The sequence below is a fragment of the Epinephelus moara genome, chromosome 5, assembly GCF_006386435.1.
Source record: "Epinephelus moara isolate mb chromosome 5, YSFRI_EMoa_1.0, whole genome shotgun sequence".
Taxonomy (NCBI): domain Eukaryota; kingdom Metazoa; phylum Chordata; class Actinopteri; order Perciformes; family Serranidae; genus Epinephelus; species Epinephelus moara.
Genome location: NC_065510.1, coordinates 30,179,499 through 30,236,199, shown reverse-complemented (window position 1 = coordinate 30,236,199; position 56,701 = coordinate 30,179,499). Strand labels below are relative to the sequence as shown.

General features: G+C 40.7%; 6 protein-coding genes across 8 annotated transcripts in view; 1 reads left to right on the top strand and 5 right to left on the bottom strand.

Moving 5' to 3' along the window:
• The window catches only part of LOC126390965 (transmembrane domain-containing protein TMIGD3-like), a 6,197-nt gene extending 3,845 nt beyond the window's left edge, over window positions 1–2,352 (bottom strand). The window contains exons 1-4 of the mRNA XM_050045498.1: window positions 2,222–2,352; window positions 622–933; window positions 330–374; window positions 132–239 (exon numbers count right to left, since the gene is read on the bottom strand). Coding sequence (XP_049901455.1) covers window positions 132–239; window positions 330–374; window positions 622–933; window positions 2,222–2,261 — 505 coding nt within the window. The 5' untranslated portion in view covers window positions 2,262–2,352. The remainder of the gene's footprint in view (window positions 1–131; window positions 240–329; window positions 375–621; window positions 934–2,221) is intronic.
• A 251-nt stretch (window positions 2,353–2,603) lies between these two features.
• On the bottom strand, window positions 2,604–5,543 carry LOC126390964 (uncharacterized). Of its 2 annotated transcripts, XM_050045494.1 has the most exons (6): window positions 5,416–5,543; window positions 4,958–5,299; window positions 4,564–4,593; window positions 4,419–4,457; window positions 4,173–4,300; window positions 2,604–3,249 (listed from the first exon to the last, which is right to left on the bottom strand). In XM_050045494.1, the coding sequence occupies exons 1-6, from the start codon at window positions 5,480–5,482 to the stop codon at window positions 2,926–2,928; spliced, it is 930 nt and encodes a 309-aa protein (XP_049901451.1). In that variant the 5' UTR covers window positions 5,483–5,543; the 3' UTR covers window positions 2,604–2,925. The 2 variants fall into 2 exon arrangements, with proteins under 2 accessions (XP_049901451.1, XP_049901454.1); XM_050045497.1 differs by lacking the exon at window positions 4,564–4,593.
• Window positions 5,544–10,201: 4,658 nt separating this feature from the next.
• LOC126390832 (uncharacterized) lies at window positions 10,202–14,346 on the bottom strand. Its single transcript, XM_050045306.1, has 6 exons — window positions 14,129–14,346; window positions 13,721–14,041; window positions 11,789–11,953; window positions 11,666–11,707; window positions 11,422–11,561; window positions 10,202–10,615 (listed from the first exon to the last, which is right to left on the bottom strand). The coding sequence occupies exons 1-6, from the start codon at window positions 14,163–14,165 to the stop codon at window positions 10,202–10,204; spliced, it is 1,119 nt and encodes a 372-aa protein (XP_049901263.1). The 5' UTR covers window positions 14,166–14,346.
• A 14,123-nt stretch (window positions 14,347–28,469) lies between these two features.
• Window positions 28,470–32,546, bottom strand: dnajb1b (DnaJ heat shock protein family (Hsp40) member B1b). Its single transcript, XM_050044777.1, has 3 exons — window positions 32,141–32,546; window positions 29,411–30,006; window positions 28,470–29,296 (listed from the first exon to the last, which is right to left on the bottom strand). The coding sequence occupies exons 1-3, from the start codon at window positions 32,358–32,360 to the stop codon at window positions 29,063–29,065; spliced, it is 1,050 nt and encodes a 349-aa protein (XP_049900734.1). The 5' UTR covers window positions 32,361–32,546; the 3' UTR covers window positions 28,470–29,062.
• Window positions 32,547–36,294: 3,748 nt separating this feature from the next.
• tecrb (trans-2,3-enoyl-CoA reductase b) lies at window positions 36,295–52,409 on the top strand. 2 transcript variants are annotated; one of them, XM_050044463.1, is made up of 12 exons: window positions 36,295–36,373; window positions 40,110–40,160; window positions 46,893–46,944; window positions 47,089–47,133; window positions 47,243–47,346; window positions 47,685–47,800; window positions 49,601–49,706; window positions 49,884–49,956; window positions 50,052–50,095; window positions 50,309–50,366; window positions 51,378–51,466; window positions 51,778–52,409. In XM_050044463.1, the coding sequence occupies exons 1-12, from the start codon at window positions 36,359–36,361 to the stop codon at window positions 51,949–51,951; spliced, it is 927 nt and encodes a 308-aa protein (XP_049900420.1). In that variant the 5' UTR covers window positions 36,295–36,358; the 3' UTR covers window positions 51,952–52,409. The 2 variants fall into 2 exon arrangements, with proteins under 2 accessions (XP_049900420.1, XP_049900419.1); XM_050044462.1 differs by lacking the exon at window positions 36,295–36,373 and having other exon boundaries at window positions 39,944–40,160.
• A 216-nt stretch (window positions 52,410–52,625) lies between these two features.
• ndufb7 (NADH:ubiquinone oxidoreductase subunit B7) lies at window positions 52,626–55,711 on the bottom strand. Its single transcript, XM_050044464.1, has 3 exons — window positions 55,429–55,711; window positions 53,309–53,477; window positions 52,626–52,794 (listed from the first exon to the last, which is right to left on the bottom strand). The coding sequence occupies exons 1-3, from the start codon at window positions 55,538–55,540 to the stop codon at window positions 52,707–52,709; spliced, it is 369 nt and encodes a 122-aa protein (XP_049900421.1). The 5' UTR covers window positions 55,541–55,711; the 3' UTR covers window positions 52,626–52,706.
• Window positions 55,712–56,701: the final 990 nt, after the last annotated feature.

Sequence of the window (56,701 nt, the reverse complement as noted above, 5' to 3'; positions counted from 1 at the left end):
CCCCCCCCCCCCCCCCCCCCCCCCAAGGCTGCTTGGGATAGTTGTTCAGGGAAATATGTTTTCTACCATGCGTCTTTTACCCTGCCACCATATTCTGAAACTACTATTAAATGAGTCTGTTAGCTTTTTACCTGAAGATGCACTGGTGTCTCTCTTTCGATGTCTGAAGAACATCAGAAGGACAATTGCAAGTGCCAGCACAATCACCCCGAGACTTGCTCCAACGTACACCAGTATCTCTGAAAAAGAGACAACATCACGTCTCAATGTATCACTCAGGATTTGTCTCACACACATACAAATCACCACAGAACCAGACAGGTGCTTACTAGAGGATGAAGCATTTGATTGAGCCAAGTCATCGTCAGGGTTTCCTGAGAGAAAAAAAACAAAGAATTATGTCGATTTTGTTCTCTGGCCCTCAGCCACATTTTATCTGCTGTTTCAGTGTCTTTTTTTCCCCCGTTGCAAAAAGGAGAAGATCAGTGTGAGACAGACTGTGTTGTGAAATAATGGCCATTTTCTAGTGAAAAGGAAATGGAGCAAAGGTCTTTATTCTTTAAGTGATGATAAATAGTAACGCCATAAAAGCTACTGACACACAACACTGAATTAACTCACCCTTTTTGATTATGAGGACTACTTCATTGTATGTGTCAACACCAACTCTATCTATTCCACACCAGTAAGTTCCTGCGTCTTTCTCCGTCAGACTAGAGATGGTCACATCAAATGTGTTTCCTCCATCATTGATACTGTATCTCCTATTAGAATCTTTCTTATTTTTTCGGCTACTTATTAGGATGTCTTCATATCCACATGCTCCCTTGCAGAAATATTTGACGTTGGAAGACGCGTAAGTGTGAGAGCATGTTATTGTGACCTCCCGTCCCAGCACTCCTGTTACTGACTCAGCTTCAGTCTCCCATAACCCTGCACAAAACACACAGACAGCAACAGAGGTCAGACATTCAGTCAGTTTGCAAACAGCTGTTGAACCTTAATAGTGACACTGTATAATACCAACCAAATAGACCTATCCTGTTCTTTAAAGCAGTGGTTTCCAAACTTTTGCTTTCTGGCCCCTGACACAGGTTGTCTTATAAGTTATAGGCAGTTTATTCTGTTTTGATTGTTTCATCTGAATCATTTTTAGAGGCCTAAAGAGGTAAAACTATAGAGATAAACAGATATAAGAGAAAACAAATTTTTGTGTTGTATTTGTGTTTGTATTTTTTTTAAACCCCGGTAATCATTTCCGAAAAGCTGCTCCGAAGGTGCACTCCAGGGGTGCCCCCTGTAATTCTATTGAATTTCCCCAATTCAATCATACTGTTGAGATTTATATGCAAGTTGATAACTGCGTCAATACTTGAGTTAAGGAACTGCATACTGACATACTCTGGTTTCGTATTTTACACTTAGTACTAATTATCTGATGTGCATAGACTAATACTAGTACAGGCAGCATTTTGAAGTCCACAACAGTCTTGTTTGAATGTGTTATGTGTTATTCAAATAGACTAAATGTCCCCCTTTCCTTTAATTTGGAGCTTTAATTTGAAGGAGTAAGCCTACTTTCATTGTAAGGAACAACACATTTACCAAGAACAAGCCCTCTCAAGTTTAAGGAAGACTCCTGGGTACCTGTAGATCCCCCCAACCTCTGAGGTTAGAGTTCAAGGGACCCCTTTGAAATTAGGCATGCCAGTTGTTCCCTCACCAAAACTAAGCCTGAATTTGGAGTATGATTTAGCTCCCTGCATGATAAGCTTTGCCGACATGATTGGTACCAATGGATTATGTTGTCTAGTTTCACAAGATACCGAATTCGTGCTACCTCTTAAAGACAGTAATGTTGGACTCCTATTATTTTTGCCAGGTGCACTCCCCACTTCTATCACAACTCCAGCATGTCATTCAGTGTTATTGTAGACGCTTACAGACTGTTTTGACAGCCGTCATTGGTAAAGTTAACCCTCATTTGAATAATAGCGGTGCAGTTTTTTTTTATTTGAGATGAAATTGTCCTTCCCCTTTTACAACAAACAACTCTTACTGACAAATCTCAAATAAGTCTTCCCCATTCACTCAAAGTTTTTTAAAAGTGATTTTAAAAAGCACAAACTTCCACCTGAGAAAGCTCACAGCCACAAAAACATCAAACATTAACATAGAGGCAGAGACAGCTTGACAAAAGAATGAATCTCCATAAACGTACCTCCCACAAGAAAGACCGAAATTATGAAAATCATCTTCATGTTGCTCAGACTTGATTCGTCTGTTCTTTCCTTTGCCTTTTCGTATCTCACACTTGTCTCAGGTCTATGCAATAGACTCTACATGAATGATAACTCTGCTTGTGTGATAGGTTCCTCTTTGTTGTTGCACTTCCTAATTTTAGCCAGCTTCCTCTCTCTAAATCTCTCTACCAAACCACTTTGACCATATGTGAAGCACACCAAAGCATCCCTCCTGTCTTCTTTCTGTTTCATAGTGAATGTTAAGAGATCAATAAGGCCATTCAATAACTGACATAAGGACACCCTCAGATAATATCACTTGGTTTATTTTAATGAAATATATCAGAAAGCAGCGTGAGACAGTAGGTAACACATGCAGTCAGCTCTTCTTTGCGGATTTTGTCAACTCAAGAGAGTCCTCCTCAGAATGTGAAAACCAAACACAGCAACAATTAACACTATAGCAACTTGACTTCAGATCCTTAATCACTAACTTTTGAATGAGCTTGGCTTAAATTCACTATTCATTACAACCTGGGACTTAGTGTTGCCTCATATCACATAACGCATATCTCATCAGGTTAATAGGTGAGATCTGGGAACATGGCAACAAGGAAACAAAGGTTAGCTGTAAAGTTACAGACTTTCTGTAGGTTGTAATTAACCTGGAATTATCCATCCATCAACAGTCAATCAGCTCTTTGACTCCCACAGGTCCATCTTTAGGATCGTTGTTTCCATGAAGGCTGTGATAGACGTGCTCCTCAAACTGGCTGAGATCCAGGTGCTGGTACTGGCAGATTTGCTTTGGTACATCCACATCAACATATTCACCAAGGCCGAGAGTGACGGTGGACTCCCGATTCTTAGGCGGAAAGTGGGACCAGAGGTCAGGAGGTGGTGGTGGTAAAGCTGAAAGATCAGCGCAGTCTACAGACGAACAGCTGCAGCGTAATTCAGGTTCAGTTCTCACACCAGGCATCATTGTCTCGTAGTCAGATGACATCTGTGGGTGTGAAAAGAAACCTGCTGAGAGTGAACTGCTTCCTATTACTACGTTATTCAGTGTGGTATTTTCAGTAAGTAAACAAGACAGACTGTATTCAAAACCACCTACTACTGCATAGTGTCTTTGTTCGGCAGTATGAAACTGTTTAATCAGTTTATTTTGCAGTATGTCTAAACTAGTCCAGGCCAAAGATTTTACAGTCCTACAGCATAAGTACCTCTATGTCTGGAGTGAACGCTGCAGCTGGCTTTACTGCAGTGTTTTGAACTGCACTGGACTGTGGAACAAGAGATTGCAGCATGCACGGTCAGCATGCTTGTTATGCAGTCACAAAAAAGTGGGCTTCATGTGGACATCCCACAGGGGTCCTGTGAGGACCGTCGTGGACATGGGTGGTTGACGACAATTACGTGGACATGCGGATGTGGAAACTTTGATTTGGCCCATTGCATCAACTACAAATCCAGCTCAACATCCTCCAATTAGCCCTGAACAGAAAGTACAGCTGAGGCTGATGGAAATGTCATTAGTATTGCAGGTATTTAGTCTTTAACCAAAGTTCAGCCAGGAATACTTCAGTCAAAGAAAACTTTATTTGCATTTGCAGTATTATATTTGGCGGTATGGCTCCGTTCTGGGGCCCCTCTGCCTTTCCTACGCAGAAAGCCTCTTCCACGCGCCTACGTGGAAAGTATAAGGCGGAGAGAGCACACGTCCGTGCCCCTCCACGCGCCTGTGTGGAAAGACATAAGGCAGGGAGAGCACACCGCTCTGCCCTTCCATGTGCCTACATGGAAAGCCTAAGGCAGAGAGAGCAGCAGCAAAGACCTCCCAATTTCCGTTTGGACAAAAGTGGTGGACCGACCAGTGTTGCCATTCTGAAAGCAATGCTCCTAGTGTGGCTAAAAGTTTGCACAAACCTCTCTACTCTGGCGTGGGCCGGGTCTCCGTTGTTTAATAGCCAGCAGAAGACAAAGTGTAAACAGGCAGATAAACAGTATCGCTGCCATACACATCACTGCGGTCATGAACAGCGGCAGGTGGAGCTCTGCAGGAGAGAACGACAACTGAAGATCAGGATTCAGACACACACACACACACACACACACACACACTGAACACTATGAATACATAGGTATATGCATATTTATATTTATACAACTCACTGTCCACTGTTTCCTTTGGAAAGATGGGTGATCCAGTAACTGGAAAGCACAAATAAAAAAAGCACATTAAAAAAGTATTTTTAGAAATAAACATGCACAGAATTAACTGATGTATTGTGTAGTTTGGTAGTTTCACAAATCTTACTTTGATGTGTGACATTTTCTAGAGGATTTGCTGTTGTTGAAGGGCAGCAAGTAAAGCAATTAGTTTACAAAAACTTAAATGTGCATTGTAATAAATAAATGTACCTGTAGATCATATATAAATATATATATTTTTACACTTTGTCCTAGCATTTCCACAGAAGTAAGTGGTTCAGAAAAGAGGAACAGGTGTGGGAAAAGTAACTCTACTTAGTTCTTATTTACAGTAATAGCAACATTTTTAGATCGAAACCAGCAGGTGGACAGAAACTGTACAGATGTATAGCTGCAAGGCACGAATGCAGAGACCAGATGCTACTTATATGCATATGGATGGAATGTAACTGAAGACCACATATGAACATAGTGATTCTGTGCTGTGTGACACACTGTACCTCGGGAAACATTCAGTTGTATGAATCTGATATCGTCAGGGCGGAGGCTAATGTCCACCCCACACCTGTAGGTCCCGCTGTCCTCTGAGGTGAGTTTGTCCACCCTGACGATGAAGAAGGCTGCAGTGGTGTTGTCGTACAGAGAGAAACGTCCACTTCTCTGCCACTGGTCATGTTTTTCTGTCCGTATCAGTTGGGTGAAGGACATGTTGTCATCACTGTCATCACTGTCATAGCAGAAGTACTTGGCGTTTTTCTGCCAGCTTTTTTCATAGTCACATCTGAAGTCAAATCTCTGGCCTTCCACACCCGTAACAGCTTTGATTTTGACACTGATCAGAGCTGTCAGTCAGAAAAAAGCTGTGTTAGTTGCTTCTTCATTTTATCAAGTAATAAACTGCTTATTTCAAGAGAATAACATCATCTTAAAAAATCTGAAAGCATAGCCAGCTGCCCACCTTGGATTTGTAGTAGAGTAATGAGGACAGTTGTAGTTGTTCTCCATGAGATCCAGGTCGCTCCCATCACTCACAGTTTACCTTCAGTCCACACACTCTGATTCTTCCTCGGCTGCACAATGAGGCAGCAACCTGGACTGAAGACTGTGTAGGTGTGTTCAATCTGATGCTTTCAGGTCCATGTTTTTAAACCCCTTCCTCTTTCGCTTACAAACCAGTACACACATAACCTTAAACCTATGAAAGTGAAATCACAGTGGCTCAAAAAGTGACCTTTATCAGTCTTCATAAACTAATTTTTATATAGCACATCTGGAAATCATAATGCAGGTTAAATTTGATCCCTCCCTTTAAGACAATCAATCCCATCCTCCTCTGTAACCCACCTGGGTCATCACAGACTGTACTTGTGCTTGACGCCAGTGTTGCTGTCTGTTACTGTACCACTTCCTAATAAGTAGGTGTGACCAGGTTCAACAGCGGCCAAAGAGATTTTTCACAGTGTGCTACCCCAATGTCCTTATTACTGATCTATAACGCATCAAAAACTGATTTATTAATATTTCAATCTTCACACATGAACATTCTTATATAAAGAATTGATCAAATTACTTTGAATGAGGTGAATGGTTTTGATCATAGTAATAAATCCACCTCACTCTGCAGTTTACAGCTCTATGGAGCGTCTTAGTGTATTTTAACTGACAGTTTTGGTTTTATAGCCCACAACTACACTATTTTCAATTACTCTGACCGCTCTCATCAGAGTTTTTTCCAGCTGCAGCAGGAAGCTGTTCCAGATTTTCTTTAATAAACCAACTGTACTTTCACAACCAAGCACTAAACAGCAGACAGTTGGTGACATGACGGAGCATTTAGCAGCTAAAGAGCCAGATATTTCCATCAGGAGTCGGTAGAGTTAAAAACAGAGTATCAATATTCAGTGCTGTCTGCAACAATGTCTTCACTAACATGACCAGTAGGAGTCACCAAAGTCAGAAGAACCTTTGACATACTTCATATGGAGGTGTCAGCCCAAAAGTGCAGATATGTTTCGTTCAAGGTACAGACTAATCTTGTTAGTGCCACTGACTTACTGAGGGTCAAAGCTCCCTCTTCATGCTCACATGCTTTCTCTAACTGCAAACACATATTCAAATATGCATTTGCATCCTGACACAATCAGCCACAAACAGTCACACGCATGAGCACACTTGTTTGGTCCCTGGAGGACACTGCGAGAGCGTGAGCTAATGAAACAAGGAAAACAGGAGTCATGCTTATTGATGAAGAAGGATAATATTTGACTTGCGTTATTGGGTTAGTGAAAAACTGGAAATTTGAAGAACATAGACTTATTTTGTTTTTGTTTTGACATTGCATGTGAGATTAATGTGTGAAATCGATTATAAATTGAATTGTTGGACTGAATACCAGTATTAATTAGAGTTTTGTTTTACACATATGATACATATATAGACATCAGATGAAATATATTTATATGTAAATGTTACATATACCCTTTGCTGACCTGTAGGAGCTGTTGTGTATGTGTATTGTCTTATGTTTGTTTTGTTTTTCTGTATTGTTATGTGTGATTATGTGTTGTAAATGGAACAACTGTACTGACACAATGTAAAGACTGTTGAAAGGACCCCAGGAAGAATAGCTGTTGCTGTACAACAGCTAATGGGGATCCTAAATAAAACAAACAAACTGCATTGACTAACATTCATACGCTGGAGACGCAACCAAATCATAACCTTTTCCCAACACCTAGCCTGGCCTTAAATAAAATCATATATCTCTATCTATCTATCTATCTATCTATCTATCTATCTATCTATCTCTCTCTCTCTCTCTCACACACACACACACACACACACACACACACAGACAGTGTTACCGGCTCACCCTTTTTCCCTTGTGGCTAACCTCTGAGCGTGTGACATGTGCTTCGGTGTGCAGAGGGAAACACTTCTCTCGGGGTGTCATGGTGAAGACGGCAGGCGGCAAAGACTGATGATAGTCAGCAGAATTAAGTGTCTATATAAGCTCAGGGCTACTGTGTGACCTCATGAGAAGCCATGTTTGTTGTTTTGCGGTGAAGACTGCAATAAAGCCATTGTTGGTGAACAGCACCCAAACACCTCGCCATCCTTCCTTCAGCGGAGTGGTCCGGACTGCTAGAAGCTAGTTACCAGCTATTAATGAGCCAAGCTAATTTAATATTAATATTAATAAGCCAGCGTGTTCCCAACTATGGTTCGGAGCTGTCACTGAAAGAGGTTACAGCACACACACACACACACACACCCACACCCACACACACACACACACACACACACACACACACACACACACACACACACAGGTTGGAGACAATCAAAGGAACACTTGTACACTGTGGTGGCCCACAGAGCCAAAACATTATATGCATCTTAAAAAAAAGAAGAAAGAAAGGAGACACCAGATATTTGTTTTACCACATAAAAATACATCTTTAATACTATTTTAAATTTTGCAAGAAATATAAAACGGAGGTAAAACTCAAAAGCAGCGGCAGCACTGTGGCTAGTTAAGGCTAGCAGGTGGGATAGGCTTAGCTAAAGCTAAGTTACCCATTCCCTGTAACTGAAAAATGCTTCAGTGTCACTGCAGTTGTAACTGAGTTTGTGAAATTCACAAATAAGGCAGTGGTTAAATCTAACCTTAAAGAAAAAACATACATTTGTAATTAGCCTAGCTTAGCAGAGTGGCGGTAACTGCTTCCTCTGCAGTCTCTGACCCCCGGTGGAATTCACATGGTTACACCTCCAAATCATGTATTTAAATGTCATTAAAGACTAACTGTTGTTAAAGTGGCTTGTTAGTTTAAGTGGAAAAGAAAGCTGAAAAATGAGGACATATTTTGTTTGAAGATGTTGCTTTTCTCTGCACCCTTCAGTATCTGAATGTATTTTTAATGTTAAGTCTGTGACAATGATTAAAAATCGGCCTAAAAGGCATAAAGTTAAGGTTTTACACAACCAGGTCTCACTCCGACCTCGTCACATATTGACATTTTGGCATGGACTTTCCACGTCCACATACAACTTGCAAGGCACCCTGGGTGCGTTGGTTGTTGACATTCTGGGACACCGTGTCAAGTTCTGCCTGTTACATGCATTGTCTTCTTTCAAAATACATTTCCATTTTCACAGGAAATTTAATGTTTACATACAGTCTCTTTCAAAATAAACTCACTACGTCAATACAACAGTGTGAATTGACTTTTTTTTCCCTTCAACAACAAACGCACATGGTTGGGTTTAAGCAACAAAAGGAAGTGGTTAGGTTTAGGAAAAAGGAACAGGGTTTGGCTTTAGAATCTTACAGGATGCAAGCACTGCTCTCCTGGGTGAAAGTCGATATTTGCTGGACCCACCCTCGCTGCCTTAACTTTTGTCCTTATCTCGTCACGTTTCCCCCTGAAGCTGGCGGGTGCCGTAAAACTATAGTGGCAACCAGCCGCATATCATGCCGACTTTCAAGGACGCCTTTTTTCGTTGGTTTCTGACGCTGCAAGTCACTGCCAAAGTGCCGGATTACATCGACTTCAGGGTGAGAACGGGTCACCATTATAGTTTAACAGCGCTCGGCAGCGTCGGGGGAAACACGGTGGGACAAGAACGAAAGCTAAGGTGGCGAGAGTCCAAGTAGAACAGGCCGGACGGGTGGTGGATGAGTCCAACAAACACCAACCTTGACTCAGGGGAGCAATGTTTGCATCCCGTGAGATTCTAAAGTTGAACCCTGCTCTTTTGTCCTAAACCTAACCAGGTACGTTAGTTGTTGGAGGAAAAAAACATCAATTTACATTGTTGTACTAACATAGTGCATTTATTTTGAAAGAGACTGTATGTAAACGATAAATTTCCTGTAAAAATGGAAGTGTATTTTGAAAGAAGACAATGCATGTAACAGGCAGAAGCTGACATAGCATCCCAGAACGTCAACAACCAACACACCCAGGGTACCTTTCACATCATATCTGGGCGTGGAAAGTCCAGGACCAAAAGGCGATATGTGACGAGGTCGGAGTGAGAATGCGTTGTTTTACATTATGTTACACAGTTTAACTAAAAGCCTTTAAACCTCAAACCCTCTTTTTCTTAATTTCACTATTTCTGTAATTACTGCTGTCTGCCTTTATCAGGTGCTGTGTGTGTAATTGCAGTGTAGCATGTACCACTCCTGTGAAGCTTACAAGCATAAATTGTTGTTAAGGTTACGTCATAGAGGTTTATTTTATGCATACTGTGCACAAAGGCCATGCAAAAACACAGTGACGTTTCAGTTAAAATCCTTACACTCAGCTCTCTCAACAACAGCAGTTGAAGCAAATAGTTAACATTTTAAGCCTCTCACAAACGCAGTATAATACAGGACTGTAGTATCAGATTTTATTACATTGATCTATCTGACTTTGGACGGTCATCGCCTCTACCTTTCCTTCAAATCAAGTACGATCAAGTGAAGCAAAACATATCTTCATAGTATGTAAAGTAACTCAGTGAAGATAGGAGACTGTATTCATTTGTTAAGTTTGTCTCTCTGTAGCTACACAGACACACAATGAATCCAATCAGTGCAAAGACAGGAGCTGTCTACGTCCCTCAGCATATTTGTAAAGGACAGAAATGTAGTTTAAAGTGAAATATGATTGTTGGTTATGACTGGAGAAGCAGAGTAGGAGGTGCAGCTCAGTTCTCTGTTGATGTCCAGTCACACCTTTGACAGTAACTCACACTGTTCCTGATAAATCCAAACCAAACCAGAGTGATGTGGGCCTCACTTCTGTGGAATCACTGCGAGATCTGGAGTGAAAAGCTGATGCCTTGCTTGTACAGCTGCTTGTAGTTGCTGTAGGTTTAAGACAACCTTCAACAGTTCTTTCAGATGAAGGGGGCAAAGGGTTGATGTAGATCTTAGAGCTGGTGTCACGCTTGTCTCTGTTGTTTGCAGCTGAATAGCTTGAATGTGCAGTGCCTTTGGAGCAGCAGATGTTTTCATAGATGTGATGGGGTGTGTTACTTTCGTCTGCTGTGGTCGCAGATGTTGGTGGATCCTGCTTTGGGTGGTGAGTACAAGAGAGCTTCTCAGATATTTTTTTTATCGACAGAACCTCCCCGCCAATGTCATCGTACTCGCAGTCATCCTGTTGAAAAGTGGCAGATGAAAAAATAAGCATATATTAAGTATATATATGTTTGACATTTTGCAGAATACTGTTTTTGGCTTTCTTGACAAGAGAAGATAGACACCACTCTTATGTCTTCAAATGTGGTTTGCATCCAAATTGCAAAAATGCTTGTTTCATGTGCTTTTTTCTTGCTGTCAAGACTTTCTGAAATCAGTCCGAATAAAATCTGGATATGACAAAAGGGATTTGGGCTGACAGTCAGAACAAAGCCTAAAAGTTATGAAATCCACCACCAGCACCTCAAAAACGCTTGAAAAAAGGTTCACAATTTAATCCCTAAAAAACACATAGTGTACAAACAAAATATTTTATGACAGTATGCTTATTTCTCACCTGGGAGCAGTGACTTTCTGAAGTCTTCCTGTCGCTAAGCTAGCCATCTCCTGGCTGTAGCTTTATATTCATCATATAAACATGAGATTGGTATCTATCTGCTCAACTAACTCTTAGCAAGACTACAAGTAAGCATAGTTCCTAAAATTTCAAACTATTCCTTTAGTGCAACACTCCTGTATCACTGGCAGGACTGTTTAGCTTTGGGTTTTGAAGCATCGTCATGCAAAAACTCCACAGATTAAAAAAAAAAAAAAGAGGAAGAATAGGACTTTTGGGAAACCCCTCTTCATACACTGACCTCTGAAACCAGGAAAGGAAACTTTATCATCGTCACATTTATTCAATTCGCTGTCAAAACAATCGTCATATTTCTCTAGGAAGACAGTTGTTGTGTTGTAAACTGAGCTCCAGTTTGTGTCTCATACCTCTCCTTCATCTGCACCGATGCTGTTGGAGCACACTTGTGGTTGAGGTTTTGATTTTACGTTGCATTTCCACACGATAACTGCCAGCATCACGATAGTCAGTATGGCAACAACCCCAACTGTAGTGTACAGCACAATCCCTGACCAAACACAAAGGAGATGGCTCAACAATTTTTACATATCCACAAATGTGAGTCACCAGCTGATATTCATGCACCAACTGCACACAACACGGCAAACTCACCTCTGCTGATGTTCTGTGCTCCTCCATTAGTGCTGTTTGAGGCTGTAAGGTTCAAATAGAATATTATTGTAGGTTTTTCTGTCTATGATTTATATCTGATGCAAATTTAATATTTCCTCCCACCTGTTGAATGGTTTGCAGGCCTACTGGTGTCTATTCCAGATGTTAATTGTGTTGAGTTGGAAATATTCTGATAGGTCCATGTGAGCAGTTCAGGTTCAAGTGTAGGTATGACAGTCGTTGTCTCGTTTGCAACAACTGTATCTGTAACAACTGGATGGGGGACAGCTGTGGAAGAAGTATTTCAATCCTTTTACTTAACTACCAAAACAACAGTGTAAGAGACAATACTTCTGTTAAAGTACAGAGGTAGTATCAGCTGAATGTACATAAAGTAGCAAATGTCAAGTACTCGTTCTACAGTAAAATCTGAGTTGAGTTGGAGCTACTTTTCAATACTCTATATAGGCTACAGTTAGTTAGTTGGGTCCAGTGGTTCCCAGCTAGGGCTGGGTATCAGCATTAGGCGATTTGAAGGGGGACGAGAGGGGACAATGCCACCCTCGCTGTCCTCCCTGTTGAAAACTGATCTACTGGGTATTGATATTCAATACATTTAAGGAACTGATCAAAATATCCCAGCACCAAGTAGTACTGAGACTTCTGTAGTCAAACAATACCTGCATTCAATCCTTTTTGTACCAAGAACTAGTAAAAAAAAGAGTCTTTGTGTGGTTTTGCTCGCAGCCAATCCCTGCAAGCTTTCTTGAATTTAAAATGATGTGTAATTTGCTCACTACCACAGCGGCCACAACCCTCAGGAAGTCAAGTGCTGTCTCTTTGAAGGATTTGGCAGTTCGACATGCCAAGATGTCACCAAAGCATTCGAATGTATGGCTGTACCACACACCTGTAATGTCTGTTGGCATTTTTTGCAGTTTTGCATTTGAATGCTGCCATTCACATGATGGACACTGAATGACATAAAGAAAATAAGGTATCAAATTAAGTATTCTGTCGGTATCACTTTAGGGGGATTGGTATTGGTAATGGTATCGTAAACAATACCCAGCCCTATTCCCAACCTAGGGTATCACAAGATGAATCTGAGGTTTATTAGATGACTACTTACAATTTTTTGTTTTTTATTGGGATTTTTTTGTTTGTTTTTGTTTTAAATATACACTGCTCAAAAATATTAAGGTAACACTTAATGGTCACTTTATAACACCGATTCAGAAACAGACTGTCAGAAACAGACTCCGTGAGAGTGGCATTAGGGCTCGACATCCTTCAGTGTCCAGATGTTGTCAGGAGTGCATACAGGCACGAGGGGGCCTATACACACTTCTGAGTCACATTATGAGTTGCTGTGATAAAATTCACACAAGTTGGATCAGACTGTGATTCCAGTTTTTTAAATCCAGCCCTCAGTGGGTCGATGATTTTGGTTTCCACTGACCATTGTTATGCCATTTTGCTCTCAACAAATTACATGTACATCAGTAAAGATTTTCAAAGATTTTCAACTTGAACAATTAGTTCAACAAGATCTGATGTGTGATTTCAGTGTTCCCTTATTTATTTATTTTTTTTGGAGCAGTGTATAAGGAGTTTTGCATCATTGAGCCTCAAACTGTTATTTAATTCAAGTCGTCTGAGCAGTTTAAAGGGGAAAGCACTCTTTGGTAAAAGTTATGGATTTATAAAACAGTAACAAACACTGCTTTTTTTCTTAGGTGTCACAAGCCAAAACCACTGGGAACCACTTATTATACAAAATGTATTGTATTTTATAAACGTAGACAATATTTTGTGTGGAAAATATTAATGCGTAAAGTGACACAAGCTGTCAGATAAATGTGGAATAAAAAGTACAATATTTCCCTCTGAAATGTAAGGAGCTAATGTATGAAGTAGGATACATACGAAGAGTACAAGTACCTCAAAACTATACTTAACAGCACCTGAATAGTTACATCCCACTCCTGATGGGGAAATGTGTATTCATGATACATCTTATTCGGGGTGAGAGTGATCAAATCATGCACATACCTTCCTTAACGGTAAGTTGTACTGAAGTGAATGTATCAAAACCAGGCCTCTCCACTCCACACAAATATCTCCCCGTGTCTGACAGCTGGAGTTGACTGAAGGTCACAGTAGAGGTCCCGTCCCGAGAGTCCACCAGGGTTATCCTCTCTGACCCTGCTCTTCCACCAGATTGTACAGTAACCAGTATATCTCCACTGCTTTTACACGGATCGTTGCAGAAGTATTTATTGTTTTTCCATGCAAGTTTGTGTGAACACTGGAACGAGACTTCTCCCCCCTCGAATCCCTCCACGTTGATCTCTGCTCCCTTGATCCCAGCAACTGCCAAAATTAAATCACGTTACAAGAGTTAAAGCATCTTTGAGCTGTTGAGGTAAATTAATGGATGTATTTCATTAACACACTTACCATATAGAAAACAGTAGAAGATAGAGACGATCTTCATTCTGATCAGTCAAGTGCCAGTTGTGTTGTATTTCGTATTCTCCCTCCAGGCCTTGTACAGTGATTGAACATCTGTCTGTCTAAAAACCTAAACAGTGGTTAAATGTTTTATCATACTTTACCACTGTACATGCTTGACACCGTTCACGCAGATGAAATGACATCGAGGTAAGCTCCCACCTCTCTACCTTCTTCCTGTGGTTTTAAATGTATGAGAGCGGAAGGCGAGGGCTGCAGATACAACCCAAGAGAACAGAAACATGCAGGATGAAGCAGAAGGGAGAGGACCTGTGTCTGTGATGCATGCCCACACTTAATTTCAGTTCTGTCAGTTTCTTGTATCACTGTATGTGTAACACCCAAGTTCACCTTTTAGCTACAGGTGAACTTCAATAACAAAGCCAACAGTCAGTGTGGGTCAAATGACATAGCAGGCTTTTATTAAACTCAGGAGCCCTAACAGCAGTAATAAAGAGTGTCTTGGGGGTTTGATCAGAAAATTTAATATCACCTGGCAGCCATTATTTATTTTGTAGAAGGTATACAGAGATTTGATTAATTGTTCTGTGCTCAAGTTGCCTGCTTCTTTATATTTGAAAAGTAGAAAATAAAAAAGACCTTGATCAGATGTCTTGTTGCAGGAGGGTGTGATGCACCAATCTGTAGGCACTAGAAGTATACTATATATGGATAACCAAAACTACATACAAAACAAACCCCTTTTTCAACAGGAAAAAGTGACACATCAAACCTTATATCACCACAACTCAACAGGTGAATGTAGGAGGCCAACACCAACTGCAGCACAAAAACTTAAACCACACATTAATAACTTCAGTTTACTAAAATACAGATAAAATAATGTGCAATGAGTAATATAAAACATAATATAAAAAAACGGCAATCAGCGCTTTGCCTGTGAATTGGACACAACACATGTCAGTCTTCATCCAACCACAGGCAAACATTGTTTAATATTAAAAGACACTCATTCCCCTGGACTGTTAGGACCCTTAACAGTTCTCAACAGCTCAGGTGCTCTCACTGTGATTGGCCAAATTTCACCTGGGTTGTAGTGTACCCCTATGCATTGCTCAAGCAAAGTAAAAACTGAAATTCAATACATTCAATATATGAGTGCCCTACAGTAGTGAACCAAAATACACTACTAGTACTGCTACTACTGCTTTTCTTCACTACTGATATGGTGATCAATAATTAAAATTTAGCACATGTCAATACCAATACAGGCAGTTCAAATAGGCCAGCTCGTACTGAAAAGTTACAGTAATGTAGACACACTTGTTTTTAAAAAAAATTCTCCAAAATCTGCCGCTCCCCTCAGCTTTATAGAACTTTATAGTGAGTTTCAGCTCAGTAGTTGGCTGTCCAACCCACAGCTCTCACAGCCTCATTTTCAGCTGCAGCAGGCTGAAAACAGAAGGCTCTAAAAACTATTTCAATCAGGAGAGACAGAAGAATGAAGTAAGGATAATATTTTAATACAGAATATGAGTGTACAGAGTAACAGATGATTTGTGCCAGACACCAGAGGGAGATATTTTGTGACTGAGGGACATCTGAGCGGCAGCAGGATAAATCCCCCCATGGAGTCCAGACACTGGTGGAGGTGGTGGCTGATGACTCTGAGGCTGCTGACTGCTGAGGCATATGAGGCTGATGGATCTGTAAAGACTAGGTGGTGATGGGGAAAGAAAGAACTACGGCAGAGAAAGAACCATATTTAAAAAGAGGAGCGGTAAGATGATATGCTGACAGAAAAGGTGTGTCTCTGTGCTTTTATGTTAATCAGCTCAAAAACAGCTGATGATGCATTTGACCTACCCAGACAATGGGGTCCATGTCATTGGTTCGACAGCCCATTGGTTCGACAGCCCATTGGTTCGACATCCCATTAGTCCGACTGTCTGTGGCGCTGAACGGCTCGCGGCAGGCGTATGGTGCGCCGCGACCGGCTTGAGGCGGAGCAGGCTCACGGTTTATGTGTTTGTCACTTTCTTTTTCATTTTAACCCACACCATGATCTTTTCCTGACCCTAACCAAGTGGTTTTTGTGCCTAAACCTAACCAGACCTTAACCACAGGGCATCATGATGATTTCGGAACGGACTTCGGAACAATGAGTTTAATATGGTCAGACCAATGGGATGTCGAACCAATGGACAGTTCCCAGACAATGACACCTAGAGATACTGAGTAAGTATGTGTGCAAGGAGTGAATGACAGGATGTGAAAGAAAACGTACAGCCTGAGCATGAAAAGTATTGTCTTCCTGACTGAACTTTCAGTAGAGCTTCATATGTACACTACTTGCTCAGCACCAAACGGCACAAAAACAGAGTTAGCAAGCAGCTGGTGAACATAGGGGAGCATTTAGCCAATATCTTCCCTCCTCTGGAATTGGTACAGACCAAAAGCAGAGCTAAAAGCACACTACTCGAAATTAATGATTATGTTGTTCCATAACTGTGAATAAGCATGTGCTGACTAACAGGTGTGCCATATAAACTCAAAAGATGCCGATATGTCAGTGTTGTGTTAAGTGTTGCCCCTGGGAGGCCAAAAAAATCAGTTAGTTCAGCTTAGGCACAGATAAAATTGGTGACAAACATACATAGGCCTATGGTAAATTATATTTTTTAAATACAGAAATATCCTGTTGAGTGAGACAAGAAGGTCAATACTGTCTCATGTCTGTCTGTTAAATATGAAGCTACGGTCAGCAGCTGGTTAGCTTAGCGTAGCATAAACTGTAAACATGGGAAAATAGCTAGCATGACTAGAACTGTTGTTATCTGGTGTTTATACTTTGGTTTTCAACAGATTCCAAAACAATATAAACTGTATTACTTGGTGAATTTCAGAGGTGGTGGTAGTTTCCAGTCTTAATGCTAAGCTAACGGGCTGCTGGCTGTCGCCTTACACATGAAGCTCAGCGTAATATCGATCATGAAGACTTTCTTTGTGCTCATCCATTCACAAATCTCTCACTCCCAGTTCCAATCAAACTTTGCCACGATTTCTATCAGCCAGTCAGGATGCCACTGCAAAATTTTAAATCTGCTCTCTCCTCTGTTGATGTCAGCCATCATTTTAGGCAGAATTGTTGCACCCTCCTCCACCCCGTCCACCTCCAGCCATCGTATCCAGAGTCCAGGACAAGCTCAACAAAGACTCATTCCTCTACTCATCCCATCCAGATCATCAGCACTTCTCCATCTTCCTCTAATCTCATCTTCACCACCTCTACCACCACCAGAGTCTAGACCCCGGGGAGCTCCCTATATTACTATGGATTCATCACCCTCCTTAAACCATACCATCTCTATGGCGTCTAATCGCCAAAGACTTTCATATTTTCCATTCTTATGTGCACATGTTAATAAATATTATTTTTACTATAAAAACAAGTCGTCAATTCAAAGACACCTGAAAGCAATTATAAGCACAATCTTGATCCGAATGTCAACAAAAAGATAACACAAACTTCTCAAACACTATTTAGTGCTAACATCAGTTTTCTGGAAGTATGTGTAGGTGGCCAAAACGCTCACTGAGTGGGCCTTTAGATGCACTACATGTATGAACTTATTGCCATTTAAGGAACAGGTGACAGACGTGGAGGCACCTTAAAGGACCTCAGTCAGTAGGCTGGATATAAAAGCTAAAAGTAAAGCTCTCTGAATGTGCGCTCCACTGGTGGGCGGAGGTGTTGAAGTAGTAGGTTGGAAATGCAATTATAGAATGACTGTGAATTTGCTTTCCTTCTCTCCAGCCTTCTTGTAACTCAGAGTTATAGTAAGCAATAAACACAATTCAGCAGACCTGTGCGTGTGCATGAAAACAGAGATGTGATCAATAATGTGGTTACTTCAACTTTGTGCCTTCATTTAAACATAAAAATAGATTTCATAAACACAAACTCCTGTGGATCCAATGACAGAAAGATATTTTCATCACTAATTAATTCCATTTTTTTTTTGTTGCATTTAACTGCTTCATAATAGGTCCAATTCCAAAATGAGCTACATGTAGGCCTAATTAATAATCTTAATCACACTTAAGCAACAACAGAAACACATATAACACCATGAGGACGATACAGCAACGAGAGCAGAAAGCAGATATAAAACAGGTGACAAGAAGCCATTTGAGTTTTTAAATGTCATCTTTAAACCACATGTTAAAAGTTTCCTTTAGTCATGGAGCTGTCACGAAGTGGTTGTGAGAGAGTGGAAGAGTTGACATGCTGAATCACCACACATAGCACCCTCTGCAGGTTTTACTGCAACACTACTTTAAACCTTATGAAGCTCATCATCCCAAACTGTGTCAACAACAGACATATAGGGTACTCTCCACAAAACCATCAGCGTTGTCTGTCTGATGAACACACCTCTTTAATTTGTTTTCTGTTTTTATTTCATTTTAACATAGCACATAATTCATTCACTTATCAAAGACAAAAGGCTAAATTAATGTCATTTAATGTGTTTTTTATTTAATTATGATACATCAAATGCTTGCATAAAAAGGAAACACACACTACAACGTGTATTGCATTTCACTTTATTTTCTTTGTTTCTAACTTCGGCATTTTCAATCTTCCATATCTGTCATCCTGTAAATCTACTGCAAACACTTTTTCATCAGGTAGCACCAGATGTGTCTAATTGAGGCTTATTCAATATATTAAAATCTTAATAACCTAATTTCTATCCAGGAAGATGAGCAGGGCAGTAAGAGTGTCGCTGTCACTGATGATTATCACTGTAAGAAACGGAGAATCAACTTACAATTTTACAAAAATGAATGTAGAACATGCAGAGATATATATTCAAACATGTGTCCTTTATTTGATTCTAAAATACAGAAAGTGGTGAGATTAGCTGTCAGCTCGGAGAAGGAATAAACCCTGCTCATTCCAGAGTTTTGGGATCCAGTGCCTTGTAAATGGCAGCATACTGGGAGGCATCATGACCACTGGACTCTGCATCAACATGTGGGTTTAAAGATTGCAGCCTCACGGCACCTTGAGACGCACCATCTGCATTTTCCTCACAGTAATCAGACTGTAAAGAAATGAGAATGATCATTAAACGTGATTTTATCTGAGCGGTAAACTTAAACACTCCAGAAATCAAAATTAAATTGGTAAATGGCGAAATGGTCGCTCACCTCACCCTTGTTGTGGCCTTCTGAAACAAACAGAAGATTCATTAAAACACATGTAAATGCTGTGTTTTGGCTTCAGATGTCACTGTGGAGTGACAGTAGTGTGTGTGTGCATGTATGTGTGTGTGTGTATGTTTCACCTCACCCACATTACTCCGGCAGTGTGTGAAGAATATAAGAGGTATAAAGGCACAAACCAGAAGGGCGAGGCTCACCGAGACAATAATGACCACTGTGGTGTCTGCAAACAACAGAGGCAGATGTACCATTGTTCTGGTGACAACAGAACAGGTCCTCCAAACAAAATGACAGAACAGTCCTTCACATACGTATATTCACAACCGTTTAGATTCATTTTCAGCTGATTTTCAACTTAACATAAATAAATCATTCTGATACATAGTCCTTCTGTAAGTGTGAACATTCATCGTGGGTTGGGGGTAAGAGCAAAACAGCAGCACACTTTTGTTCCAGTTGTGGGACAAAAAAAAAAAAAAAAAGTTTTGTCTTTCACTCTAAAAAGCCCACGTCTAGCCACTCTTCACTGACACTTCTCTCTGTGGAAAATCATCTACATATGGAAATAATGCATATTAACTTCACTTTTTGGTAGCAGCAAGATACAATAGTAAACGACTATTGTATCCATTCTAGAGTGATGTGGTGCATACTACTCGATAAAGTAGTATACTAGTTACCTCCTGTCGGCAAAATCTGTCATGATTACATATGAATTTTCTGTTTGGCCTTGAACAAACTTTACAGATTATTTCAGATCTAACAACAACCAGCACTTGGCTGGATGATGGCATTGTAATACAATATGACGCGATGTGATACGATATGATATGATACGATATGACGTGATGTGATATGATGTGATACAATATAATGCGATGTGACGCAATGTGATACGATATGATACGATATGACGTGATGTGATACGTTATGAGGCGATGTGATACGATGTGATATGATATGATTCGATGTGATACAATATGACGCGATGTGATACGATGTGATACGATATGATACGATGTGATACAATATGATACGATATGACGCGATGTGATACGATATGATACGATGTGATACACTATGATACGATATGACGCGATGTGATACGATATGATACGATGTGATACAATATGATACGATATGACGCGATGTGATACAATATGATACGATGTGATACACTATGATACGATATGACGCGATGTGATACGATATGATACGATGTGATACAATATGATACGATATGACGCGATGTGATATGATATGATACAATATGACGCGATGTGATATGATATGATACGATATGACACAATATGATACGATATGATGCGATGTGATATGATATAATGCAATGTGATACAATATGACGCGATGTGATGCAATGTGATACGATGTGAGACGATATGATGCGATGTGATACGATGTGATACAATATGACACGATGTGACGCAATGTGATATGATGTGATACGATATGATACGATATGACACGATGTGATACGATATGATATGATATGATATGATATGACGCGATTTGATACGATATGATACAATGTGATACGATATGATACGATATGACGCGATGTGATACGATATGATACAATATGACGCGATGTGACGCAATGTGATACAATATGATACGATATGACGTGATGTGATACGATATGATACGACGTGATACAATATGATACGATATGACACGGTGTGATACGATATGATACAATGTGATACGATATGATACGATATGACACGATGTGATACGATATGACGCGATGTCATATGATATGATACGATGTGACATGATGTGATACGATGTGATACTATGTGATACGATATGATGCGATGTGATACGATGTGATACAATATGACGTGATGTGACGCAATGTGATACGATGTGATACGATATGATACGATATGACGCGATGTGATACGATATGAAACGATATGATGCGATGTGATACAGTATTTTACAATATGATACAATGTGATACGATGTGATACGATATGATACGATATGACACGATGTGATACGATATGACGCGATGTGATACGATGTGATACGATGTGATACGATGTGATACGATATGGCGATGCGATACAATACGGTACAATACAACATTCTTTATTGTCCACATAGGGAAATTTGTCGTAGTAAATAGTAAATAGTCCAGAGGAAATGAAAAGCATACACCATAAAAAACTAAATAAAAAACAACATAAAAACTAAAACTAAACTAACAAACTCTTAAGGACAGGCTACTTGTTGGCCAATAACTCTGGCACCATGTGGCCTATAGGGTCTTTAGTGGCCTAGGACACAATAATTATGCCAGATATTGACGTGAATACATGGTTACAAATTTGTTACATTATTTTATTTTTTTATTTTTTCAAAAGCCTAGCCCTTAAATATACATTTATCTTTACTTAGTGTGAGAAAAAGTTAAAGATCCCCTCCTGACATGTTTTAAGAGACATACAGGTCTTCTGATTCGGATAACGTGTCTGATATGATTATTTTTATGAAATAGTTCACTTAACTTAAAATAAGTTAAAAGACCATCTACTCTTTCTCCTTCATTTAAAAGATCCAGGGTGAATATGGAAATATGTTTTATTTCGGAAGCTTAACTGGACACAACATGTTTCCTCATTGAAAAATCCATGCTAAGGGGCTGTGTTCACCAAAGCTTTTTCCCCTTAGGCCAAAGTATTTTTAAAAAAAAATTGCAATAGGAATGTATGCTACAAATGCCAGCAGCATGATGAAATGCTGAGCGTCTGTTGTCCCCTAAGTGCTGTGTGCTAGGCATGTTTTTTCCTGGTTGCAGGGGGCTGAAAACTGTTCAACTTTGGGTAAAATGCTGCGCCTGTCACAGTCACTTTTTACCTAGCCGTAGAGTCCCAGTGGAGGAGGGGTGGGACGAAGACACAAAGACTAACTGTCACATCTTAAAGGTACGAATGCTGAGAAACAACAGCAATGAAGGAGGAATATGTTCTTATTCTGTTTGGTGGACACTGGCCTTAGTGTACGTGACCTGGACGCCTCATGTTTCCACATCACACTTGTTGCATATTGGACCATATTTGGCTTCCAGACTAGTTCTCCAGATTTAAACAAGCACTGAGACACTTTACACCTTCACAAGATGATTGTGAAAACAGTCTCTGCACAGTGAAGTCAAACATCCAAGTGAAGTAATAATAAATTGTCTTTGCTACAGGACAGTGGCTACTGACAGTGAAATACCTTTGAGGCTGGTTGCTTCTGCCTGTTTTTTCCTGCCCTCTGTCACAGGCAGGGTCGAGTCTGCTGCTGACCGTTCAGTGGTGAATGCAAAGCTGCCTTGGGGCAGAGTATCTGCTTCAGTCTGCAGTGTGGTGGTGATGGTGGTGGTGGTGGAGGGAGGAGCTCCAAGAAGAACAGTGGGAGCTTTGAGAGAACAGGATGGAGGGTGACTGGTGGGGAATATTGCATGTTCATGTGATGTTTTTGTATCACAAGACATACAGTGCATGTAATTATTTCAGACTTTCTACGCAAAGCAAATCCAGGCTGTCAGCTACATGAAAATGTGGTTTTCTTTGGGCTGACAGAATCAATTTTACTTACAAGGCAGAGTTTGTTTTGTCAGTTTAACAATCACACAGTTCAGACAACACTTTGACACTTTGGGCTTTGCTTCACATAAAACTCTGAGAGCGCAGACCTCAAACAAGACCACATCTCGCAATGTTGAAGGTGCAACAAATGACATTCAGAATGATTTTAGGCTGGTTAGAGATTAATTGTGCCTTGTCTGAAAATTAGACGCAATAAGATGGCAGCAGCGGGGGGCGGTGACAGAAAGCTGCAGTCAAGTCAGACAGTTTTCTGTCAGGACAGAAGTCCTGACAGAACCACCTGTAGGCTACCTGTAGCTCACGTTCGGATACTATGGCTGATTGTGATATTCTGTCAGAGCTTATCTGTCACTTAACAATAGTTATAATCTAAAAATAGCAATTGAGATAACCACATATCCAAAAGAGACAAAGAGCAAAGTATTGTAGATGTTTAAGGAATTGTTGGAGACCACAACCACAACTTCAGAGTGACTGTAATGGATTAGTTAGACTGACTGTCACCTCAGAAGACACCATACCAAATATTGTCAATGCAGCTCATCAATACATTTACACTTTTACAAATGTTTTTATCAATAACTCATTAAGCATTGTTTAGGTTTATAATAAATTCAGAATGCAACTTTTACAAATTATCCAACTCACCTGAGAAGCAGCAAAACATGAGGACATGTAGAGTCCTCATTCTTCATCCAGGTTAAAAACACAAGTTAAAAGACAAATGTAGTCCAGCAGTGTCTTAAGAAATGCAGCAGTCTGCTTCAAATTAGTCATATGCGTCTTTGCCATAGATCAGGAGAGCCATACAGATCCAGTAAAGCTACAAAAATGTGATTGTGCAGCTATGTGTTTTTGTTTTACTGTGCCTCTTCAGCTACATTTTAAACACAGAGACTGTAGAGTAGTGCGGTACTTCTCCAGCCCCCTTTTATTTGAGGAGCCCAGCTCATGACTGTGGCACAGTGTAAACTCTTCAGTGTTAACATTTATTGTTCGGGCTCTTGCAGCTGGTTCTGTGGTGTAGTTCACTTACAGTACCAAGAGCTGGGGGGCATCAAACTCAACAAGCCGTCTGCTGACTCTGTCATGGTTTTCAGAGGGCAGCCTCGGGGCAACTTCAGCTATCAGGCTTTTTTTTGTTTGTTTGTTCAGCAGGTTGAAGCTGTCTCGAAGTTACTGTGGAAATGTATTGCTCCACTCAGGCTAGTCTTTAGGCTTAGCTTGACTTTTGACATGTGGTAAGCCCTATCGTAAGACACAGCATTCACTCCTTAGGGACTGTAAGTTATGAGGTGACAACAGGGGATTGCATTTTTGAATTTCTTTTTTTTTTTTTTTTAAAAAAAAAGCAATATGAACATTTGCTTTGGATGCTCTGTTTGACTGCAGTGAGACCCGGCAATGCATTTTTGTCCTGTGTGCTGGACATGAGTCTGAGATCTCTAAGTCAAGCACCATTTATGCTATCTACTTGAATCCCACTGTACTGTCAAGAGGACATCCTGGGCTTTCTAGTGAGGCCCCACTTGTGGGGGTGTGGCAAAAAAATACAGAAGGACTTTCTCTCCAAAATGGCAGGCATCACAGCTTCCTCATTTTATGGCACCAAGAGGGGCAAAAGATAATTTTTTCACTGATATTGTGTGTCTGTTGGTAATAATCAAATTGTTCCTTCAATATGAGACTCTTAACTTCAATTTAGTAAGACTTTAGAAATGTACAGTCATTTTAACCCTTTCAAAACACAACTTTTATTCAGTGTCCTTTGTAGAGGACAGCAGGACTTACTACCCCCTGTTTTTAACCAATTTCCATACTCCAGGAAGCAGAGTGAGGCAGAAAGGATTTTGCTAAGAATTGTGGGAGGAGAGTCAGACTTAGAGCTGTCAGGAGATGATGTGGAAGAGGGCCAGACAGTAGAGCAGGAAGGTGAAAGTTCAGATGACGACGTGTCAGCTTTTGAGGAGCCTGAGCAGGGACAAAGTGACGCCACCCACCGTCCATTATGGATAAGAAGCAATGTGTATGCTAGGGCTGAATATTATTTGTATTACTGTGTGGAAAGGGAAATGAGAGCCATATTTCTTGAAGTGACACACACACACACACACACACACACACACTCAGTTAAAAGCTTAACTTGGCAAACTACTGTGCCTTTTGATTTGTGTTGTTAAAAATGTTTATGTAAATGTAATGTAAAATGCTAAAAGTTCATTAAACTATACCTCTCCTTTGTTTATCATTCAAGTTTCAACAATGTTGTGGAGGAGAACACTTTGCACAACAACGCTTGCCACAGCCATTAAGACTGGACGCCCTCTGATTACTCCAAACAGTACATAGATAACCGGGTTTTTGAAAAAATGTCAGAGCACACAAACCAGCGGGAATTGCTTATCACTGGAGGCAGCCTGAAAACCACTCCAGAGGAGCTAAAAGCCTTCTTTGGCATATATATGCATGGCATGTCTTGGATACCCAAGGATCCGGATGCACTGGGCAGCAAAGACGAGGGTCCCAGTTATGTGTGATGTGACCTAACAATCCAGCTTCAGGTTTATCAAGTACACAGAATGCGGTTTAATCAAAAAGCTCTATTGAGAGACGTTCCTTAAATTTTTTTAGTGTTTAGATGTGTTTCCTTCATCAAACTGTTGTAATGTTCACAAAATGAAAAGAAATGTAGACAAAAATCCACAAAAAATGAATGCATTATCATTACTTTAATTTAATTTAATGTTACACTTGTGATCAAACTACAAAGGGCAGACGATAAAAAAATAAATAAAAAATTAACTGAATTTTTTTTTGCTGTAAAATGTTTCCTTTAACCCAAGGACTTAAAGTATCTAAAAAATACATGAATATCAAAAAAAATTTCCTCTGGGTCTCAGGACACATTTTCCCCACAAATACAACATGCTAATGTTTTTAGCACAAGGCTATGGCATTTTCCATTGTATAAATTAGCCTAGCGCTTAGTGGACTTTTCCTCCACTCATATGAAGCCAGGGACAACAGCAACATTTAACAAAGGCAACGTTACAATTTTTACAATTTGGCTCCATTACAACTTACAAGGTTCACTGACAGAACAACTGTCTCATACTAAACACATTTTCCAAACAAATACGACGTGCTAACATTATTAGCACAAGCCTATGGCATATTACATTGTAAGAATTAACCTAGCGACGACCTATGGCATATTACATTGTAAGAATTAACCTAGCGACGAGTGGAGATTTCCTCTGCTCATATGAAGCCAGGATAAATCACACACAAGACTTCACAGTTTATTGTTTCTTATTTGTGAAATTAAAGTAAATAAAAGCCTCGTTTCCACTGAGGGAAATTGTTTCAGCTTGAAAAATAGACAGGAGGTCTGCGTTCCCGCGACGTGTAGTTACATTTCTGGGGAGGTCCTGTCATTGCATTGCTCTGGCAAAGGGGCTACTTCCATTACTGCCAATCAAACTTGAAGCTGGAGCCGATAAATACTGATGATTACTACAGAGTCTTTTATCCTGGTTGTGAATGCTGATTGTAACCTTTCCCATTAAATACAAAAGCCAGATGTTCTTCCTGTTTCCTGACAGGGTGTGTCTAGATTTCACTGTGAACACTCCCATTAATTTCAGTGCAGGGTGTCACCATGGGATGGAACTTACATTAAGCAGTGGAGTACACTGAAACCACAATTTTTGGTGATGGATTGTCACTTGGTGCATTTACTCAAGTACTGTACGTACAGTTCTGAGGCACTACTTTAATTAGTGAGCTACTATCTCCATTTCATGCTACTGCATACTTTAACTCCACTACATTCATTTTAAAGCTTACTAGTTATTCATTGTAGTTTAGTTGTGTTTTTTTCAATCAATAATATAAATTTGCATAGCCAACAAGAAAGCCTTAATCAATAAAAACGATTAACACATAAATACATCAATAATCATAATCCACAATTTGAGACACTTCATTGTTTTTATTGGACCCTCTCCAGACTGTTCAAGCTTAAGCTCAGGAACAACGCTGACTGTTGGAAGTGCTGCAGTTCTGAAGGGACGCTTCTTCACCTACTCTGGGAATGTACCATGATTCAGAACTATTGGATAAAGGTTTGTGAACGTATTAAAAACATTACGCAGACTAACTTCGAGTTCTGCCCGAGGCTGTATGTTCTCAGTGGCCCACAAATGACATCTCACTGTGGAGCCAGGGACTTTATTCAGACCAGTATAATAGTGGGAAAGCAAATTATAATGAGAAACCAGTGGAAACTAGGTGAGCCCTCTTTCAAGGAATGGTTCACAGACAGGACAGGATGTAATATGTGGCTAAGTGGAGAAGCTATATTTGGAGCACATTGCTGGTGTGAATGAAACTTGAATTGAATCATACATTTTTTGAGTGTCTGAGAGTCCATCAGCTGCTTGTAGATCAGAGAAGATTGTGGTGCATATTCATGTAATTTTTTTCGTGCCTTAAGAATTACTTAAGTTTTTTTATATTATTATTTTATGTAGTAATTGTATTTTGTTTCCTCGTGTATGTACATATATTTGATTTATTAACAATTGGGGACACTGTATGTCAGGGGAAAAAAGCAGTAAGTTTAATAAAATATTAATGATTAAAACAATTAAGATCTAATAACACATAAATATGAAATGGCCCATTCTGCATAATGAGAACTTTCACATTTGGTAGTTAAAAGTGTATTTTGATGCCAATAGATTTGCACTTTTACTTAAAATAAGATTTTGAAAACAGGACTTTAACTTGTAAAAGTATTTTTACACTGTGGCACTGCTACTTTTACTCAAGTAGAAGATCTGAATTCTTCTTCCACTTCTACTGATTTTACATTTCAGCTAGTCATATCTTAAGTTCACAAAAAAACAGTATTGGCAGTATTGTGTATTAGCTTGTTCAAGCCCTTGTTGAAGTTAGGGGCTCTAATGAATGTTAACAAGAGTATTTCCAAAAATGTTGGACTATTCCTTTAAGGCGCGTTCTAGAGAGCATGGATGTTACAATCCCTGATGCACATACTTAAGACTTAAGTGGGAGTAATAGTGCCATCTGGGGGTCTGAGTGGGAGCCAAAGGGTTAGATGGATAGAGAAGTAGGAAAGAGCAAAGGTAGATAGAAAAATAAGAAGAGGCATAGGGAAGGGAATTGAGGTCAGCAACAGAAGAGACTTTGGTGATTAGACCTTGTCATTGGTCAGATATGTTTAGCTATGATTCAGTCAACCTCAGTGCATGTCATCAGTCCCTGCAGACATCATGAGTTATAACCCTGTGCTTGGAAGTGGCTGCTCTGTCTCTGTTGGCCCCTCTGGAGAAGACATCCTACAAATGTAGCATTTAAAGCCTCATTGACTCCCGGGTTTTAGCAGTAGCTGCTGGGGAAGTCAAACAACGTTAGTGAAGAATCATAAGGCCACTCTGGTAAACGTTTACAGCACCAGGCAGTTTTCAATTCTTTATTGTTCTTTTCATAACGATGCTTGTGTTACATTAGTTCCCCCACAACTTTTCACTTGAATCTAAAGTTGCCATTTTTCACTGCGTGAGCAGTCCATGAATCTCTTTCTCCATCAGTATACACTTTATAAGTGTTCCATCTTCACTGTGTAAACAATTCAATCTTCATGTTGCAATGTAATAAAAAAAAAAAAAAAAAATCTCTCAGAGAGAACCTTTAATTCTAACAAAACAGGTCCTGCAGAAAATAGTACATATATTTTATATAATCTACTTTTTTTCATCAAAATATAATCTTATTCAGTAAATCAAACACCAAACAATATTGGTCATATTTACATTCAACCCTGTGAAATGCTGCAGTCATTCACAACAAGCACTTTCCCAAGGTGGTTTTTACACTATGGTTGACAGTGTGCACGCAGCTGTCTCACAAGTCTGTGCTTCATTGTCTGATGTGATTTGTAACACCACATGAAATGTCCATGTGAAGACTGACATGAAATTAGTTGGCAGCTTAGTGTCCTTATTATGAAATCCTGGACATCCCTTGGTCTTGTTTAAGATCGCGGCAGGACCTGAGCGATGGTGTCCCGGGCACTCTGGCTGAGCCGTTCTGGGAACCTGACCTCATACTCCACTAATAGGTCCCCTCGACGATCGGGGCGTTTGGGATAGGGCAGCCCCTCGCCACTAATGCGTCGTTTCATCCCTGGCTGCACGATATCTGTTGTTGACACAGTCACCGTTCTGCCGTCCAGTGTGGGTGCGTTGACTGTGCAGCCACACAAGGCCTGATGGGACAGAAGGGGAAAACAATCATGAATAGCACCAATAGGAACATTTGAAACTGTCTTCCAACACTTTACAATTTTTAAGAACAATAAGAGTATGTCATTTTAACTTACATCTCTGAGTGAAATCTTTGCTGTGTAAACGATGTCCGAGCCATCACGTTTGAATACTGGGTGTGGCTTGTCCTTTAACACAAAAACCACATCAGCTGGAATAACCGTGGGAGTCTCGTCGCCCTCTTTGGGAAACGTGATTTTCGTGCCCTCTTTCCAGCCCTTCTTTATCTGCACCTCCAGGATTTTATCCTCTACCCTTACTGATCGCCCATCAGGGTTCAGCCTTTTACGAGAGATCTTCATTCTCTTTGTGCAACCCGACAGAACTTCCTCCAAGGTCACCTGGAGGTCGTGAACCACAGGAGGGTCCTGGTGCTTCTTTACAACACTAGTGTGAGGGCCCATTCCTCCCATGCTGGAGCTGAAGGAGCGAGGAAACCCCCCGATTCCACCGCCCCCCATCCCAAAGCGGGCAAAAGGGTCGTCAGTGTCCATGTCCTCATCCATGCCTCCATTGCGGCCACCGAAGAACTGTTCAAAGGGATTGCGTCCACCAAAGAACTCTGCGAAAATGACATGCGGGTCGCCCTGGAAGCTGTAGCTGAAGTTGCCAGGACCACCACCACCACCTGGGATGCCTCCGCCTTTCAGACCTGAGTGAGAGAAACAATCAGTTAATCATATTATCATTAAAAAGGACTGAATGCACAAATGATAACCAAAGTCATGCAACACTCATTATGGACTCTGTAATGTTATAATTGTATTATCTCATTGACATTAACATCACAAGGAAGGAATCTTTTCCTCAAATTTCTCGTTAGGCATACATATGATCAGGTTTCTTTCGCAGTGTGAATGAGGTAGCAACAGCACTGTAAACAGGTAAAGCAACAGCACTGAGCACTGAGATCATGGGTGACATGGGGGTGCCATTTTGAAGACATGTTATGTGTGCGACCCACCACAGGAAATTTAAAAAGTAGCTGATAGCAGTTAGCAGCTAACTCAAATAAGAACAGCGGTTGAAAACGGCTGCAAACTGGGAAAACAATGAGGTCTGGGAGCTCCTTACCCTCCAAACAGAGGACAAGATCTGCCGCCATATAACAGGGACAGTAAATCATTGTGATTGTGACGGTAATGCCATTGTTATTGTTTAGAAAGCACTGTTAATGGCTATACGCCACACTAGAGGCCGACGTGTTGTGTTACATCACACCCGTCATGCCTCTGATTGCATGCTATCTAAAATCACACCCTGGAGGGGCATGATAATGCTGTTGTTTCATGCTGTGTAAAAATGCAAAGGCTGCATAAAAAAGGGACTTTGTAGCAGCCCTATAGTGTGATCTCTGAGTGAGGGCTAATGGCTTCACTTTGTAGACCCATGAGCTATTTCCACTTCTTTTATAGTCTATGACTATAGCAAAACCCTCTCTTTTAAGTATGATAAGCAGGCCTTGAAACCTTCAACTTCACTGTGTACAGACACCACCATAAAAAATGTGGCACGAACCTTCCAAATGCTATGGCGCCAACTGTTGTGGTGGTTGCGAAGCTGTGTGTTTGCTGATATTACTTGTCAGCCTCCTTATATGGAAGTGTTCTTAGCTGAGAAATAACCAGGAGGAATATATAGAAAAGACACGCCCTTGTATAAGGCTCTGATTCCACTGGATAGACATGACTTGCACTGGATGTTATAGAGTTTTCATGTAACTATTTTTAAAGAGCTGCTGCACCCTTATACATATTTTTTAACTGCAAACTAAATAAATAGAGTGTACTATGCTGGTTTTAACACTGACATTTCTTACCAACTTTATAAATTTGGCATTTCTCCTTGAAAGTGCCTCAACATGCCTTCTATTGTTTTAAATCAGGCCTGAACCTGGCAAGGCCAGTGCTGGCGTAGGATTGACTAGTTGGGACTTATCCGTCAGCTCCTGCATCACACATCCACCCCGCCCCACCTCTCATGGCTCTTGTGCACTTTTTCAAAATTATGCAGATGTGGGGGTGACATTAAACTTCAATGGTTATCAATGTTATGATGTAAACAGATATCATTATTCAGTGGTGGGGACAACACATTAATCAATGCAAACTTGTGACTGTTGATCCAAATATGTTGTTGCCATGGTAACATATCAGACGCCATATTGGGGAGACGTCTCACCCCCAGTGTTGCGTTAGAATCTCAAGAGTACTTTAGGATACATTGCTAATACTTTAACAAGTTAATATTTCTTACAGTTACCGTACAACTCTAAGTCCTTCCTATAGTTACCATGGTTACCAAACAAGTAAGGATAAAGTACATTTGTGTAACGCTGACCCACCTCTCAGGTTTCCATGCACCACAATCAACAGTGACACCACCATTCAAACATTCATATCCAACAGCACAGGGACGCTAATCCACGCCCCCTCCTTCCACTTCCTGTCCTGAACTCACGGTTACATATTAACAGTTTTACTTTGTCACTGACTTCTTGTACAAACATGCAGTAAGAGTTTTCCTGTCTGCACAGCCTCGCCTCTCTGCTGGCTCAGACACACGCCTTAGCTGAAGGACAGGACAGGGCAGAGGGGAGCTGCTGCTGGGAGGAGCGCCATGACACTCGCAATAACATTATCCGTCTGTCCCATGCATGGCAAATATCATAACCTTTTCAACATGGCTTTAGTTTGGTTGAACTTTCAACACGGTATAACTTAACCCTACTGTTAGCTAGCTCCACTGTCAGAGCCATGCCACTATGATTCACAAGTACACCTTACCTTCTTCACCATAACGGTCATATATGTCCTTTTTCTTTGGGTCGCTCAAAACGTCATAAGCTTCGGCAATCTCCTTGAACTTCTCCTCGGCTCCCGAAGACTTGTTTTTGTCGGGGTGAAAGCGCAGAGCCTGCTTACGATAAGCTTTCTTTATATCGTCCTCCGACGCTCCTTTCTTAATTCCCAAAATGTCGTAGTAGTCTTTACCCATTTTGACCATCCAGTGGCTTGTTTAATAAATATTACAGCAGTCCGGAGCCGGCTGTTGGAGCACTTACAGAGCACGTCCTGAAGTCAGTACTCTTGTCCCAGCATAGTGCGCTGTGCCCCGGGTATTTTCTTTATAAACTGCGTGGAAACTTCCAGAGTTTTCCATAAACAGCTCGAACAGTCTCAACTGTGACGGTTTGGCCAAGACACGCCCGCCTCTACGTCACTGTGTGCCGCCTTCAGGGGCTGTCGGAAATTCGGTTATTCTTGTACAGTAACATGCCATGCCTTATCAGTCTCCCAAACCTCAGTGTGGCTCGTATACAGTCTGTGGTATAGCTATAAATATTGATGGGAAAAAAACAGTGGGGCCATGTGTACTCAGACTATTCAGTAGTAATAAAAGTACTGTTACCAAACTGTAAAAATACTGATAAAAGGTGAATACATACAAGTCCTGAATGGAAGTATCTAAAGTTACAGTACTCAATGCAGAAAAATCCTCACATTTGAGAAGCTGGAAACATGAGACATTGATGAAAACAGTTTTGTCAATCAACTAATTGATTGCTGATTGTAAAAATAGACATAAATTTAAAAAAAAAAGTTTAACTAAGTGCATAAATAGAAATTAAAAATCAAATTGAAATTAAATGAAAATTGCCCATTCCACAGTCCAGTCCAGTTGTGGCTAATGTGATGTGTGTGTGTGTGTGTGTGTGTGTGTGTGTGTGTCTGAGTGTGTGTGTGACTGGATTCAGGAGGTGTGAAAGCATTTGCTCAAAACATCACTGGTGGATGTGCTAATAAACTGCACTTGAGTGACCTTTCTTCATGTTTTTATTTCTATCTTTCATAGACCTAGTACCTGCCTTAAACGGTTTTTGGATATGCGCTAGTGCTGTACTTTTTTAATTTACAATTATAGAATTTATAAAATTTATAAATTCTTCATATGTTTTGTGTGCAAACATCTGAATTTGCAAAGTAACTAGTTATTAAAACTGTCAGGTAAATTAAGTGGAGGGAAAAGTACTATATTTCCCTCTGACGCGGCTCTAAGTCCCTCAAATGTGTATTTAAGTACTTCACTTATGTGCATGTAGGCTGCGTTACATTCCATCACTGGGAAGACGCATTCAGATTTAGTTTAGTTTAGTTTATTTAAGAAGGGACAGTGTAAATTCATATATACACATTGTATAAAAATGCCAGATTTAGCCAAAAAGGCTATTTTTCATCTGTAGTCCCTTGGCCAAGATGTTACACAAGGCTAGTAAAAAGACACAAAAAAGAAAAAGAAAACAGTGCATACAATATAAAAGACTTTGAATACATCAACAATAAATTACTTTAACAGGATTTTTTTAGTAACAAGAATGTAATGATCATGAAATCTGTGATTCGGTGCTAAAACTTGAGGCAAAACCAATGTAATATAAAAGGACATAACATTTTTTAAAAGCACTAGAGGCAGTAGTGCCATATTTCGAAATAGAACAGCATTGCAACACCAGCAGGACATGTTATAATCGGCAGCAGAAAAGAGTTTAGTGCTTACATGTGTATGTATGAATCATCCATAGTTTTTATTGGTTACTGAGAGATCTATAAGTGTTTAGTTCTCTGGTATGAATTGGAATTACATTCCACTCTCTTAAACCTCTGAAGATTTTTTACTTATATGTAAAAGTAGCCTATCTTGTAGTGTGAAAATACTCCATTCAAGTCCTTCATTCAAAATGTTACTGTAGTAAGAGTATTATCAGCAAACTGTAACTACCTGAAGTAGTAAATAAAGGTATTTATTTTGCCCCTGTGAATGACATGTTACTATTATATAGGATATTATTAGATTGTTAATACTGATGCACCGATGTTTAATAAGCCCACTGTTGGAGATTAAACCAGTTTTTTTTTTTTCAGTTTGGCAGTTTAACCTTGTAAGACACTTAGAGTTAAAATCCCTCTGTGGTGAAACTGCTAACAACTTTCTACCCCAACTAGACACTGTTTTACTGTAAGGATTCACAAGCAAAAAAGGCTGGAGACTACTGTTTCAATCTGTAAAAATGTTTTGTATTTTATAAACTGATCATATGTTTTAAGTAAAATCTAAATCTGTAAAGTAAAGAGTATCCATCTGATCACTTAAATAAGTAAAAGAATAAAAAGTATGATAATTCTCTCTGAAATGTGGCACAGCCTTGTAAACGTGGAACTACTCAAGTAAACAATCAACAATTGAATGCTTAAATTTACATGCCCCTATGGACCATAATAAGCGGTCCCAGATTATGTCATAAACAATGAATAAGCCAAAAATAAACAATAGCCTAGAAATACTAAAAAAAAAGGGGAAAAAAGACAACAGACTCCCCTCACTGAACCCAACCACACCAAAATGAAACTGCAAATAGATTTCTGGCAGCAGCTTTTGTTACGCTTGGGTGGGGCTCAGATTCAAGATTACTAAATCCCCTGCGTACTCGCTGGTGGTGTGGTGCACAGCAGGGACATGTAGGGCACAGCGCTGTGCCACTGCCAAATGTTATGGACAAGATTCCCATTAAGTTTGATTCATGTTCAGTGAAACTGCTCAAGTGTACGAGTAGTACCTGAAGGCAGCATTTCAGATTTGATTCAAAAGACTTAGTGAGCTCTAGCTCTTAGACACCAGTGTCTGTAAGTGATTTGTTGGAGCATGTAACATCAAAAATAGTGCAAATACAGGATTGAATCAGTCACACAACATTTGCCTCATAAAAGTGCTGTAATACACACTCACAAACATGGTCATACACATTTACTCAAGAAAAGAACCTCAGCGGGCTCTCCTCAGTCGTCCCATTTTTCACTTCACAACACTTCTGGTAAAAATAACCAGTAGATTGCAGTAAAAAGTCAAAGTTATCTGTTAAAATAGTGACTACATGCCACTTGTGTGAGATACTTGCCTTTGTCAATTGCAGCAAAACCTGTTTTTCAGGGTGAGAGTGCCTTGGCCTTGGCAGGTTAAATTTTAAGTATCACTGCAGGTTTTAACCACAGACCCACCCAAACTAGGATTTTTAAAGGTGGAGCTCAGAACAATATTCTTTTAGAAAAGCCATAATTCAATTCAAAGGTCATTCAAAGTAGAAGTGTCAACACACACATGTAACCCTGTGTATGTACTGAGTGTATTAGGTAACATAATTATGGTGCTTTTGGAGATACAAGGCCTGCAGGTAAGGCTTATCTAGGCTATAGAACTTATTTTATGTTTACCCTTAAAATGTGTTGGTATATTTCACATTCATGTGTTCTCATTTTGTCATCATTGTGTTTTTTGCAATAACATTATTTTGGGTAAATGCACCTGACTATAAGCAATTCATACCCTGACAGTTTCCCTCAGAATGACTATTGCCTTTGGTTTAAGATTATAAAGTGACAACATACCAGGCAAATGGAAAACTTTATTCATACAGGACAGTTTATGCACATGGAAAACACAGTGTAGACCGACAAAGAAATGCAATTAAAGAGATTACACAATGTGCAGTTGTGGGCAAAATGAATGATGTAATAGCATAATATAGAAAAAGGGGCTGCCAAAACAAATTAGCCTGGAAATAAAGTTGGGAAAAGCCATAAAGTATTTCCTATACAGCATGAGAGGTGGTGCACAGTCTGTCGTCACCAGTTGGATCAGTAGATAAGCCTGCACACAGACGGTCAGGGCTGCTACACAGAGAGCACTCAACTTTATGTATAAATCCAATTATATTAGCGTAGCCGCGACCTCCCCGTTTGCTTAAATCTAATTGGCTTCGCCGCTGATAGTGAGGACCAGTAGCTTTACTGGTGTGGAAGTGATTGCCTGAATGCCGCCGGTTCTGATTGGCTGCGACAGGGCCGTAGTGCCCGCCCACCATGACTTCACCAGTCGTACATTACTCCGCTGATTGGAAGCGGCCCTGTCACTCATCCGGGATATTAAGGAAGGGGGTGCAAACTGCCAAGATGAAGCACTACGAGGTAAGTAGTGTCTATGAAACTCTAAACCGTTAACGGGGCGCTTTGTTGGGCCAGAATATAATTTATTAAATCAATTAGGAATGTCCTTGGGATTCCTATAGAGGTAAACTCCTCCGGAACAGTCACATTTAGAGCTTTAAACACGAGAGCAACGCTGCCTGTCATGGTCAGGTTGCTATGACCGGGGATTTGTGGCTCCTCGTGCACGGAAATTAACGGTTGTATCGGCTAATATCGTACCGGAAATACGAGCTGCATCCTCAGTTACGACGAATTGTACTCGTGTTGTGTATTTGTTAGGTTGTTGGTAGACGCTGGACGCTTCTGTTAGCTAAACACAGAGCCCTCTGTGCAGGATAATGCTTGTCATTATCGCCATCTCTGGCTGGTATGGCTCATGGCGCTTCTTATCTTCTTGTTGCCCAATACTGCAGGTGAACAGTCAAGTGCGTGAGCCCTGCTGAATTAACTCAAGTGCCCAGGATGTGATATATGATTTAACATAGCATCAGTCAGACCCTAAACTGATGACAGAAACCTACTTAGAAAACAAAAACAGAGAACTAATGTTTAGGTTTAGGCTAACTGTTCCAGAAACATCCAGGCGTGACTCTTCATCATTAATGTGAAAGGTTTCCTCTGCCACTAAACCACTGTGCTCCTGCAATCACTGAAAGCTTCTCTAAATGTTAACAAATAAGAGTTTCATGGGCATCAAAACCCATCAGACAGGCTTTAAAGTAGTCTGACAGAAACAACCAGTGGCTGCTCCGGTTCCCCTTCTTTCTGTTGACAGATGTTGCAACCTGCGAGGAGCAAAACAAAACTTAAATCATAAAAGATTTTTTCTTTATGACATCTCTCGTGGCTGCACTGGTGTCAGAGTTCATTTGCACTGGACAATGTGTCAGTAATAGGACACTCTCGCAACCCCTAATCGATTAGCCTGCCTCACCTTTTCCTGGTCATGGCCTTTGAAACTGAAAGATAAGCCAGTAAATACACTTTGTTACAGCAATAGCTACAGCAGGTATCTTCAGTTATCACCGTCTGCCATGACCTTGGCTGCATGTGAGTACCACAAATATGTGTGAACCCACATTGTAACTAGTGTATGCAGTATTATAAGACTCTGTGAAGGTCAAGTGTGGAAGAAAAACTGACAGGGTGACCACGTTTTGGCAAATGGTGGCTCTCCAGACAAACCGACACCGCTAGCCACCATTCTTTACAACAATCAAAATTTGTGACTATAAAATACTATGAAGTCACAATTTTGATTAGCAGTTATCAAAATATGACACATGGTACAAAGTTTTGCAGTTACAATACACCTAAGGTATGCTGCTCCGAACAGAGGGTCCGACAGGTCACAGAATATGGTGTTACACCAGTGTGCAACCATGTGTGTGCAGAGGTTTTTGTGCATGTGGCCAATGAAACTGTATGATTAGCTAGTAAATAGGCATTGTTACAGCAACAGCTACAGCAGGTATGCTTACTTGAAGTCACAAAAATGTGGTCATTGCAGGGTGTGGACTTTGACTGACACCATAACCAGTACACATGTTAAAAGTTAAATGTTCTCACCAGTGCAGGCACATGCTCCATGAGTTCATTTTTTCTATGTATTCCTCAATGATTTCATCAAATAAAGTTAAAATTTAAGAGCTCAAGTTTATGGATTCAACTGTAATAGTTTTACTTTTTGTGAATTGCGCAATATATAAGCTAAACAGAAGTAGCCTACTTTGTACTTATTTTTTTTTAGTTGCGGTGTTAACAGTATCATGGGACATAAATCCAACTGTAAATGTTTCAGTTTTAGTCATTAGATAGATTGCCATTAGTCACCAGGTAGCACCAGAGAGCTGCAACATTTTCTCAGCGATCTGTCTTGCTAATCGGTATGTGGAAGTGTGTACAAAAACACGTAAGGAGCATTTCCAGATTGTCTGCTCATCTGTCTAAACAGGCCATCCCTTAAAATAAAAAAAAAAAGTGTCTTACCTTGGGACAGGAATTACAGGCAAAACCTGCAAAGAACAGCTTAAGTCCACCATCTCAATTAAATTGTGTCCTGCTTCACCCTCACCAGGACAGACTGTCACTGCCAGAGAGGAGCTTTATATAGATGAGATGTGGGAGGTACAGCGGCAGTGGGTATGCCTGGCACAGAGTAGAGATGGGGTTATTTCCCTGAAGTCTCAACTACAGTATCATGTGTCCTGCTTGATTTGAGCAGGCGTGAATGTTGCATTTGTACAGTTATTAAGCGGCTCAGTTCATTCATTTAAAAAACATGTAAAAGTTTCAGAAAGGTACGTTGCCTTGTGTGAATGAGATAAAAAAAAATCAAATATGTGCCACGGAAACAAACAAAATAAAGCAATACGCAAAATCTGTCAACATCTGAGGCCATAAAACTAAATCACCAGAGAGCCCTGTTTCACTTTTAGTCTCAGATGATACTATGTAACTGATGCGCAGTGTGTTTACTCAAAAAAACAAACAAATTTGTGGCAGGTACATTAGATAGACATGGTCCAGGCCACTGTCTAAATCTGATGTTGGAGCAAAGCTGATGGATGCGAGGGTGACTGTTTCAAAGATACATGTCTGGCATGAACATCCATGTTGCCACTTGTGACTTTATGTCTTTCATTCATTATTGAAACTGTATCTGACTACGTGTCATTAGAGAGTGGGGGCTCCACCAAGGGAATGCCCCGACTAAGCCCTCACAGTCTGGATTATTATCACCCCTTGGTGGCAGGAAAAGGCGACTCCCCATGTGAGCAAATCAGCGATCATGCTGCTCGGTTTGGTTTAAAGGTACCACACGCTGTAAAAGTTGTGGTTTTGGGTTTCTGATTAAATGTGATGTACAGTATGTCATTGCTGTAGATGGATATGGACAGTAGTGAACCGATGACATCATCATATAGGCGCAGACTGGTGGGGGTCTTTAGGGAGAGGACTGCTGGTCATGCAGTTAGCAGTAGATGTTTATATTTAGCTGGGGAGAGAAAGGGAGGGGGACAGACTTGGAAAGGGGGGTTGCTGTTTGGCATAATAACTCTCCTCCATCTTCCCACTTAGCAGGGGGTTGAGAGGTGTCAAAGGTCATCAGGTATCCTTTTTTTAGGAGGGAATTATGTTTCAAAACCACTGCAGCGCTGAAATATAGGCATTACTCTGTGCTCTAGAAGTTTCCTTTGTGAGATATATACAGATGATCTACGGCAGACAGTTTGCCACGGGGATACTGGGCATTCTTGTGTATGCAACTGTGCACACACATGTGGCGTATGTCCACGCTCCAGGGGTCGACTGGCAGTTAAATAAAGCAACGCACCAGAAGTGAAGGAATGAGCGAGGGGCAGAGAGGGAGGGAGAGCGAGAGAATGACAGTGAGGAAGAGGAAGGAGGGGTAGAGGAGCTGTGGAGATTTATTTCCACAGCTGAGTGCCGCCCCTCTCCTCTATGGTTTGGCGTATATCTCAGATAGACAGTTGAGAGGTGAGGAGTGACAAGAAAACCGAGAGGAAGAGTGAGGGGAAGAAGGGAATAAACCGAGCGCAGGAGGAGGACTGTGGACATGGATGCCCTAGCACTAGAGGCCACCAGCACTAAAAAGCCGGTTAATGGGGCGGTGCTTGCCCCGTTGCCGGTCCCAGCACCGGTCAAACGTAAACCTGCTAAAAAAGCTAAAAAGGCTGTTGTTTTCTTTGAGGTGGAGATACTGGATGCCAAGACCAAGGACAAGCTCTGCTTCCTGGACAAGGTGAGAACGCATTTCTTTTCTTCATATTTTTAACAGTTTTCATCTTAATTTCAGTTTAAGTACTGTTTTTTTCTACCTGAAGTCTGCAAAACATATTTTCGTATAACGTATGGACACATTCAATCATCTGTGTGCCTGTGTTGAGTGTCTGTATGTTTACTAAATGCAACAAGTGCAGTATGTCTGGTCCTCTATCACAGCAAAAGTCTGTGTGTATGAGTGAGTCAGACGTTTTCTAGAACATTGTCGAGCTGCTGTAGTCCTTGCTGTCAGACAGTGGGTGTGAAAATGAGACGCACACACTGGAGCCCGTTTTATGCATGCGACACAACACTGCTGTGACCAGATATCTGTGTAAGGAAGGGGTGTCTGGCATGCACACCTACAGCGGGTAAATACAACAATACAAACGACTGTACAGCTGCTACAGGAGCCCTCACACACATCCAACCATTTTGAATTTTACAAAGACGACTTTTTGTTGCGACTCTGTTGGAGAGCTGCTGATTCAACTCTGTCGTCAACTGTGGTCATTGTATAGGCAGATATTATGCTAGGTACAGTACACCTTACATAAGATATTACACCACCACAACCTATGGCCTCAAAAGCAGTGACTACACCCTGAACATCTCCTGGAGAGAAAAGTCTGACATAATGTTCAAGATACTCTTTATCATTAGTGGTTTTGTATCATCCATGATATTTATGATATTCATGATATACATTTTGAAGTAATGCAGGAAATATTGTGTACAATTTAAAAACAAACTGATGGTGCACTTTTTACTTCAGAAAATATCCCAAGGAGCCTCACTCCTCTACGTGAAATAATAAAAGGTTGAAGATACATGATAATAATAACCATAATAATGATAAACTTTATTTATAAAGCACAATTCATGCATAAAATGCAACACACATCACTTTGTGCAAGGTTCCCTTTTTCATTATGGCCTTCAGAAGTTGGTTGACTCTAACTTCACCAACTGTTTCAGTTCAGATGGTTGAACGGAGGCTGAGGAAGTAGAGTGGGTCGTACAGTAATCAGGAGATCAGTGGTTAGATCACCATTAGGGCTGGGTTTTGGTAATTGATACCTTTTAATGTATCGACCAAAATAAAGCAGTATGAAGTAGTATCATATGTCTCCAGTCAAACGATACCTGCATGTAATTCTTTTTGCGCCATGGGTCTGATCCTGGAGCATCCTGACTACCTGCCAGATCAGCAAACTTTCTGTTGCTGCCTCCGCACTGACGGTCAGTTCAACCTCTGCCTGGTTAGCATGAGGTAACGCAGCATCCAACACTAAGCCGTTAAACAGTCTGAACAGTATTACACTGACAAAGAAATGGCTAAGCTCTGTCATTAAACCTGTTAATAACCAGTAATGTTAGCCGTGTAATGCTAATAGTTTGCCTCATCACTGTGTGTTTGCGGCTGGGCAGACTCTTACAGCTGTCTGCAGCACCAAGGTCACACTCCTGCAGTAGCAGCTACAACACATACAGTCTGTGGTGTAATGAAGTCAGGCGTGTTACATTTGCCGGAGTTCAGCGTGCTGAGATGCCACCAAAATGTTGGAAAGTTTGGCTGTACTACATGCCATGCCATTCACATTATGGGTATCAAATTGAAGTACTCTATTAGTATCAGTATCACTTTAAAGTGTACTGGTATTGGTTAATGGTATCTTGAATTTTTAAACGATACCCAGCCCTAATCCCTGGCTCCTTAAGTCCGCATGTGAAGTGTCCTTGGGCAACATACTGAACCTCAAATTGCTCCCAGTGGCTCTGCCATCAGTGTGTGAGCGCGCCTTAATGCTCATCTGATGAGCAGGTGGCACCTTGTATGATAGCCTCGTCCATCAGTGTATGAATGTGTGTGTGAATGGGTGAATGTGACATGTAGTGTGAAGGGCTTTAAGTGGTCGTAAGACTAGAAAGGCGCTATATAAATACAAGTCCATTAATCATGAACAAGGTGTGGTGCAGAATAGGTATGAGTCCCAGAATATCAACCTCTGTACGTTGTTAGCCAGTTGCCAGCAGCACAGCTAGAAAACAGCTCTCAATTGGATCACAGAGGAGAGTGTTTACAGAATTGTCCAAAACGGCAAGAAAAGCTGTTGACCCGAGGCAAGGAAAAAGTTTAGAGAAAATATAGGTGTCGCATATATGCTCAGTAAAGCCTGGAATTCACTGTCGATCAATTTGTTGGGGTTTTCTTCCATTTCTTCCATACGAGGTGTTTTGTATTGTCTGTTTACATGGTTAACAGCTTTTTAAAAATGGTGGTTGCCGGTGCTCCATTGGCTTTGTTTGACCAATCACCGTACACCATAGACATTCAAGGTTCCGCTTGTGCTGGGAGAGTACTACTCTGAAATAGGAGCTAAAAGCCCCTTAAAACGGTGATCTAAGAACTACAATTGTTCATACTTCTTTAGGTATGGAAACAATACAAAGGGGGGTTCCTATGAAAAAGTTATAACTGCTTTTTGTGGAGTTCCTCCTCACAGCATGAGCAGATTTGGGATTTTGAACAAAGACTCAACCTCAGTTGGGTACAGGGTCAGGACAAAAGCAGATATATTGTCAGCTATTCTATTGTATTCGCATTATATCACAATATGGAACTACATATTGTCTCAAATTTTGGATATCGTGATATCAGTGTTGTCTTTCCTGGTTTTAAGGCTGCATTACATTAAAGTGATATAATTTAGTGACCTCCCCGCTCTGCTACGATTTAATTTTGCCCATTTAGTCATTACATCCACATAACTGATGATAATTTATTTATCAAAAATTAATACCGATATTGAGGTATTTGGTTAAAAATATTGCAATATTTGATTTTCTTCATATCGCCCAGCCGTAATACAACAAGTTACAAGATGTAATACAAATAGTTTTGCAGTACAGTCTGAAAAGGACAGCGTGATACTGACTGATGGACTCCAGCTGTGTTTACAGTCTGGCTTTTAGAGTATCACTGTTGTATTAGCCACCTTTATTTTGAAAGGACTTTGGAGCTCATTGTTTCATCAGGTATATTTCCAGCAATTTGTACTTGGCCTGTGCTCTGTTATCGTTGTGTTAGACAGCTTTCATTTTCTATTGACAGGTCTGAAAGTCAGTGCGGCTGCATTAGGAGGGTTTAGTGTATTGTTGGTGTGAGGCCTGTTGGTGTATAGAGCTGCATTAGCCAAGTTTACAGTGGTGTTAGTCTGTCAGTCGGGCCAGACTCGGCTTATCAGCGGCTGCTCCTCAAGACCACCAAGTATAAAGTGCTATCCTTGTTGGATTATACCCTGTTGTCAGCTTAGCAGAGTTTCCATGGTGATAGCGTGCGCAATCTTAACACATTTTGGAGAGGACGTGTCACAGGTTTGACAGATATAGATCTGGATCTGGACAGAGGGCCCTTTGGGGGAATGGTGTCTTAAAGTTGTCTAACAGCTAAACTAACAGACTGAGTTAGAAATAAAACTCAAGTACTGTATCGTGTCTGGGTCGGGGTTACCGGGACAGACTCAGAGATCTTAACACTGAATGAAGCCTGTAGAAGGATCGGAAGGGGTCACAGAGAGGTGGTCTCTCGATGATGTCATCCTGCTTAAAATGGCCCGAGGATCTCTAGACGACATGAACAGAAGCCAAGTCTATTACAGCAGCAGACACCTCCTCAGCCTGCCTCAGATGTGTCACACGATCTCTGAGGGACTGTTCCTTATATTCTTTAAGTTCCAGGAAACACCATGGAAAGGAAAAGGTTTGAACACCACTGCTAAGATAATCTAGCATACTGTTTATACTGAACAGCACTGGCCTCAGTAATTAATTATACATCCAGGCCTTTGATCGTAAGTACTGTCAAACTCAGTGCTCTCTAACAAGTTCAACAGTTCAAAGTTTGATTTGCAATTGCAGGTTTTAGATTTGAATTCGCTAAACATTCATACGGTGCAGTATTAGAAGCAATATTTGTTTTATTTTGTCACATCTTTGCTTAGATAATGTGATTGCATACTGGGGTTGCAACTAATGATTATTTTCTAGAACAATCAATTAATTGTTTGGTCTACGAAATGTCAAGAAATAGGGAAAAATGTCCATCACAGTTCCTTAGAAACCAAGGTGATGTCTTTAAGTGTCTTGCTTTGTCAGTTCAAAACCCACCGACATTTCATTTAATTGTTTAAAATGGAGAAAAGCAGGAAAACAGCAGCCCTTTTGCCATTTTTGGAAGAAAAATTACTTTAATGATTAATTGAATGTTTTCTGTCAACCGACTAATCAGCTGTCACAGCTCTATTGCATATAGGTATACATTTCACGAAAGCATATTAGCTTTCCTGGTCCAGGCCATCGGAGGTATATAGGCTTACTGTTAAAATGTTTTGAGAAACCTGTTGCCAAAGTCATAAAAGTCAGAGGCCGGAGAGAAATTTGATGCGGATGCCTGAGATGCTATAATTATGTAATGTGCAGATAGTATAGCAGAGTTTGTTTTAATACTAATCGGGGAATTGTCTCATTTTTTTGTTTCCATTTATTTCAGTTTAATAACTCGCAGGGACCATGAAACTTATATAAGACACTCTGTCACTTACAGTATAATTAAGGATAAGATGATAATTACCTCTCTCGAGCATGTTTAAGTCTCTGTAAGTTTATTTTTGTAACCTTCTGAAATGAAAGGATGTCAGTGGTTGCTTCAAAAGTTGGTTAAAGACATTCACAAATCAGAACATCAATGCTTTAGAAACTGATTAGTCAGTCTTTATTTACTGGGCACATTTCATACAGGTTAGGGAAGTCCAACATGCTTTAGTGACATTAATACAAACATAACAGGTGAAACAGCACAATACTAAAACTAATTTCAAACAGACAGTGAAAACATAGAGACAGGCAGTGTCTAATCTCTATAAATAGATGTTGTATCTGCGCATGTATGCAGAATCTGTAAGCAACAGGACAAGGTTTTGTTATCGAAAGATTCTAGCTATTGTTTGTAGTCGGTTTGTAGTCTATTTCCAGCCTGTATAGTATTGACCAATCGTGTTTGAGCGGGTTTGGTTGCCTGCAGGTAAACAGTACATGTGGAGAGTAAAAGAGGTGGAATGAAGTGGCCGTTGCTGAAATGCAGTCTTGGAACCTGTCGGCTATCATCTGACAATGATTTAGCTTTTTGGAAAGTGTTTTCTAATTTGTCTGTGTTCATATGCAGACATCTGTTTATAGCCTATCACAGCTGACATGCTGGCATTGGGCAAGAGGCGGGTTACACCCTGGACAGGTCACCAGACCATCACAGGGCTGACACATAGAGACAGACAACCATTCACGCTCACATTCACACCTACGGATAATTTAGAGTCACCAGTTAACCTAACCTTTATGTCTTTGGACTGTGGGAGGAAGCCGGAGTACTTGCAGAAAACTCCCTTACCCCAGGGTTCGAACCCCCCACTTGAGTTCGAACTGGGAACTGTCTTGCTGTGAGGCGACAATGCTAACCACTGCAGCACCATGCCACCGAATGACGCATAGATTTGATAACTCAGGTTCTTGTTAAACTACATTTTTCCAGGCAGAGTACCTCAGTAACTGGACCTATTTAGGGATGCACCCATACCTGTTCCAATATCTACATTTGTCTCTCTTAGATTCAGACCAAATTCAGATCAAAAGGTAAATCCAAGCAGCTCCGATCAAATATGAACCGAGATTTTGATACTGCATTGCCTATTTCTCATCTAAAATGTTTTCAGAAACAGCTTACTGTAACTGTGATTTGAGATTGTTCGTTACCAACTGGTCGCCATATTGCCTCCTGTGTCAAAAGACAAACTTGAATTACGTGGCCCAACAGCAGGAACATTTATTGGTCCCATGCGGGAGTAGTGCATTCTGGTAGTTGTAGATTTTCTTCCTCTTGAGCAAGCAACCTGGTTTTATGAAAAGACCATCTTTCCAGTGGTAAAATACTTCTTTAATGTGAATCAGTCACATCATGGCTGACACACTTAATAAGGTCAGTAGGCTCCCCTTATACATGCAGCCTGAGAACTTATCATAGTCACTGAGTGAATCACAGAGCTGAATGGCTGTTGTTAGCATGTAGAAGAACATGCTGCTGCCTGTAGACTGACAGAGATCACCACTGTCAGTGTTCAGGCCAATCAAAGGTAGACTTCCTCCTGTTTTTAAACTGTGGTTTTGATAGTCCATATTAGAAGGGTTTGATGGAGGTATGTACAGTATGAGCTGCCTCAACTCAAACAGATAAGGCCATTTGATCAGATTTTGGGAATGTGGCGATGGCTTTGAGTTACCTGACTCCACCTCAGAGCAGCGGGATCACTGCTCTGTCATCCCACCTATAACAACTGTGTGTCCACATTTGCCACTGTGTGCTCTTCATGTTTCTGTTTTGTGGTCATTGTGTTTATATTTGGGCTAGCCAGGCTGTTGCTGGCAGCCTGGCACAAGGTCGTGTACTTTGGCTGTGGTTTTGTATTTGTATGTGTGTGTGCGTGTGTGCCTTGGCTCTTTGAAACCCTAATACCAGCTGTTAAATAAACCACGTCCACAGGGTGTGTAGGCACAGCCAGAGCTAAATTTACCACTAATCGCCATCGTGAATGGAAAACATGGGTTATTAGCTGTCCCTTTGTGTGTCCCCCCCACTTATTTATTGTGGTCTTATTTGTAGGTCGAGCCAAATGCCACCATCGGAGAGATCAAGTCTATGTTCCACAAGAGCCGTGAGTGCCATCTCTCTGCAGGCTGACTGAAGCCTCATAAATCTGGTTTAACGTCAAGCAAATATTTAAGCTGCACATACATAAAAATACACACGTCATGTCCTGTCTTAAGATGTCCGTGACATATTTATCTATCTGTTTTAGATCCTCAGTGGTACCCAGCCAGACAGTCCATTCGCCTAGACCCCAGTAAGTCAGCATGATCGTCTATCAGTATACTTATAGTACATGTAGTACTACTTCTCTCATCCACTCATAATGTACTGTACAACTCATTAAGCAAACCTGTGTGTTTCAGAGGGAAAGTCTCTGAAGGATGAGGACGTTCTGCAGCATCTCCCTGTGGGGACCACGGCAACGTTTTACTTCAGAGACCTGGGAGCGCAGATCAGCTGGGTCACAGTGAGTACAACACATTGTGCTGTCGCAGTCAGGTCCAACTGTCCTGACAAACCCACATATATCAGACTGCAAGTGGGATCAAGTGGAGCTATATTGAGATTTCCCACTGGGTACAAAGGGAGTGTGTGTGTGTGTGTGTGTGTGTGTTGGGGGGGGTTACTGGCTCTGCCAAAAGAGGCAGACTGAGGAGAGAAAGAAGAACAAGGAGAGGGGAGATGATATCTTTGTCTTCTAACACAGCAACAAACTAATATATCAGTAATATGACACTGGCTACAGTTTAACCGAGTCTCCAGGGCTCTGTCTTATCCTGCCCTACGTCTTTTTTTTTTTTCCAGGTCTTTCTGACTGAGTACACAGGTCCTCTGGTCATCTATCTGATGTTCTACTTCAGAGTTCCCTTCATCTACGCACCCAAATATGACTTTACCACCAGTAAACACTGGGTCGTACAGTGAGTGTCTCCAACGTGCCTTCACCGACTTTATAGAGTTCTGTAAAGTCGTCTTGTCCCAAAGAGGGCTTTCTTGCCTTGAGTTAGATGAGAAGATGGATACCACTCTTGTGTCTGTAGGTTAAACATGGAGCTCCAGCTACTTAGCAATCAGCCAGGCTCCTGAATGGCATGTTTTCTCCTGCTGAGTTCTTAAAGCACTTCTGGTCAACCATATCACCGCTGTTCAATACAAGGAAAGCCAAATTCACTCTCACTTCTGAACTTGTTGTCTGTAAAAACCCAATGGATTCCCCACCGATCGATCTAGTTACCATTCCCTGTCACCAATCAACAGCCGTTAAAATATTAGCAAGGCTTCAGCTACTGTTCATCCAGACCAGACCAATTTTATTAAGGAAAGGCATTCATTCATCAACACATGCAAACTAATTTAAACTGAATGCAGCTGTAAGCCAATATAAAATTAGACACTGTGGAAAAAACATTTCATAATTAACTTGTGGGATTTTATTTGCAATGCTTCAGACACTTGGATTCAAAGCAGACTGTATAAAAATAAATAACGCAGCAGCTGTTACGTCACCAGTTGTTTTGTAGGCCCCTGTTTTGAAGCCTTGAGTCAGGTGTATTTTTTGCTGTTGCCATTTTGAATTTTTTGGAACCAGAAGCGACCATATTTGGACAAGAGGATGGAGCTATGGAGGAGCGAGGGGTGGATCACACAGAAAGCGTTTTGCAGGTTTCAAAACGCGCAGCACACTGCCTTTTTTTTTTTAATTGAATGCAGCTAGTAAAAAAAAAAAAGCTTGCTGCAGGGTTTTTTTGTTGCCAGGCGACCACACCATCACCTTCTTATCCTAACCTTTCTATGTTATCGATCGACCTTGAATTAATTAATTTGATTAATTTCACAGTAATTAGTATCGAGTTCCTAAAATGTTCAGGCAGAGGGTACCTGCTGTAGCTCTGGTTGAAAGTGAGTAGCTGTCAGTGAATAGTTTGTTGGGCAGAGGAAACGGAGATCTGTGTGGGTACATGAGACCCTAAAAAAGAGGGTGGATCATGGAGAGTACCACCAGTTGGTCCAGGAGCTTCGCCTCCATGATGGCTGTTTCCAGACATATTTTAGGATGACTCGGGGACAGTTTGACAACCTGCTGTCTATCATTGGGCCGTATAGCTCTGGGTATCCAGCAACCGCTACCACCAGTTTCTGCTCCATTATTTTCCAACTGTGAACTTGTTGTTGTGACCACCACAGAAGGCCCGCCTCTCAAAACATCTGATTGGACAATGGTAAAAAAGATGATTTTCTGCTCTGACTTGAAGTTTTTTAAACTTGAGGAGTTCAGAGCACTCCTCCAGCAAAAACGCCAGGTACCTGGAGCGCAGAAAAACGAGGGGCTTCGCAACACAAAAACTGCGAGCAAAAAGCTTCATTCTCATTTGAAACAATTACAAAAAGCTGCCTCCAGCTGCTTCTACGCTTTCTGTGTGACCAGCACCCTAGGCTACTCTGCTGCTGGCTGTAGCTTCATGTTTCCTGTACAGACCCAAGAAAGGTATTGTCGACTTGTCTAACTCAAAGCAAGAAAGTAAATAAACATTTTCCCCTTACCCAAACTATTCCTTTAATCCATGTTCTTTCTATATCAATGTATGTGTCAAAATCCTGCCTGGACAGAGCTTTTAGATGAGATGAATAGACTGGCAGTGTTGTCATTTGGAGGAGATGCAATGTACCTGCATCTTTTTAATAACTGTAGCAGAGCTAACACAAGCGTCTGCTTTTTTCAGTCTCGCCTGTATGTGTCACTCTTTCCACTTCGTGAAGAGGCTGCTGGAGACGCTATTTGTGCATCGCTTCTCTCATGGAACAATGCCGTTACGCAACATCTTCAAGGTGAGACGCTTTCTCCCACTTAAACTCCATGTCATATCCCGCTTTACATTAATATGTGTGAAGGTGTGATGTAGAGTCTTATGGAGTAAAAGGTGGATAAATAACTGTTCAGTTTGTGATAGAAAAGGTGTATCTCTTACCACATAGAACAACGTTCTCTTATGTTCTCCATTTCAGAACTGTACCTACTACTGGGGCTTTGCAGCATGGATGGCTTATTACATCAACCATCCGTTGTACACACCACCCAGTAAGTATGCACGCAGCGTACACTCCACACTCACATACACAAGTGTGTAATTGTAACTGCTTTCATCATTACTCATGTTAACTGTCTTGTTTCAGTCTACGGGGAGCAACAGATCCGACTGGCCCTCATCATATTCTTGGTAAGAATATTTCTCTCCTCGACACTTTGTTCTGTAAATGTATCCTGCATCATTTGATTTGACAAATAATAGAAACAAAACATGTCATTCACATTATTTAAATTATTATTAGTATTAGAATTGGAAGTATGTTTGTCCACTGGCTCTCTGTCATCCTCACAAGTGTACAGTAATGGCTTTTATTGAATCACTTGTGGCTGTTTTCGTTCTCAGTTCTGTCAGATTGGCAACTTTTCCATCCACATTGCTCTACGGAACCTCCGTCCACCAGGTAAACACACACACACACACACACACACACCTGTAACACCTGTACATCTGACTGTCACTGACACTCTAAGTTTAAGCCACAGTGAATGTTAAGCATATTTTCAGGGATATTTGATGTATAACCATCAAAATTTGGGTTGCTATGTAATTAATTTAAAGAACAGAATATCAGTTGTGGTAATCAGTTGTAGTTCTTGGGTTGTGTGTACGCGGCTTATGAACCATGACGAAATCAGTTCGGTAAATATGAGTGCTTTTCGATTACAGCTCCTGAAAACATGATTTCACATATTACGTATCTGACTCAACAAACATCCTGATACATATATTACTGAATCCTAACTGGTGGATTGAAATATGTGTGAAAGGGGCACTGACAAAACAACGCAAACAGAAATCTCTCAGTGAAATAATCAAAACTCTTCACACTGGGGCAGAAATATGTGTGTTCATGTAGAAATCCAACACTCGTACTAAGAAGATAATTTAGAATATTGTGTGCAAACAGCGGCTGTTGCAGTGACAACCAGATCGCTTTCTGTTTTCCTCAGAGCCCAGTGCCTACCACAGTTTCAAGTTACTGCGGTTGTTTCATCACATGCCATTTCCACTGCTGGGGATAATAACTGCAAAGAACTTACACTGATATTCTTGTAACTGGGGATAGCTACCGATAGCTACTGAGAAAACAAAAGCGCTATCCTCGTCCTGTTTTGGTTACGCAATGGTTAATGCACTGCCTTTGTAGGAGGAGATCGTACTTGGTTGCAGACAGAGCTTCATGGTAGAAGGAAGACTTAAAGGGAACCAATCTAAATGCCCATAGTGTCATGATTCTATAGCCATTACATTGTGCAAAAAAAAAAGAGTCTATTTCCACTTTAAGGTCAATTTAGGATATAATCATTGGTCAGTATGTTAACATTTGATATGGGGCCACAGTGTAAACATAGTAATAAGTAGATGGAGTTGATTAACTGATTTTCTGTATTCTTTTGTTACCTTCATCCAGGCTCCAAGACCAGGAAGATTCCCTATCCAACCAAGAACCCCTTCACCTGGATCTTCCTGCTGGTCTCCTGCCCCAACTACACCTATGAGGTAATGTGTCGGAGTCATCAAGGGATGGCTGATAAGTTTTCTCTGCATTAATGTGGCAGTCATTGCGTGAAAATAGAGCGGGGAATTGTCATATTGAGCTTTAAAAGAATGAATAACACTTACTGCACAGCTGGAAGCTTTAAACTTGATAAATTAGCCCCGATTATACTGTTCTACGTCTATTTGTATTTTATCATAGGACTGTCATTTTGTCCTTTGAAAAGCTCTGAAAGTTTCCTTAGTTAAACTCACGGCTGCTGCCCTCTTGTGGTCTGAGTCTGTGTGTGACGTCCCTCCTCTTCCTCTTGCAGCTGGGCTCCTGGCTCGGCTTCACACTGATGACCCAGTGCCTGCCCGTGGCCTTCTTCACCCTGGTTGGTTTCATCCAGATGACTGTGTGGGCCAAGGGGAAGCACCGCAGCTACCTGAAGGAGTTCCGCGACTACCCTCCTCTCCGCTCACCCATCCTGCCCTTCATCCTGTAGAGGAATACTTGACCGCTCCCCTCGTCCATTCAGCTCTCACCCCCACCCTTGTCTGAGAGGGTGCTCTACCCCAGAGCTTAGTAGACTGACTGACTGAAAGAATTTAACCCTTTTGCTTTTTTTTCCCCCCGTCAACAAAATCTTCTTCTGCTTCCTGCCTGTGATCCCTGTAATATTGAGTGCACTACACTTGCTCTGTATTTTTTAATCGCCCACAAACAAACCCATTGTGAAGCATCCAGAGCAGCTCCTCACCTTACCTCTACAAAGTGTACACTGAATGACACACTGTACATAAATACTGTGAGATGTCCAACTACTCATGTCAGCTGATACTGTTGTTGTGAGGCTGAATCTGCATCTGAAGCTTTAGTTTTTATATCCATTCATCTAAATTTGAGAACATGACAGCATGTCATTTTGTCTGAAGTAATTTATTAAAAAAAGGTAATCCAAAATGTCCTTGCCTTACTCCGTTATGTATTAGTGTCACACTGTGTATTTGCATCAAAGACTTTGCCAACACCACTCCAGCCTGGGAATACTGGAGCTTTTTTGTAGAAGGCTGTATTACGCAGAGTTTAAAGCATCACCAATAGGCTCAATTGGGGTTTAAATGTGCATCAGTCATCTAAATTTGGTCGCAACCCCGTTTTGATATTAATAAGACTGAGTTGTAGAGCTTAAACAATATTGTTTATTGTGAACGGCAGCACTTATGTACAGAGAAGAAGAAGCATCAGAGGATGCACTGATCATGCAGCTTCAGCCTGAGCCTCGATTCTCTTCTTCCTCAGCTGGAGCCTCCTCTCTCGTTCGTACTCCTTCATACGCATCACATAGCTGGAGGCAGAAAAACACAGGGCCCACAGTCAGTGACGAGTTGGATGTACCGCATCTTATCACAAGATTAAAGTTTAACTGTTAAATCTGAAATTGAGGCTGTTAAATGTACTAAAATTCCATCACAAGTTAACAGTGACTTCCTTTGAGAGACAATATTATTGTCCAGCAAAGAAGGAAAAAAAAACAAGGTTTCTTGGGATTTTGGATTTAGTGTGGAGTCCTAATTTTCAAAAAGGGAAACTAGCTACTAAGTTTACACATATGAATCTTTGAGATCTTTTTTTTTTTTAAACCAACATAGATGAGAATTCTTAAAAAGTAGGGCTGGGCAATGTGGAGAAAATCAATAGTTTTGACCAAATAGTTTTCCCACCTTGACATAACGCATAACCTCGCATTTGGTTAAATCGATGAAGTGGGTCTGCTGAGAGCCTCATAATCTAGATCAGAGTCCATTCTACAAAAGACCGACTAAACCCAACCTTTCGAATGTATTCATGTAAACACTTACTCCTGGTGTTCGCAGTAGTCCCAGTCGTGTCTCTCATGCTTGCAGGCCAGGAAGTTGGGCCAGTTGTCCCTCTTGCACTTCATGAGTTTCAGGAGGTAATGTGCACAGTAGTCCCTCTGCTCCAAAGGCAGCTGGGCCAAGTTCATCTGCTCCTGGGTCGCTACCATCTCTGGCAAAGGGATACACATTTTCACGGTCATCTTTCAAATCATCTTTCAATCTTTCAAGTACTAAATGATTGGTTGTTGGTAGGGCTGTGTATTGGCAAGCATCTGGTGATACAATACTCATCACAATACAGGCGTTAAGATTCAGTATAGTGGGATTTATTGTGATACTTATGACTATTTGTGACTTTTTTTAAAAACCAATGTTAAGAGCTAGTGGTTCTTCCTTAATGACTCTGTCTGTTTCATTGGTCTGCATTATTGGTGTTTAGGTCAGCAAGAAGTTGTTACGTTGGAGTGAAAGAGTCAGATAACGACACTGAAGGAGCTATTGTCAAGGGATTAAAGACAACACAAAATGATCACTGTCTGCCACTAATCTTTGCATGTAAATTATTTCTTCAAAATCATTCACGGTGTTTTTTAGAATAAAAACAGCATCAAAAAACATAATATTACAATACTCGTGTGTATCAATAATTTCTTACACCCTCAGATGTGGGAGTCTTAATACATCGTCCGAATACGTCTGTTATGCAAATACTGTCCAGGGAAGAGGCTCTGTATATTTTTCATAATAACAGTTATCTAAGAATTTGTTCTAACTGTAACAAATATCCATAGCACAGTCCCATTTTAATCTATGGTACTACCTGACTCAAACGCCTTTCTATGCACCACACTCAAGCTTCATTTAAAACGGTCCATTCTTTAATTTGAAAACACCTTTGAAGTAAAGTCCACCGACACTGATTTCTTGGGGTGTTTTTGCTTGAGATATTACATCCAAATGCATTTTATTTCAGATCTTACAGTTCTGAATCGGAACATGAGCAAATCCCCACAATATCGCTACAGCTTCTGTACAAGGAGCTGATCCTTTATTCACTGTATATGTTTCTCTTTACTGTTCAGACTTTAAACTTAATTACATTTGCCAAATAAAATAAACCTTTGCTTTCCAGCAGAGATATATGTGAATTGTAGTTCTGAAGGGGGACACCGCCTAAATTAATAATTCTAACATGCTATTTCCATGGCCTGGGAAGGTTCAATCAATATTTGTGTGCATGAGCTACTCTCTCTCGAAGCCAGAAACAAGAGGGGCAAATGTTAAACCTGCTTTGTCATAGGGTATAAAGTCTGGAGCTGGACCATAGACAATGAATAGGAGACCGATTTTGCGGACTCGCAGAATATTTCTTTTTTATACGCAAAATGAGCTTTATAGTGTAGTGTTGTAAGGGCTGGAACGGAAAATGTTCCCATATACTCAGAACAACCACCTGTGTGCTCTGTGTCATCTATAACAGATTTAATTTATCACTGTCTATGGAGCAGCTCCAGACTTTACACCTCATCACAAAACACTCTAGAGGGAGAGAGTTGTTTATCTTTACTAATATTTTTGCACTGTCTTAGACCATAACATATATTAACTTTTAAAATGGGCGTAGTCCCCCTTTAAAGTGGAGCTCACCTTTTATCTTTCCATGTATCTGTATGTGAACATGGCATCAATATACTTCTAAAATACACAATTAAACAAGATGTACTGTCTTTTAGGGGGAAAGCAGGCACCTGTAGAGGCTTCAAAAAATCGACAACTCATCCGACATACAGTGTAAACTCAGTACATGTCGATGCTGCATTACAGTTATTTGGATATATTGAAACAAATGGGAGCCCGTGGCAGCAAACAAGTTAATACATGTAGCCAGGTGGCTACAGACTGTAACAGGGCACACTGCACCAGCTCACCTGACACTGAACTCCTCCAACACAGCTAGTAGCTTGCTAGCTAACTGGTGTAGCTTTACTGCCGTTAGCACAAAGCTAGCTCGGCTAACTTAATGAGCTGACCTAGCGTGGCTGATAAGGAAGTCATTTTAAACCAAATGCCTGTAAACACATTGGAAGATGCATTAATGAGTTTCACTGCTGCAGACAAACCTCTCTCGGTCCTCCCTGCAAAACCAAACTCGGGGTCGAAATCGAATTTCTTCGATGGGTCCGGCTCGGTGTCCCTCTCGGTGATATACCGTCTGACCAGGTGAGCTCCCATGGCACCGGCGATGTTTAGACACTGCTAGCTAAAAATAGTATAATATGTTTGTTTGTGCTTCGCGTTAATTTTGTATTACCAAAATTATTCTGCTGTCTGCCATTCGGTCACCTCCACAAGCCCCCTGCGCTCACTTCCGCCTCTCACCGGAAATAAACAGCCGAGCAGTACTGCAGAGAAACACATTCCCTCTAGCCAAAGGTTCCGCTGGCAGGTGGCTGGTGTTTCCAGTAAGTTAACTAATGTTTACAATGACAAAACCACTGATTCAGTTGTAAATATTTATGATATACATACAAACATTATGGTTAAGCTCAATATTCAATATTTTTTTGGCAAAGTTGGATGACCAAGTGGACATCAGGGGCCATGACGGCCTCAGATTCACTTTGTCAATCATTATGTCAGTTACTTTTGGTGATATAAAAGGTTGAAAAAAGTGAAAATTGACCACAGTTGGATAACAAAAAGAACGCTTGACATTTCCGAAAAATGTGTTCCTTTTACATTTCTCAAACATAATCATTTTTGATGCTTTAAAGGCCTGAAAATGTCATTTAGATTCATTATATGGGGGTGTAGCCTACTATACTGCACTGGGGAGGGGGTATGTGTTATTTGTTGTTATGTTTACTGTACTGTTTATTTGTGTTTTTATTGTATGCAGCGCATATGAGTCCAAGACAAATTTCTCTATGGGACAATAAAGTATATCATATCATATCATATCATATCATATCATATCCTATCGCATCGTATCATATCAGTACATCAAACCTTAAAGGGAAATTTCGGTTTATTTCAACCTGTCTCCTATCGTCCTAAATTTGTTTCAAGTGACTAGTGACATAAAAATAATAGTTAGCATGTTAGCCGTTAGCCTAGATACAGCCGGGGCGCATAGTAGCGTCAGACCTGTTAAAACGCAAGTGAACGGGCAACCTTCAAGTGCAGAGTTAGTCCACTAAACAAGCTTTTTTTCCACAAAGACCGCCTCATATCGTTAGGATAAATGTCAGAGAACATATAGAAAACGACATGTAAACGTGTTGTCTTACCTTACCGGTGTGGTGCCATGTTTGTTTACCATTTAGCTCTGCTTTCCAAAGCACGGCCGAAATATATCTCGCCAGCTCTAGATAAAGCCCAGCTGGATACTAC

Bases quoted from the DNA above. Each gene is read 5' to 3' on its own strand.
- LOC126390964 (XM_050045494.1), bottom strand. From the start codon at position 5,482: ATGGGAGCGACCTGGATCTCATGGAGAACAACTACAACTGTCCTCATT. The intron at 5,300-5,415 runs GTGGGCAGCTGG...TCTGACTGACAG, and splicing joins TACTCTACTACAAATCCAAG to CTCTGATCAGTGTCAAAATC. The intron at 4,594-4,957 runs GTACAGTGTGTC...CTTCAACAACAG, and splicing joins ACAACTGAATGTTTCCCGAG to CAAATCCTCTAGAAAATGTC.
- LOC126390832 (XM_050045306.1), bottom strand. From the start codon at position 14,165: ATGAAGATCGTCTCTATCTTCTACTGTTTTCTATATG. The intron at 11,954-13,720 runs GTATGTGCATGA...CTTCTTCCACAG, and splicing joins ACAACTTACCGTTAAGGAAG to CTGTCCCCCATCCAGTTGTT. The intron at 11,562-11,665 runs GTGAGTTTGCCG...GTGTTTGGTCAG, and splicing joins AGCACAGAACATCAGCAGAG to GGATTGTGCTGTACACTACA.
- dnajb1b (XM_050044777.1), bottom strand. From the start codon at position 32,360: ATGGTCAAAATGGGTAAAGACTACTACGACATTTTGGGAATTAAGAAA. The intron at 30,007-32,140 runs GTAAGGTGTACT...TCTCTCACTCAG, and splicing joins TGACCGTTATGGTGAAGAAG to GTCTGAAAGGCGGAGGCATC. The intron at 29,297-29,410 runs GTAAGTTAAAAT...CTGTCCCATCAG, and splicing joins CAAAGATTTCACTCAGAGAT to GCCTTGTGTGGCTGCACAGT.
- tecrb (XM_050044462.1), top strand. From the start codon at position 39,975: ATGGATGCCCTAGCACTAGAGGCCACCAGCACTAAAAAGCCGGTTAAT. The intron at 46,945-47,088 runs GTGAGTGCCATC...TATCTGTTTTAG, and splicing joins GTCTATGTTCCACAAGAGCC to ATCCTCAGTGGTACCCAGCC. The intron at 51,467-51,777 runs GTAATGTGTCGG...TTCCTCTTGCAG, and splicing joins GCCCCAACTACACCTATGAG to CTGGGCTCCTGGCTCGGCTT.
- ndufb7 (XM_050044464.1), bottom strand. From the start codon at position 55,540: ATGGGAGCTCACCTGGTCAGACGGTATATCACCGAGAGGGACACCGAG. The intron at 53,478-55,428 runs GTTTGTCTGCAG...TCCCTTTGCCAG, and splicing joins TGCAGGGAGGACCGAGAGAG to AGATGGTAGCGACCCAGGAG. The intron at 52,795-53,308 runs GTAAGTGTTTAC...TTCTGCCTCCAG, and splicing joins GACTACTGCGAACACCAGGA to CTATGTGATGCGTATGAAGG.